General features: G+C 48.0%; 4 protein-coding genes across 6 annotated transcripts; 2 read left to right on the forward strand and 2 right to left on the reverse strand.

Moving 5' to 3' along the window:
* Positions 1-6069: 6069 nt before the first annotated feature.
* LOC134383178 (glutathione S-transferase Mu 1) lies at positions 6070-12895 on the forward strand. The gene is made up of 8 exons (XM_063104031.1): positions 6070-6197; positions 6450-6525; positions 6972-7036; positions 7341-7422; positions 7526-7626; positions 8707-8802; positions 8889-8999; positions 11698-12895. The coding sequence occupies exons 1-8, from the start codon at positions 6162-6164 to the stop codon at positions 11785-11787; spliced, it is 657 nt and encodes a 218-aa protein (XP_062960101.1). The 5' UTR covers positions 6070-6161; the 3' UTR covers positions 11788-12895.
* Positions 12896-19269: 6374 nt separating this feature from the next.
* LOC134383164 (glutathione S-transferase Mu 1-like) lies at positions 19270-25426 on the forward strand. 3 transcript variants are annotated; one of them, XM_063104000.1, is made up of 8 exons: positions 19270-19408; positions 19661-19736; positions 20183-20247; positions 20552-20633; positions 20736-20836; positions 21925-22020; positions 22107-22217; positions 22647-23145. In XM_063104000.1, the coding sequence occupies exons 1-8, from the start codon at positions 19373-19375 to the stop codon at positions 22800-22802; spliced, it is 723 nt and encodes a 240-aa protein (XP_062960070.1). In that variant the 5' UTR covers positions 19270-19372; the 3' UTR covers positions 22803-23145. The 3 variants fall into 3 exon arrangements, with proteins under 3 accessions (XP_062960070.1, XP_062960073.1, XP_062960071.1); XM_063104001.1 differs by lacking the exon at positions 22647-23145 and adding an exon at positions 24554-25426 and having other exon boundaries at positions 19277-19408; XM_063104003.1 differs by lacking the exon at positions 20183-20247 and having other exon boundaries at positions 19272-19408; positions 22647-23151.
* A 13793-nt stretch (positions 25427-39219) lies between these two features.
* GSTM3 (glutathione S-transferase mu 3) lies at positions 39220-42384 on the reverse strand. The gene is made up of 8 exons (XM_063107152.1): positions 42272-42384; positions 41829-41904; positions 41400-41464; positions 40549-40630; positions 40357-40457; positions 39918-40013; positions 39716-39826; positions 39220-39424 (listed from the first exon to the last, which is right to left on the reverse strand). Exons 1-8 carry the CDS (start codon positions 42317-42319, stop codon positions 39323-39325), a joined length of 681 nt encoding a protein of 226 aa, XP_062963222.1. The 5' UTR covers positions 42320-42384; the 3' UTR covers positions 39220-39322.
* A 17-nt stretch (positions 42385-42401) lies between these two features.
* On the reverse strand, positions 42402-57672 carry EPS8L3 (EPS8 signaling adaptor L3). Its single transcript, XM_063105804.1, has 18 exons — positions 57642-57672; positions 57444-57508; positions 55671-55829; positions 55237-55386; positions 55079-55134; positions 54582-54703; positions 54380-54492; positions 54015-54138; positions 53871-53932; positions 53550-53624; positions 52963-53111; positions 49192-49273; positions 48909-48943; positions 48193-48388; positions 47851-47979; positions 47480-47553; positions 46849-46981; positions 42402-42590 (listed from the first exon to the last, which is right to left on the reverse strand). Exons 1-18 carry the CDS (start codon positions 57670-57672, stop codon positions 42402-42404), a joined length of 1944 nt encoding a protein of 647 aa, XP_062961874.1.
* Positions 57673-68975: the final 11303 nt, after the last annotated feature.

Consider the following 68975-nt stretch of genomic DNA (forward strand, 5'->3'; position numbering starts at 1 on the left):
TCTGATGGCTTTGAAAGGAGAGCAACTGAGAAGCTTAGCTCTGTCTCTTGCTCAGCCATTTCACTGTGTGATACTTTGCATTGCTATAGGGCCACCACCAAGAACAAGGCCCTTACCAGGTGTGGTCCCTGGACTTTGGATTTCCCAGCCTCTGAAACTGTAGCAATAAATATTGTTTCTTTACAAATTACCCAGTTTCATGTATTCCTGTTATAAGAAACAGAAACAGACTAATATACTCCCATTCTCATAAATGAAGCTTACTCCCAGTGTAATCAGTGCTTCACTAAGATATTGTTAGTTATGTGGCATCGGGCCCATACTCCTCACTGCACACTAACTTCTGTGATTCCAATGAACTATTAGAGATTGCCAGACATTTAAAACTACCAGGGGCTTCCGGTCAAGATGGCAGAGTAGATGGTCCCCAGCATCACTCTCTCCCACTGTCAACCAATGTGCAACTATTGGAAAGCAACAACAGCCAAGCTGGGGCTGCTAGAGATCAGGGGAAGAGGAGGAGAGGCCTATGGAGTACATGAAGGTGGGAGAAGCCATGAGGAGAGAAAGAAAGAATTGCTCTGTTTCGAGTCCTGGCTGCTTCAGGGTTGGAGCTGGTGAGCACACAGAGCAGGAGCTGGCAAAAGCCACAGTTGTGCCCTTCAGATGAAGTTGCTTGGAGGTGGCAGGGGAGAAGAGGGCCTTGGTGGTCATCGCAAGGGACCAGCACACAGCCCCTCCCATGGGAAGTGTTTGGAGCATGAGTGATGGGGGAGATGGGCCCACCTGGAGAACACTGGGGCACAGTGCAGACAGCTGATCTGCCCTCCAATCAGCACAGGACCCCTCAGGGGAGACTGGTAGGGAAAGTAGAATTGCAGGGGGTGCAGTTTGCTGAAGGAACTCAGGCCCAGACCAGAGTTTCTACACAACCCAGGAGTACCAGATCTCATGAATCCCAGAAGTACCTACAAAGTCAACCATTAAAACCTGAGCTGCACCAAAAGCCTTCCCCAGGGAATTTGCAGCAAAGCAACAATTTAGCTCAACCACAGAGCTCCCGTACTGGTCCCCACAAGAAGTCCCCCCATTTTAGAAGTAAGCAAAGGACAACAAATTAGCTCCTGTTGATTTGCCTCCCATGGACTCATCACCCCTTTTCCCCTGGGCGATGGAGCTGCCAAAGATTACTCAAAGGCCATCTCTTCTGAGCAGTGAGAAGCCCTGAAAAGGGGTTGATCTCCCAGAACCCTCAAGAGAGAGGCATTCCTTCCATTTGGGAAGTTAACCTTGAATTGGGGTTCTCTTCCCGCATTTATTCTCCAGACCAGGAAATTACAGGAAGAGAACATAGGTGGGGTTTTTGCTAAGTATAGTTTAACAAGTTTAATAATAGAAGCTGGTAACATTCAATAAGACAAGCAAGGTGACATTCCATAATTCAATTTTCAAGAAGTTAAGTTGATACACCAACAAAAGCTTGATCTTAGCAAACATTCTCTTCTTACAGCGATTTCCCAGTATCTTTACATATCAATCAGTAACCTGTCTGTCCTTTGAGCCAGCAATCTTGCTGTGTTACAATTCTTTATCTTACAACAGAGACTAGCCTGGGGAAGTTTCCTGTCCCCTGCAAGGTCAACATTTTATATGTACTTTTAAGAAGCTAGGCCAAACTGGAAATTGCAAGGCTTTGGAAAACCAGGCTCTGTGAAATACATTTGCTTTATGTATACTCTACATCTCCCCCGTTTTACTTATTTAAAAGAAAAACAAAAGCTATAGATCAGATTTTCACAATTAAGACAATAGCATTTAAAGCAAAGTTAGTATCATTTAGCACAGCAAGTCCTTTTAATTTACTTCAGGTGAGGACTGATGATGTCATCGTCTCAGAGTGGCTACATCAGCATTATTCCAGGTGCTGTGAATTGGGTGTAATTACTAATTGTTGAAACTCTTAATGGGATTCTGCTCTGTATAATAGTTGATTCTGAGTCCAAAGAGTTTGTTGATATACACCCATGGAGGACATCACTGTTTTCAAATCATCTAGTTTTTGTAAAATTTTTGATCAATTACAAGTCTTTTGTTTAGGAACGGGATGTCTCATCCAAGTTACAAACATCCTCTTTAAGGCCAGGAAAATTTAGAAAACTGCTTTTCTAGAGAAGATGTTATTTTCCCCTTTATGATTAAAGCATTCCTCATAAAAGCACTGATGATTAATATTTTGATTGAAAAGGTCTTACTTTTCTTTGTATAGATCCCTTCGTGCTGGGAAAGCTCATTCCCAGGTTGTGTTTTGTCCCATATCAGGGGGAAAGATGAACAGCAAGATGAAGCAACATCAGGCCAAATTAAGGCAACATGAAAGAGGGGTCAGCAACTTAGAAGTGAGACATGCTATCTCATATCCAAAGTTTTAAATTATATCCTGTTATAAAGAGAGAGAGTTAATTTTTATTGAACTTATAAAAATAGCCACATTGCCATAATAATTATAAGGATACTTAAAGTTATTCTATTTGGGGGGAATAAAATAGGGAGAAAACAAATACTTTTATCTCTGTTTTAAATGATATTTTACCAAACTGTTGTTAGTTATAAATAGGTTGAGAGAGAGAGTTTTTTTAAATTTGGAAAACAAAACATTAAGAGAACCAGCAGTGTTTCAAAATAAGGAAATTGTAAAAACCCATAATTCTTTTTAATTAGTTCACTAACTTTTGTTGTTTTGACCTTTGTGAACAATTTCACAAACCCATCAGTTTTTCATTAGAATTTTGGAACTTTAGTTTAAAGCGATGAACTCAAAGTTTGTCAGGAAACTGTACCTATCAGAGTTTTTTTAATGAAATATTTGAAGACATAACATTTTAAAATTATAATTGAGACAAGATTATGACAGGTAGCATTTATATGAAGACTCAGATTTTTAAGAACCTTACAAGATTTTGGAACACATATCCATAGTGGGCCTGTGGGTAAGAGAACAGATGGATTCCATCTCCCCCACGTTAACAATTCGACAAGTTCCAGTGCAGAGGTTAAGCGGTGGGAACAGCAAATAATCCAAAAGAGAAGTGAAAGAAAAAACAAAATACCCACAGACCAGAGACAAAGTTTGATATTAAACAGTAAAGGTCTCATATCACCAAAGAACACCTATAAAACCTAGAAGGATGGAACTCCCCTTAGCTATCAAGCCAGGGAGGGGGGAGGGCTGGAGGTCTCAGCCATACCCCCCAACACCTACAACTAGTCCTGAGGGTGGGGGCCAAAGGGTCTCAGCGACATCCCCCTGACACCTGCACCCAGCCCAGCGATGACCACTGAGCTGCCGCAGGGAGCACCCTGGGCTCTCCTGAGCTGGGGTGGTCGGGGGCCAAGAGCCTTGGCCATGCCCCCCAGACTCCCACAATGAGCCCAGTGACAACAACCGAGCAACCACAGGAAACGCCCCAGGCTCCTGAGCTGGGGCAGGGGCAAGGGCTTCAGCCACACCCCTCCACCAGCTCAGCAATGAGCAAGCCACTGCTAGAAGTCCCCTGGTCTCCCACGCAGGAATGAGGGGGGGTGTCACAGGCCTCAACCCCACCCCTCCTTTCTCCTTCTTTCACTGTATTTCTTTCCCCTTTCCTGTCTCCACCTCCCACTGCAACTGCTCTGCAACATCATAGAATGTAAAAAAAAAATACTACTAATAAATAAACAAACAAAAAGTACTACCATCACACCAGAAAATCACATTTCCCTAAAAAGGATATCCAGAAGCTTCCAAAATGAAGCAACTAAAGATAATTTGGGTGAACTTACAGGAGTGATAACTGATTCCTTTATCATTCAGGCTACAATTCCCACAGTGGGAATAAAACAAGATATATGCAGCAAAATTGGCAGAATTGAAGACAGAAATAGACAGTCCTACGATGATATTTTGAGGTTTCATTACCCCACTCTCAGTAATGGAAGGGACAAACAGAAGATAAATAAGGAAATAGAGTCTTGAATAACACAACGAACCAAACAAATCTCACAGAGATACACACAAAATGCAATCCAACAACAACAAAACACACAAGGGCACCACTCTCCAGTTTGCCTAATCCCTATGCTCCCTGTTGCCTTACACAGACCCATTTCACCAATGGTATGATCCTCTTTGCCAGTGGGGACCCTGCTTTTCAGTCCTTCCCCTCCTTCTGAAGGGGCCACCTGTGCTCTGGGCCCCATCTTCCTGGCTCCTGAATCCTTGCCCTCGCAAGCATCACCGGCTTCTCCGGCACACAGTGTGTCTCCTTCTCTACTGCCTATCAGTGCATAAAAACAATAATATGTGATACATAATTTCAAAATCTGTCTCTTGTTGTTCCCACCTGATTTCTAATTTTTAGTAGCCAAACTACAGTCTCCTTGAAGGACTGTCTTTTTCATAGTGCCTAGAATATGGTAGGATCTCAACACGTGCACTTTCCGTTAGGGAGTGACCAAATGGATGAATACTATGTAACAATACCTAGTCTACGTTTTTCAAAATTATTATTCCAAAAATCATTCTCTGAATTGGATCTAGAAAATTTCTCCTCCAAGCTCAAGATGAATAAAACTCAGACTGACAAACCATTAATCTATAATGAGAACTATAGGTATTCACAGGGCCAGGCCCTCGTGTGTGTGCATGTTGACATCTTGTTTCTGTGGGCAAACCTACATGGGAATTCACTCTGAGGCCAGAGGCTGCTTCCTGAGACTGGACACTGAATGAGTGGGGAGCATTTGCAACAGGGACTGGACACTGCCTGTCCCAGTGACATAGTCTCTGAGTTCCTCCAACTTAGCAGAGATGTGCAGAGGATCTGACTTGTATGACCTAATAGGCATGAGATGAAGTCTATCTGTCCTCGCCCGCCACTCCACACTTTATCCTGGCAGTTTGAAACCTTGATATACTTACTGGGTTCATATCCTGCAGTCCAAACAAAGTGTTAGCTAATTTCCAAAACTTATTTTTCTCTAGTGTAACGTTGCCCTTTAACTTGTAAGCCCCATTTCTTTTTAAGTTCTACTCATTTGTTTTCATATATCCATTCTCTCTGTAATGGCCTTTAGAATAGGCAAAATCAGCCACAGGCCTATTTATTGCATGGCTTAGTTTTGAAATCATGTTCTGCCTTCAAAGAGAGTTCGCAGGTTGTACATTGGTCTTGCGGAGGTTGTACCAGAGCTGCAGATCACAGAGTGACTTCAAAGGCCGGGTGAGTCACCCTGTCAAACCCAATAGCACAAATGGGTCATTGCCCAGGGCTAGGGGTAGACTCTGTGGACCTAGACAGCAGAGGCTCTGGCTTGGCCCACCATTCCCGTTATCCTGTTGGGAATCCTCCTGGCTCCTCTGTGGACATCACCCTGTGTCCTCCCATCACAGCAGGACAGGTGTCTGGCCTCTTGTGGTGCATGTTCTTCCATGACTGCTCACATTCCCTCCGTGAGGACTGCACTCACGGTCACCGTCCTGGTCAGTGTGAGGTCCACCTACCTTAGTAGGAAATTTCTAGGGCAGCACCTCAGGATACCCTACCACCTTGCTGTGTCTGGTTCTTCGGTTTACATTCACAGGTTGTGCGCAAATACTAATTAGCTGATTTATATAATCCTTAGCCAGTTGCCCAAGGGCTCAGTCCCCCAAGGTCCCTAAGAAAATACTAACACCACATTTCAGGCCAGAGGGAGCTGCACTGGCAAATCTGGGGACCCAGCAGAGGTCTGTGGAGGGGCGAGGAGCCGCTGGGCTGGGGAAGCAGGCGAGACCGAGCCCTGCCTTGGGCTTCTGGGCGCGCAGACCTCGCTCCCCAACCCTCGGGGATGGGCGGCTGAAGAGAATCTTCCTCGCTCCTGCGGGGCGGGATCCCGGAGCTGCACTCCCCACCCTCCGCCTTGGCGGACCTCGGGGGCGGGGCGGGGAGGGCCGAGAGAGCTGGGCGGGCCCCGGGGCCAGCGGGAAGGGCGTGGGGGCGGGGCGGGCCTCGGGGGAGGTGGGGCGGGCGTGGGGGCGGGGGCGGGGCCCCATCCGGGCCGCCCCTCTCCGCCCAGGGCACTCCCTGAAAGTCCCAGCCCAGCGCCGCTGAGGCCTGTTTGCCGAGTCCACAGCACGCAGCACCATGCCCATGACATTGGGTTACTGGGATATCCGCGGGGTGAGTAGGGGTCGGCCTGGGACGGTGGGACGGGGCCGCGGGGCGGGGAAGTGCTGAGCAGCTGGGGGACCAGTTCCAGGGGATGGGTCCTCTTCGGGCCTGCCGGGACCTTCTGCCTGTCCCTCTCGGGAGCTCTCCCGTGTGCGCGCCTGTGCGTGCGTGTAGGTGGAGGGTGGGGGGCTCGCGTGGAGGAGATAAAGCCACGCGGTCGGGGCCCCTCCACCTCTGATGTGCCCCGGGCCGTCTCTCCAGCTGGCTCACGCCATCCGCCTGCTCCTGGAATACACAGACTCCAGCTATGAGGAAAAGAAGTACACGATGGGGGACGGTAATGGCACCCTGGTGTGCGGACCTCTGCCCAACTCGTGCTGAGTTGGTACCAAGCAGCCCATGCCTGGCCACGTGTTGCTCCCCTCTGCAGGCCTCCACCAGCTGAGGCTGCAGCCTGACCGTCCCCTCAGACCTTCCAGGGTGCACTTTGGCCTTCCAAGTCAGGACGCTGGGAGGGGATTGCCGGGCACCCCTGTACCAATAATTGGGTGGGCTGGGTTCCCCTTAGCGCTTACCTAAACCTTTTGTGAGCCTTAGTCATGTAGAGTTGAGAGCCCTTACAAGCATTCCATTCCCCACAGACCTCGGAATGTGAGACTCAGTGGTTTGGATTCTAGATCCGCTGCCTCTGGGGGACTTGCCACTGACTTCTTGGGAAGGTCCCTGGGAAGGGAGGGTTGGGCTCTGGGGAGGTTTGTTTTCAGTTCATCTTCTCCACCACAGCTCCTGACTATGACAGAAGCCAGTGGCTGAATGAGAAATTCAAGCTGGGCTTGGACTTCCCCAATGTAGGTGCAGCGATGGGGCGGTTGTGGGGGCAAGTGGAAGGTGTGTCTGCCTCCATCTCCTTTCCTCAGCTTGGAGGTCTTAGGGTCAGGTGCCTTCTGCTCCACCATTCTCATTCCTGGTTCTCTACACTGCCTTTCCATGATGTTCAGTGTCCCAGCTCCTTCACTATTTTTACAGTATACTTATTTAGGGCCACCATGGGCCAGGCACAGTGAGTGCCAGGTCTTCTGCCTGTCCTCTCTCAGGAAGGGGGGTGCTGGGGAGCCTGGCAGCCCCACTGACCTTCAGGGGTTGCCCATGCAGCTGCCCTACTTAATTGATGGGGCTCACAGGATCACCCAGAGCAACGCCATCCTGCGCTACATTGCCCGCAAGCACAACCTGTGTGAGTAAGGCTGGTTCAGGGTTTTTGGGGGACAGTGGGCATCCCCATGGGCTTGGTTGGGGTGGGATGCTGAGTGCGTAAGTCTCTGTTTTGTGGGCGGCAGGTGGGGAGACAGAAGAAGAGAAGATCCGCGTGGATATTTTGGAGAACCAGGTCATGGACACCGCCACGCAGCTGGCCACGGTCTGCTACAGCCCTGACTTTGTGAGTTTCTCCACTGGGCTGGGCCTGGCATGATTTAGGTAAGGACCCAGGACTCTTGCATTTCCACGTAGACTAGTCCTGTTCATCATTTGAAGTTTTTAGTGCTACTCATCCTCCAAGCTGTTTCCTAGACTACGAACAGTGTTCCTCATAACCCTAAAAACTTGTTAATAAAGTCTAAATCAGTTCCCACCGATATTAGGATACAGTCCAGATTATATAGGGTAAAAATTCAGTTTGCGGACTGAAAAGTCATGTGTTCAGACTCTGGACACTCTGCCACTTGCCACTGTATCAAATGACAACTCTAAGTAAGTCTCAACCATCCTTAGGGTAGAATCCAGACACCCCTGGTTGGAAATTCATTTTGTAAAGAGTAACCTAATGTGTTTAGAAAACCCTCCTTCTCTGACCTCTGCTATCCACCTGCTCTTGGAATACACAGACTCAAGGTATGAGGAAAAGAAGTACATGACTGGGGATGGTGATGGTACTCTCAAGTTTGGAATTCCATCCAGCCGTTTTCCCAGTGCTGTCTCTTTGACACCCACAGCAATCAGCTTATTTCCCTAATAGGAAGTTAATGTCAGCCAGAGGGCTCTCCATTCCTCGCCCTCCTTTCTTCCAGACTCCCCAAATCTCATCCTTCCGGAAAGCACTCAAATGTCTATTTGATTTTTCTGCTACCCCACTAGGTAGAACTTACAATTTCTTTTCCTGAACACCTTAGTTCTTTGCATCTTTGATTCTTCCTGACCCACAACATGCCCGGTGCTCAGGCCATTGCTGGGTCCGACCCATAGGAGGGTTGTTTGAAGATGAGAGTTGACAGATTCAGGGACCGAGTCGTATTCCTCTTTGCCTTCTCATTGCCTCAGATGGGGTCTAGTACCTCATAGAAGTCTAATAAATGCTGATGTATTGAATTGAATATTGGGCACCAACACAGTCCCAGTTGGGAGAAGGACGGCTGTTCAGTGTTGGCCAGCTGGGGCCACGCACAGCCATAGGGAGTCCTGCATAACTGCCCAGGGAGTTTGTGTGTGAGGGTTTGTGTGTGACAGCTGTTTTCTGCTACAGGAGAAACTGAAGCCAGAGTACTTGGAGGGACTCCCTGAAAAAATTAACCTCTTCTCACAGTTCCTAGGGAAGCGGCCATGGTTTGCAGGGGACAAGGTAAAGGGGGAGGGAGATTTGCATGGTTAGTTGCCATTCTTCCTAGATTATGGGCTTTCAGTCCATGTGTCCTTGGCCTTCTGCAGATCACCTTTGTGGATTTCCTGGCTTATGATGTCCTTGATCTGAACTGTATGTTTGAACCCGAGTGCCTCGATGAGTTCCCAAACCTGAAGGACTTCATATCCCGCCTTGAGGTGATGCCCCTGACCCTATTTTCCCTGGGTCCCTCTTTGCCTTCTCTCCTTGCCTGATACTTTTGCAGTTCAGGAGTTAAAACAATGAGTAACTAGCATTTATTGAGCACTGGCTTCATGCCAGGACCTGTGCTCAGCATTTTACATCCATTGTGTCAGGTTTAATCTTTACAACATTCCAACAAGGTTGATGGAATTATCACTCCCATTGTACAGATGAGGAAACTGAGACTGTAGAGGGCAAGTCTTTTGCTGAAGGTCCCAGAGCCAGTGGAAGCTGTGCTGGGCTGCCTGTCAGCCTCTGGCTTCTATGGAAGCAGCCAAGAAGAAAAGCCTCAGGCCCTTTTGCAGCCTGGGTTTCACAGCTGAGGACACTGTGGAGGAGGCAGAACATCAGGAGGGTGTATGCAGCTCGTGTTAGTAGGACTGACACAAGTCTTCGTCTGTTAACTAGATACAATCAGAGAGAGGCTCTCTAAGAGAAGAATGAGTTTAACGTGGAATAGAAGATTGCAGTGGGAATCTACACGCCATATGTGCATATTCAAGAAGCACAGGGCAAAGGGTTTTAAAGGAACAATGATGGCGGAATACCTAATTGTTTTAGGATAATATGCTGGGCCTCAAGGATCAGGAAGAAGGTTGATGCCATTCCAAGGCTGAACAGACAGTTCCTTGGCAGATGTCCTTGCAGAAGTATTTTTTGTGTAAGACTGAATTGGCCTCTATGGAGTATGTTATTTTGCATAGTCCTTTGTGATCATTTTTATCAGGCATTTGTACATGAGAACCCTTCCTTCATGGCATTCCCCTGTTCTATATGTACATTTTTCTTTCTTGTTTCGCTTGTGGTGTTTTTTTGTTTTTTTTTTTGTTAACACAAGCGCCTTGGTTTTGATTCTGACAACTTCTATAGGTAGGATGGATATTAAGTACAGCGATTGTTCATGCCTGATGTCCAAAACGCTTTCCCGAGTCGGCTATCCGTCTGGGGTAGTACTGAGATCACAGGAATGTAGTGTAGTTAGTGCTGGATTTGAGTACACACGTGGGTGCCCCTGCTGAAGGGGTTTATCTTGAAGTGCTTGATGCAGGGTACATTCCTTCCTTCTCTCTCCGTTTCGGTTTCCCAAGTGTTCTCTCTGTGAGATGGACTAGCACGTTTGTTTTAATGCGTATTAACTGATCTGTCCTGTGTATGAGGCATGGTGTCAGGCACAGTGCTACATGCAAAGATGACCCTCGATCGTGGAACTGAGTGTAGTGAGACAACTGCAGACATAGTAGGCTGTGAGGTGCATGTGTTACCATCTGGGTACTGGGGAGCACAGTCTGGACCTCACCTCACAGCTAGTCATCTTTCACCCATACTCAACTTGTTTGAGAGCAACAAAATGTACTTTATGACAGATTTGAGAATTTGAGGCATTGGTCCAATTAGGTTTTCAGCCTAATATGTGTTTTCCTTTCCCACTCCCGAGCATGAGATCTGCTTTCTGAGCTAGTTCTCATCAGCCCTGGTTCTGGTCCAGGTGGAAGGCCTTGGGGATGTTGCAAGAGCTGGCATGGAGAGTGGGGGTGGGAGTGGAGTAGAGCTGAGGGCTGCAGATGGGTCCTCTCTGGCCTGGCCCCACGTATTTAGGCCACCCATATTTGTTTGTATCCCTTAGAAATTATGGGACACTCGCTATCCTGGTAAGATGGTGCACCGCACACCTGAGTGTCATAAGGCCTCGTTTATTGGAACAGGGCTGGAGATGGGGTATGGTGGGGCCCAGTGAGATTGGGCTCAGGGACTAGTTGGAGAAGTTCGGACTTACTGCTTTAGAAGGGAATGATTAGAGCCTGGTCCATCCTTTGCTCACTGGTCCATGTTCCCCTATCCTCTTTCATCCAGGTTTTGCTGAGTCATTGGGTGAGATCTGGGCTCTCTTTCAAGTTGTAGAGGCTTTATCTGAGCCCCATTGTCCTGCTCAAGGTCCTTCCTCTGTGTGCAAGTCCCAGCAAGCCAGGAGCCTCCCTGTGAGAATGGGGAATGTTTTGGGCTGACCCGTGGCTCACTTGGGAGAGTGCGGTGCTGATAACACCAAGGCCACGGGTTCAGATCGCTGTATAGAGATGGCTGGTTGGCTCATTGGCTGAGCGTGGTGCTGACAACACCAAGTCAAGGGTTAAGATCCCCTTACCGGTCATCGTTTAAAAAAAAAAAAAAGAATGGGGAATGTTTGTGCAGGCATGGAGTGACAGGGCCATCTGTGGGGGTGGATGAGGGGACTGCAGCAGAAAGCACAGAACCAGAGAGAGAGACAAAGCCAGGCTGCTTTCCAGCACTGTCCCACTTACTAGCTATGTGAGCCTGAGAGAGTCGCTTAACTCTGTGCACCTCAGTTTCCATTGTGATGGATGACGATAGTAGAACCTATCTTGCTGGTAGTTGGGTGGATTTTTTTAAAACTCATATGGTAATTTCTAGTGGATATAAAGCCCTAGCCCACTGTCCAGTCTCCATAAGTGGTAGCTCTTATTAAGGTATGACATTAGCTGAAGGAAATTGGAAGAGTTAACTCACCAAAGCTGCAGACCCTCTGTGGGTTGTGCGTTGCTCTGATACTTGATGCACTTGGAAAGGCTGTTGTCAGGGTCCTCACCTGCTGTGCTTGCAGACTCTGAGCTCAGGATTTCTTTTTGCCACCCTCAGGGCCTGAAGAAGATCTCTGCCTACATGAAGTCCAGCCGCTTCCTCCCAAGACCTGTGTACACAAAGTTAGCCGTGTGGGGCAACAAGTAGGGCCAGCAGATGGGAGTGAGCAGCCCGTGCCCAGCCTGCTCCGGGTCTGGAGAACAAACAGACTCCCTGCACATCCAGCACTGCCTTCTCATTCCTTTCTCCTTTTCACTCCCTTCTCTTCCTCAAAGCCTTATTGCATCCCTTTGTTTTAACTCAACCTCCTTTGCCCACTTTCCTTCAGCAAAGTCCCCTCCTAACGTTAGCCTTCCCTGCACTAAAGCCAGCCCCACCATCCTTCCCTTCCTTGGTTGTCTCTGCTTTGAGGATCCTGACTGGACCCCTCTCCTGTGGAGCTTGGTTGCCAGCTGTCCCAGCCCTGCCCCGAAAGACCAGTATTGCCTGGTGTGCAGGGCCTGTTTTCCCAGCAACGTCCCTGCCCAGCCCTGTCTGATCCCCAGAAAAGCCTCAACCACATTTGCTGTCTTTTCTTATTCTCACCTGGCTTCCCAAAATCACCAGTTGTCACAGCTACTTCCGATCAGTACTGACTGATTCGAATCCCTTTGTACATGGCCTGCTTTTTACTTAAGAAGCCTCCCTGTTTTTTTTATGGTCATACTGAGGTCTCTAAATCCAAAGCCTATGTGGGGATCTACAGGCTGTTTGTTTTCTGCTTCACATGCTTCCATGAACATTCTAAGCATAGTGTTCCTCCACCCGCGTTCAGCCGTCCCCATCTCTTCATCTGCCTTGCATCCTCTTGAATTAAAGTCATGCTCCTGAGCCCTGGTTGGGGGGACCCCCGTAGTGCCTCAGCCATGTCCTCCAGTGACCTCAGCATCCAGCCCAGTGACCACTGAGCTGCTGCGCGAATCCCCCTGGAAGCCCCCCAGGCTCCTGAGCCTAGGTGGGTGACCCCTTCTATCCAGGACCCCAGCAGTGCCACCCACCGTCCCACGCTCAGCAACCAGGCTGGAGAAGGAGCCAGCAGTGGCCCAGCCTAGGTCCCCCTCCACCCTCCACCTCTCCCTTCCCTCTTTCCTCTCCGCTCTCCATCCTTTCCTCCCTCCCTCTCTCCCCCACCCCTGTACAATTGCCTCTTAGAATGTAAAATAATAATAAAAAATACAGTCATGCTGTAGAGTGAGTATACACATATCATATATCACATATTAGTCGTGTGTTTGTGTTCATCGTCTGCTTCGCCTGTTGGAAGTCGATGCCATGAGGCCTGTATCTTTGTGTCTTCTTGCTCACTGGTGTTACAGGTGTTTGCATAACACCTAGAAGATCCCCTGAACGTAGAAGGTGCTCAGAGAATAGGTTCTAAGCAAAATATGTTCTAACCTTAGTGGCATTATTTCAAATTGTGTTTTGGTTTTTATTCAAGCCTATTTCTTTGGGTAGGTGAGATTGGTGTGTACATACATTCTTAGGTTCTGCTCTTTTTTCTCTTTAACATTTCACTTAAAAATCTGTATATTGGCATTCCATATGCATGCACACTTCTACTATTGAGTGGTCACCTATTATTTCTTCCTGAAGATAAATATAGTTTGCCTAGTCATTCTCACGCTACTGGGGATGTGGAATTTTCTAATCTTTTATCTTTTTTTTTTTTTTCCACAACAGCCCAATCACTTTTAAACTAATTGCTTCTTTTGTTTTTGGTTACTTTATTTGGGTAGATTCCCAAGGCAGATACTACAAGGAAAAGGGTGAGAAAGGATTTATGCTATTATAGTAGATTATTTGATTGCTCTCCAGAGAGAATTATTTCATTTATGGTACCACCAGCAAGCCACATGGACTGTTCTTCTACTCCCTTAAGCACTTGGGGGTTTGCAATTTTATCTTGTTATACTTTTATAGTTTTATAATTATACCTTGAAGTTTTCTACCTTCACCTTTTGTTAATTGTTTATTGGTTGTTCCTGTGTCCTGCACATGATGAATTACTGTCTATGAATCTCCTTGTCTATGAATCTCCCTGTGTAAACCTCTCTGTTTACCCATTCTGTACCTGTGGCTCAATCAATTCCTGGAGAACAACAGTCAGTAGATGAGCTTGGGACAGTCAAAACCTTTTCTTCCTTTAGTCACAATGTAATTGTGATTCTGCCCTAGCTTTCCTATCACATAATTTGATGGTTAATTTTATGTGCCAACTTGATTGTGCTAAGGGATGCCCAGATATCTGTTAAAACATTTCTAGGTGTGTCTGTGAGGGTCTATCCAAAAGAGATCAGCATTTGAATCAGTAGATGGAGTAAAGAAGTTGGCCCTCATCAATGCAGGTGGGCAGCAACCAGTTGGTCAAGGCCCAGCTCGAATGAAAAGGTGAAGGGAGGGTGAATTCACTGTCCCTTTTTGACTGGGACATCCATTTTCTCCTGCCCTGGGACATGTGCACTCTTAGTTCTCTGGCCTTTGGACTTGATGCGCAACTTACGCCATTGGCCCGCATTCTCTATCTCTGTTCTGAGGCCTTCAAACTCACACTGAATTACTTCACTAGGTTTCCTGCTTCTCCAGCTTGCAGACGGCAGACTGAGGGACTTCTCCATTTACATAGGTGAATCAGCTGATTCCTATAGTAAATATATATGTTTTATGTGTCAATGTGATTGGGCTAAGAGATCTGCCCAGAACCTGGCAAAACATTATTTATATATATGTAAGGGTACTTCAGAAAGTTTGTGGAAAGATTTGTGTTACTTTTAATTCTGTTTTTCCACGAACTTTTTCAAGTACCCTCATAGGTGTATATGTATATTTGTATGTATAGATGTGTATTTGTGTGGCTGTTTGTGTCTGTCTATACTATATTGTATTTGTTCTGTTTCTCTGGAGAACTCTCACTGGTACATGTAGCTAACTGATAAGAGTTTGGATGTGTTGTCTCCACCAAAACTCATGTGGAAATCTGTTCTGCAATGTGACAGTGCTGGAAGCTATTTGAATCATGGGGGCGGATCCCTCAGGAATGGATTATTGCTTTCTTGGGGCGGTGGGGGTCCTGAGTGAGTTCTCACTCTATTAGTTCCCATGAGAGCTGGTTGTTTATAGGACCCTGGCTCCTCCTCTCTCGGTTCCTCTTGCCATGTGATCTGCTTGTACCCATGCTTTCTGCCGTGATTAGAAGCAGCCTGAGGCCCGTGTCAGATGCAGCTGTCCCAGAATCGTAAGCCAAACAAACCTGTTCTTTAAAAATTATTCAGTCTCAGGTAATTCTGTTATAGCAACACAAAACGGATGAATACACTAACAAATACACAAATTGATCACAATAATCAATGAATAAGTTTGTGAAACCAAACTTAAAACACTAGAGTATTTCCATTTATTTGCGGGCTTTTTCTATTTGGAGTGTTCTGGCTAAGATGCCTTATAATACAACTCCAAGGAAATTTGGAGGGAAGATACTGCCTTATATTCTGGTAAATCTCCCTGTTCATCATTATTTTAAAGGCCTCCAAAGGGCAAACAATCTGTCTGCCTGCACAATTTGCTGATTTGATGTGCATGAATCTCTCTGGGAGGCTTGAAGTACAGGTGAACGGTGAGAATGGAGCTGCTTTCTTTGTGACTTCCATCACTGATGTCCGTGTCTTTATCAGTCATTAGCGGCTTATATATTCAACTTTTGGCTGCCCCTTTGTGGATGTTAAGTTCAGGGAGGGTCCTGGTCAAGCCATTTTAAGTTGGCAGTGACTTCTAGGAACTTTCTGTATACCCTTGTCAGTCATCTTGGATACCTTTTAAAAATAAGTTCAGTTCATCCAGCCTAGCCCTGCCCCAGCAGCTGTTGAGGAATTACCACCCTGGCCTAGGGCTCAGGCTGCCTGCTGCCTGACTGTCAGAGAGAGTCACACCAGTCCCTACCCCATACCCTGGAACGTCAGGCTGCCCAGCCTACTTATCTGGGAGGTCTGTTTCTGTCCAACTCTCCTCTTGTTCCTGATCTACAGCCTGATGCCTGCAGGGGCTGCCCCCAGGGCAAGATTGTTTCTGGGTCCTCCCTGCAGGCAGCCACTTCTGCCAGTTGGTTTCCAGGGGAGTTGGCTAGCCAGAGTTTTGAGGGCAGTGTTTTTCCATTTGTAGCTTTTGACCCATTCATGGGTCATAGACAAAGGTTTCTTAACCTCAGCACTACTGACATTTTCTACCACATAATTGTTTGTTATGGGGGCTGTCCTGTGCATTGTAGGGTGTTTAGCTGCATACCCACACTTTACCCACTAGATGTCAGTGGCACTTCCCAGTGGTGACAACTGAAAAAGACAAAAGCACCTTCTCCAGTTGGAGACCTCTGATATGGTAGATGGAGATTAGCACGAAAAAAAAAAAAAAAGAAGGTCAGAATGCAAGTCATATAGGTGAGGTAAATCTTGTTTGATGAAACGTTTGTTTCAACAAATAATATATTTATGTGTGTCTGGAGTCATAAATGTATTTTCTAAAAGCTTTTAATTTTGATATAATACGAGCCTTTGAGGAAATGTGCAAAACAACACAAGGAACTCCTGTATACCCCAGATGTTAACGTTTTCCACACTGGTGTTTTCCCCCCACCTTCTTCCTTCCCTCCCCCCCACACATGATTTGATATATTTGTGTTTGGTTCACTTTGTTGTAACATTAATTCACACGTAGCTGAGAAAAAATGTTTTCCCAATTTTAGAAATTGTCCGAAATGATTTTTTAAATCTTTCATAGTCCTGATTTTTATTAACTTGTAATTTCCTTTTCTATTTTTGTGGTTGAATTAATGCTCTTATCAATTGAGCTGATGTTTAGAGAGTCACTTTGAGTTTAACAAGAGTATTGGTTAAAGTTTCAATATTTTTCTCCTTCGTATTATTTCTTGCTTTCCACATTTTTATTTCCTTTGAACTTTGTTCCTATGTTTCTATATTCCTCTGTTCATAAAGAAACCCTCGTCTCTTTTGCCTTAGTCTCAACATACTGGGCATGATTTTTTTTCTCAATTCCAATTTGGCAGCATATTATAAATGGTGAATTTTAGTTTCTTACTTTCAGATTTAAGAAAATATTCCTTATGTTTTTGGATTTCCTAAGTGTGTGCACGTGATATTTAAGAAAGCTTAAAAAAAATTTCCATGAAGTAGGACACATTTTCATTTGTCTGTTGGTAATTGTTTCGAATATTTTTCCCCCAAGGCCGTTTTATGTAGAATTTCTGATAATTTGCCTTGAGCGTGTTTGAATGTTAGCAGTACAGCTAGAAGGAATTATGGAATCCACTACAGATGTCACACTACAGGTCCTTGGCCAAATTTGGCCCAATATATTTTGTTGTTCTGCACAGTGTTATTTGAATTAGAACTTAACCACATTTTGTAGCCAGGCAGTAGCACATATAAATAAATCCAGGAGACCTGGCAACATTGGGACTGAATTTCTGTGTGGTAACAACTGGCTACCCTCACTAGTTGCAGGCCACTTCCCAGTTTGCCTAATCCCTATGCTCCCTGTTGCCTTACACAGACCCGTTTCACCAATGGTATGATCCTCTTTACCAATGTGGACCCTGCTTTTCAGAGCTTGCTGGCCTAGTCATTCCCCTCCTTCTGAAAGGACCACCTGTGCTCTGGGCCCCATCTTCCTGGCTCCTGAATCCTTGCCCTCGCAAGCATCACCTGCTTCTCCTGCACACAGCGTGTCTCCCTCTCTACTGCCTATCAGTGCATAAAAACAAGAATATGTGATCCATATTTTCAAAATCTGTCTCTTGCTGTTCCCACCTAACTTCTAATCTTTAGTAGCCAAACTGCAGTGTTCTTGAAGGACTGTCTTATTCATAGTTCCTAGAATATGGTAGGATCTCAACACGTGCACTTTCAGTTAGGGAGTGACCAAATGGTTGAACACTGACAAAACAATATCTAGTGTATGTCTTTCAAAATTATTTAAAAAATCATTTTCCAAATTGGATCTCGAAGCTCAAGATGAATAAAATTCAGACCGACAAGCCATTAATGTATAATAAGACCTGTATGTATTCACAGGGCCAGGCACTTGTGGGTGTGCCTGTTACCATCTTGTTTCTGTGGGCAAGCCTATGTGGGAATTCACTTTGAGGCCAGAGGCTGCTTCCTGAGCTTGGATACTGAATGAATAGGGAGCATTTGCAACAGGGGTGACACTACCTGTCCCAGTGACATAGTCTCTGAGTTCCTCCAATTTAGCAGAGATGTGCAGAGGATCTGACTTGTATGACCTAATAGGTATGAGATGAAGTCTACCTGACCTCACCCCCACTCCACACTTTATCCTGGCAGTTGGAAACACTAATGTCCTTCTTCGGTTCCAGAATCCAGTTCAGGATTCCACATTGCATTTAGTCATCCTCTTTCCTTAGTCTCTTCTAGTTTGTGACATTTTGTGTCTTTCCTTGTTTTTGATAACCTTGATATACTGGGTTCATCTTCTGCAGTCCTAACAGTGTTAGCTAATTTCCAAAACTTATTTTTCTCTAGTGCAACAATGTTGTCCTTTAACTTGTAAGCCCCATTTCTTTCGAAAGTTTTACTCCATTGTTTTCGTATATCCATTCTCTCTGTAATGTGTTGAATAGGCAAAATCAGCCACAGGCCTATTTATTGCATGGCTTAGTTTTGAAATCATGTTCTGCCTTCAAAGAGAGTTCGCAGGTTGTACATTGGTCTTGCGGAGGTTGTACCAGAGCTGCAGATCACAGAGTGACTTCAAAGGCCGGGTGAGTCACCCTGTCAAACCCAATAGCACAAATGGGTCATTGCCCAGGGCTAGGGGTAGACTCTGTGGACCTAGACAGCAGAGGCTCTGGCTTGGCCCACCATTCCCGTTATCCTGTTGGGAATCCTCCTGGCTCCTCTGTGGACATCACCCTGTGTCCTCCCATCACAGCAGGACAGGTGTCTGGCCTCTTGTGGTGCATGTTCTTCCATGACTGCTCACATTCCCTCCGTGAGGACTGCACTCACGGTCACCGTCCTGGTCAGTGTGAGGTCCACCTACCTTAGTAGGAAATTTCTAGGGCAGCACCTCAGGATACCCTACCACCTTGCTGTGTCTGGTTCTTCGGTTTACATTCACAGGTTGTGCGCAAATACTAATTAGCTGATTTATATAATCCTTAGCCAGTTGCCCAAGGGCTCAGTCCCCCAAGGTCCCTAAGAAAATACTAACACCACATTTCAGGCCAGAGGGAGCTGCACTGGCAAATCTGGGGACCCAGCAGAGGTCTGTGGAGGGGCGAGGAGCCGCTGGGCTGGGGAAGCAGGCGAGACCGAGCCCTGCCTTGGGCTTCTGGGCGCGCAGACCTCGCTCCCCAACCCTCGGGGCTGGGCGGCTGAAGAGAATCTTCCTCGCTCCTGCGGGGCGGGATCCCGGAGCTGCACTCCCCACCCTCCGCCTTGGCGGACCTCGGGGGCGGGACGGGGAGGGCCGAGAGAGCCGGGCAGGCCCCGGGGCCAGCGGGAAGGGCGTGGGGGCGGGGCGGGCCTCGGGGGAGGTGGGGCGGGCGTGGGGGCGGGCATGGGGCCCCATCCGGGCCGCCCCTCTCCGCCCAGGGCACTCCCTGAAAGTCCCAGCCCAGCGCCGCTGAGACCTGTCTGCCGAGTCCACAGCACGCAGCACCATGCCCATGACATTGGGTTACTGGGATATCCGCGGGGTGAGTAGGGGTCGGCCTGGGACGGTGGGACGGGGCCGCGGGGCGGGGAAGTTCTGAGCAGCTGGGGGACCAGTTCCAGGGGATGGGTCCTCTTCGGGCCTGCCGGGACCTTCTGCCTGTCCCTCTCGGGAGCTCTCCCGTGTGCGCGCCTGTGCGTGCGTGTAGGTGGAGGGTGGGGGGCTCGCGTGGAGGAGATAAAGCCACGCGGTCGGGGCCCCTCCACCTCTGATGTGCCGCGGGCCGTCTCTCCAGCTGGCTCACGCCATCCGCCTGCTCCTGGAATACACAGACTCCAGCTATGAGGAAAAGAAGTACACGATGGGGGACGGTAATGGCACCCTGGTGTGCGGACCTCTGCCCAACTCGTGCTGAGTTGGTACCAAGCAGCCCATGCCTGGCCACGTGTTGCTCCCCTCTGCAGGCCTCCACCAGCTGAGGCTGCAGCCTGCCCGTCCCCTCAGACCTTCCAGGGTGCACTTTGGCCTTCCAAGTCAGGACGCTGGGAGGGGATTGCCGGGCACCCCTGTACCAATAATTGGGTGGGCTGGGTTCCCCTTAGCGCTTACCTAAACCTCTTGTGAGCCTTAGTCATGTAGAGTTGAGAGCCCTTACAAGCATTCCATTCCCCACAGACCTCGGAATGTGAGACTCAGTGGTTTGGATTCTAGATCCGCTGCCTCTGGGGGTCTTGCCACTGACTTCTTGGGAAGGTCCCTGGGAAGGGAGGGTTGGGCTCTGGGGAGGTTTGTTTTCAGTTCATCTTCTCCACCACAGCTCCTGACTATGACAGAAGCCAGTGGCTGAATGAGAAATTCAAGCTGGGCTTGGACTTCCCCAATGTAGGTGCAGGGATGGGGCGGTTGTGGGGGCAAGTGGAAGGCGTGTCTGCCTCCATCTCCTTTCCTCAGCTTGGAGGTCTTAGGGTCAGGTGCCTTCTGCTCCACCATTCTCATTCCTGGTTCTCTACACTGCCTTTCCATGATGTTCAGTGTCCCAGCTCCTTCACTATTTTTAAAGTATACTTATTTAGGGCCACCATGGGCCAGGCACAGTGAGTGCCAGGTCTTCTGCCTGTCCTCTCTCAGGAAGGGGGGTGCAGGGGAGCCTGGCAGCCCCACTGACCTTCAGGGGTTGCCCATGCAGCTGCCCTACTTAATTGATGGGGCTCACAGGATCACCCAGAGCAACGCCATCCTGCGCTACATTGCCCGCAAGCACAACCTGTGTGAGTAAGGCTGTCTGCATGGTGTGGGGGTGATGGTGCTCAACCCCGTGGGCTCGGCTGGGGTGAGATGCTGAGTGTGAGTCTCTGTTGTGTGGGTGGCAGATGGAGAGACAGAAGAAGAGAAGATCCGCGTGGATATTTTGGAGAACCAGCTTATGGACACCCGCATGCAGCTGGCCACGGTCTGCTACAGCCCTGACTTTGTGAGTTTTCCCACTGGGCTGGGCCAGGTGTGGTTTAGGTCAGCTTGCATTCCCATCTATACTGGTCCTGTTCAGGATTTGAACTTTTTAGTGCTACTCATCCTCCATGCTGTTTCCTATACTAACATCAGAGTGATTCTCATAACTCCAAAATCTATTTAGTGAAAACTGTAGATTAATTCCCACCTATCTTAGGATACAGTCCAGAATCTACAGGGTAGTAATTCAGTTTGTAGACAGTAAAGTCACGTGTTCAGACTCTGCCTCCAGCCACCAGTGACCCTGATAACAGTAAACTATATCAAAAGGTAAGTCTAAATCAGTCTCCACCATCTGTATAGTAAAGTCATGGTTTCAAAATCCCCTGCATCTTTGACCTCTGACCTCTGCCATTGGCCATCCCTCACAGCTGGTTCATGCCGTCCACCTGTTCTTGGAATACACAGACTCAAGCTATGAGGAAAAGTAATACATGAGGGGGGATGGTAATGGCACCCTCGAGTTTGGAATTCCGTCCGACTGTTTTCCCAGTGCTGTCTCCATGACACCCACAGCAGTCAGCATATTTCCAGAATCGGCAACACAGGATTGGCCAAAAGGCCTTCATTCCTCTCCCTCCTTTTTTCCAGCTTCTGCAAACCTCATCTTTCCAGAAACTATTCAAATGTCTATTCCATTCTTCTGGCATCCCACTGGGTAGAATTTACAACTTCTTTCCCTGAGCTCTTTAGTTCTTTGCATCTTTGATTCTCCCCAGTGTCTAAGTACAGAGTGTGCCCAGTATGCAGGCTATTGCTGGGTCTGACCCATAGGAGGGTTGTTTGAAGATCAGAGGTGACAGATTCAGGGACAGTGTCATATTCCTCTTTGCCTTTTCATTGCCTCTGATGGGGTCTGGTGTCCAGTAGGAGTCTAATAAATGCTGATGTAATAAATGGAAGCCTGGACACTGACAAAGTCCCAGTCGGGGGAAGGACGGCAGCTCAGTGGTGGCCAGCTGGGGCCATGCACAGCCCCGGGGAGGCCGTGTCTCTGCCTAGGGAGTTTGTGTGTGAGGGTTTGTGTGTGACAGCTGTTTTTTGTTGCAGGAGAAACTGAAGCCAGAGTATGTGGAGGGACTCCCTGAAAAGATGAAGCTCTTCTCACAGTTCCTAGGGAAGCGGCCATGGTTTGCAGGGGACAAGGTAAAGGGGGAGGGAGATGAGGATGGTTAGTTGTCATTCTTCCTAGATTATGGGCTTCCAGCCCATGTGTCCTTGGCCTTTTGCAGATCACCTTTGTGGATTTCCTGGCTTATGATATCCTTGACCAGAACCGTATGTTTGAGCCCAAGTGTCTGGACGCATTTCCAAACCTGAAGGACTTCATGTCCCACTTTGAGGTGATGCCCCTGACCTTCCTTCCTCTTGGAACTCTTTTCCTTCTCTCTTTGCCCTGAGCTGAAATAATGAGTAACTAGCATTTATTAAGCACTGGCTTCATGTTGTGCTCAGCATCTTACATCCATTGTGTCAGGTTTAATATTTACAACATTTCAACAAGGTTGATGGAATTATCATTCCCAATTTGTACAGATGAGGAAACTGAGACTGTAGAGGGCAAGTCCTTTGCTGAAGGTCCCAGAGCCAGTGGAAGCTGTGCTGGGCTGCCTGTCAGCCTCTGGCTTCTATGGGAAACAGCCAAGAGGAAAAGCCTCAGGCCCTTTTGCAGCCTGGGTTTCACAGCTGAGGACACTGGAGGAGGCAGAACATCAGGAGGGCGTATGCAGCTCGTGTTAGTAGGACTGACACAAGTCTTGTCTGTTAACTAGATACAATCAGAGAGAGGCTCTCAGAGAAGAATGAGTTTAACGTGGAATAGAAGATTGCAGTGGGAATCTACACGCCATATGTGCATATTCAAGAAGCACAGGGCAAAGGGTTTTAAAGGAGAAGTGATGGCAAAATACCTAATTGTTTTGGGGTAATATGCTGGGCCTCAAGGATCAGGAAGAAGGTTGATGCCATTCCAAGGCTGAACAGACAGTTGCTTGGCAGATGTCCTTGCAGAAGTATTTTTTGTGTAAGATTGCGGTGGCCTCTGTGCAGGATGTTATTTTGCACAGTCCTCTGTGATCAGTTTTATCAGGCATTTGTACATAAGAACCCTCCCTTTATGGCCTTCCCCAGCTGTGTTCATAGGGTTTTTTTAAACAAGCAACTGTGGGGGCCGGCCCGTGGCTCACTCGGGAGAGTGCGGTGCTGATAACACCAAGGCCCCGGGTTCGGATCCCATATATGGATGGCCGGTTCGCTCACTGGCTGACCGTGGTGCTGACAACACCAAGTCAAGGGTTAAGATCCCCTTACCGGTCATCTTTAAAAAATAAATAAATAAAAATAAAAAAATAAAAAAAATAAACAAGCAACTGTGTTTTGATTCTGGCAACTTTCATAGGTAGGATGGACAATAAGGACCAAAGACAGAGAGATTGTTCATGCCTGATGTCCAAAACGCTTTCCCCGGTCAGCTATCTGTCTGGGGTAGTTCTGAGATCCCAGGAGTATAGTTGGTGCTGGATTTGAGTACACACGTGGGTGCCCCTGCTGAAGGGGTTTATCTTGAAGTGCTTGATGGGGGCACATTTCTTCCCTCCCTCTCCGTTTTGGTTTCCCAAGTGTTCTCTCTGTGAGATGGACTAGCACATTTATTTTAGCACATGTTAACTGATCTGTCCTGTGTATGAGGCATGGTGTCAGGCACAGTGCTACATGCAAAGATGACCCTCGATCGTGGAACTGAGTGTAGTGAGACAACTGCAGACATAGTAGGCTGTGAGGTGCATGTGTTACCATCTGGGTACTGGGGAGCACAGTCTGGACCTCACCTCACAGCTAGTCATCTTTCACCCATACTCAACTTGTTTGAGAGCAACAAAATGTACTTTATGACAGATTTGAGAATTTGAGGCATTGGTCCAATTAGGTTTTCAGCCTAATATGTGTTTTCCTTTCCCACTCCCGAGCATGAGATCTGCTTTCTGAGCTAGTTCTCATCAGCCCTGGTTCTGGTACAGGCTGAATGGCCTTGGGGATGTTGCAAGAGCTGGAATGGCTGTGGTTGGGGTGGGAGCGGAGTAAGCCGTGAGGGCTGCAGCTGGGTCCTGCGTGGTCTAAGTTTTGCTGAGTCACTGGGTGAGATCCAGGCTTTCTTCCAAGCTGTAGAGGCTTCATCTGAGCCCTTTTGTCTTGCTTGAGGTCCCTCCTCTCTGTGCAAGCCCTGGCAAGCCAGGAGCCTCCCTGTGAGAATGGAGAATGTTTGTGCAGGCATGGAGTGACAGGGCCATCTGTGGGGGTGGAGGAGGGGACTACAGCAGAAAGAGCACAAAACCGGAGAGAGAGACAAAGCCAGGCTGCTTTCCAGCCCTGTCCCACTTACTAGCTGTGTGAGCCTGAGGGTGTCGCTTAACTCTGTGTACCTCAGTTTCTCTTCTGTTGCATGGCAATAGTAGAGCCTATCTTGCAGGTAGTTGGGTGGATTTTTTAAAACTCATATTGTAATTTTTAGTGGTATGACATTAGTTGAAGGAAATTGGAAGAGTTAACTCATCAGAGCTATGGAGTCTCGGTGGACTATGCATAGATCTAACGTGTGACCCACGTGTAAAGGCTGTTGTCAGGGTCCTGACCTGCTATACTTCCAGACCCTGCGCTGAGGCTTTCTTTTTGCTACCCTCAGGGCCTGAAGAAGATCTCTGCCTACATGAAGTCCAGTCGCTTCCTTGCAAGACCTGTGTATGCAAAGTTGGCCCTGTGGGGCAACAAGTAGGGCCATGAGAGGGAGTGCCTGCTGCCTGGAGTCTGGAGAACAGCAACACTCCCTGCACCCCAGGCTCCGCCTTCTCATTCCTTTTTCTTCTGCAGGCCTTATTGGCTTGCTTTCTGTTAAATGGACCCCCCTCTCCTATTCAGGCTCTTTAAAGCTTAAGCTTTCTACTTTTGTTCGCAAAGTCCTCCTCCTAAGTTTACTGTTCCCTGCCCTAAATCCAACCGGACAGTCCTTCCTGTCAGTGGTTGACTCTGCTTTGAGGATCATGACTGGACCCCACACTCTCCAGCACTGCCCTGAAAGACCAGCGTGGTCCCTGCGCCAGCCCTATCTGATCTCCAGCCAAGTCTGCAGCACTCCTGTTATGTCTCATCTTGTTCCATCTGGCCCATTGGACTCAAGGCTGACTGGTGGAGTTGTGGGGGTGTTCTTTTGTTTTCTGTTGTCCACAGCAGAGGCTGGGTGGATGGGTATGTGTGCATGGGGTGTGGGTGGTCAGGCCAGGTTATAAGGTGTCTTGATTATTTCTGTCTCTCCCCATGGGGATTTCTATGGAAGGATGCTCTTTCTGTGCCTGGGTTCCTCATTCATTCAACATCATGGAATGCCTCCTGTAGGCAATGTGGAACTGTATGCATGGTTCAGAGAGGTTTTGGGTTGATGGGGAAGGGGGCTGAGTAGTCCACAGGTGGACTACCTTCTGTCATCCTCTCCCGGAAGCTTTCTCTGATATCTTTCCTCTGTGTTCTCATGGCATTTCCTAATAAAACATATCTCACTGTATTATAATTGTTGTTGTTCTTGTTTTTCACCCCAACTCAATCATAAATTCATTGAGGAGAGAATCCATGTGTTATTGGACTTCTTAATCTCATATCTATCACCATGCCTGGTATAAAGTAAATGTTTAATAAATTTGGAAATTTGAAAGAATTATCTCTAGGGAAGACTCTGCCAACCTTTCCAGCCATTATTAGGACACAGCACTCTGGATATAGTTTTCTTAGCTAAAGAAGATATAGAATAACATTCAGAAGACTTAAATGGACAGGTCTTGGACAATGAGTCAGTAGCTCTATCTAACTTAAGCATTCAATAGGCTCTAGATGTCCTTTGAATAACTTGCTTGAGATGGGCAGGCCTAGTTTGCTGAGCCACAGTGCAGCCATCTGTGTGGTCAAGGTGTTGTGAGCATTTTATTTCAGGTCATCTGCAAAGGAGCAGGACTCATCAGATAACTGATGAGCAGGTTCCTCCAACAGTGGCTGGACAGTGGAGTTAAGTATTGGGAAGGCACAGTCTTGAGACAACCCACAATGGTTAAGATTTGGAGGAAAGTCCTGTTGAGCATTTGTACAGATGATCACTGCCTGCAGCTGTACTTCTCCAGTCAAATAAAAACGGAGCAACAGGCATAATGTTAAAGGTCATTAAGAAATAAATGGTTAGTTAAAAAAGGTAAAAGTGGTAAGATAATTTGGTGAAGCTAAAGTTTATGAAACTGGTTAGATAAAAATTAGTTAAGTCAAAAGATTATTACATTTCTGTTGGGATTTGGCTTCTATAGTGTTTCTATCTAATGAATATTCAGTTAAAGGGGGTGGCTCCCAGTTATGAAACATTGTCTTGCACATGCTCAGTCAGTCTCTTCCTGGAGCATGTTCATCAGTCAGACCCTATCACGTGAATATTCAAGAATATTCTGTGCTCTCTATTGAGCATAGAGAGTTAAAAATAAAAAGGAAAGAAGTAATAGAAGTTAGGAGTGACACTACGATAAAAGATAAGCAGAATATAAATATTAAACCAGAGTAAAATAGATATACATCTAGAACAGGGGTCAGCAAACATTTTCTGTAAAGGGCCTGATAGTAAATATTTTAGGCTTTGTGGGCCAAAAATGTTCTCTTTCACCATTACTCTGTCATTGTAGCCTAAAGGCAGCCATGGACAACACATACATGAATGGGCGGGACTGTTTCAACAGAACTTTGTTTACAAAAACAGGTAGCTGCAACAACAACAAAGCAACCTGATTCAAAAATGAGGAAGGCCGACCAGTTAGCTCAGTTGTTAGAGCACAGTGTTGGCAACAGCAAGGTCAAGGGTTTGGATCCTGGTACTGGCCAGCCACCAAAAACAAAAATAAGTTCCAGACTTCATTATGTTTGGACTGGCTGGTTAGCTCAGCTGGTTTGAGCACAGCTGTATAACAGCAAGGGCCAGGTTCGGATCCCTGTAGTGGCTAGCTGCAAAAAAATATGGGGAAAGGACTTGAAAAGACATTTCTCCAGAGAAGACATACAAGTATCCAATAAGCACATGATGCTCAACATAACTAAGAAATCAAATCAAATAATCACTTAGAGAAATGCAAATCAAAACTATGAGATATCACCTCACACCCACTAGGATCGCTTGTATCAAAAAGCAGAAAATAACAAGTGTTGGTGAGATGTGGAGAAATTGGAATCCTTGTGCACTCTCAGTGGAATGTAGAATGGTACAACCACCGTAGAAACCAGTATGACATTTCCTCAAAAAATTAAGAATTACCATATGATCCAGCAATTCCACTTTTGGACGTATACCCAAAGAATTGAAAGCAAGTTCTCGAAGAGATATTTGTTGACCCATGTTTGTGACATTACTATTCACAACAGCTAGAAAGTGGAAGCAACCCAAGTGTCCATCAACGGATGGATAAAGGATAAATAGGGCTGGCTGTTTAGCTCATTTGGTTAGAGTGTGGTGCTAATAACACCAGGGTCCAGGGTTCAATCCTTGTACTAGTCAGCCACCAAAAAAAAAAAAGGCAGATGGATAAATAAAATGTGGTACATGCATAGACAGAAATATTATTTAGCTTTTAAAAAGGAAGGAAATTATAACATATGCTATAACATAGATGAACCTTGAGGACATTATGCTAAGTGAAATAAATCAGCCCCCAAAAGACAAAAACTTTATTATTCCACTTATGTAATGTATTTAGAGTTGTTAAAATCTAGAGCTAGTGATGTCTGAGGTAGGGTCCGGGGTCCTAATAGCCGGCCTCAGCCCTCCTGTATTAGTCCGTTCGTGTTGCTTATAACAAAATACATGGAACTGGGTATTTTATAAAGAAAAACATTTGTTGTTTACAGTTTCTGAGGCTGGGAAGTCCAAAGTCCATCTGGTGGTGGTGACAGTGACTCAGGGGTCTCACATTGCAAGATGGTGGAAGCAGAGAGAGCAAGAGAGAAAAACAGACTCTCCTCTTCTTTTAAAGCCCTCAGAACCACACCCCTGACCACCATTATTAATCTATTCACTACTGCATGGTCCTACAATCCAATCACCTCTTTAAGGCTTCACCTTTTGATTACCATAATAGGATTTCCCACACTCTTAAAAGTCACAGTGAGTTCTAAGTTCTAATACATAAAACTTGGGGGACACAATTCAAACTTCAATGAGTTTTGGGAGGGACACAATTCAATCCACTACACCTCCCCATCCTCTTACCAGGTTCTTGACTCCACCACAGGAAAGAATTCAAGGGTAGGATCACAGTAGAAAATGAGAACAAGTTTAATATAACAGATAAGAGATACAAGTTCCACAGAGTGCAGCGTGCTCCACAGGCTGAGCAGGGCCCTTTCCAAGTTTAACACAAAAGTAAGTTCAGTACAGACATCAAGTCTAACACAAAAGTAAGAAAAACATAAAGTTCAGTACAAAGTGCAGGCTGGCTCAAGAGAACCAGCAGCTGCTTGTTTAATATAAAGTAAAGTATACACACCTCGGCCAGTGAGGTGCAGGTTACCTCCAAGAAGGTGAGCAGCAACCTGGCCTTCTGTTGGGATTTAGCTTTTATAGTGTCTCTATCTAACGCATATTCAGTTAAAGGGGGTGGCTCCCAGTTATGAAACACTGGCTTGCACATGCTGGGTCAGTCTCTTCCTGGAGCATGTTCATCCCTCAGACCCTATCACGTGAATATTCAATATGCTCTATTGAGCATGCCCAGCCACTGGATTTGCATAAGCCAGCCCCTTGTAGTCTCATTTCCCCCTGTTGGTGCTGAAAATAGGTCTAACTGGCCACAGTAACTTTCCTGTAGGGGAGGGCCTGGAAGAGGAGACTGAAATCTTGGGGAATTGCTTGAAACCCAGAGGTGTGTCCTGTAACTGGAGCTCAGGGAAACTGAGCACCTCCTATATCAGTAGAATCTCTGCATCTGTCTTTAGGCGGAATGGTGGTTGTCAGGGGCTGGGGAATGCGAAGTTCTTGTTTAGTGGTTATAGAGTTCCAGTTCGACAAGATGAAAAGTGTTCTGGAGACAGATGGTGGTGGTGGTTGCACTTTGAACTGTTCAAATAGTTAAGATGGTCAATTTTATGTTATGTGTATTTTACAACAATAAAAAGTAATTTGAAACGAAACAGAACAAAAACAACAGGTAGCTGTTGTTTCCTGATTCTTGATCTAGAAGTTCAAATTAAAATGGCATAGCTATATTAATGCTAAAATATTACATTTGAAATTTAAAAGGTGATTAGCAAAGAAAAAAAAATAACTCAATCCTTAAAGAAGAGGGCACAAAGAAAAGATAAATGTTTAGGTGATGGAAATGCTTTCTACCCTAAGTGGTTCATTGTATAACATATACATGTATTGAAACAACATTCTGTACCCCACAAATAGGTACAACTAAAAATAAATTAATTAGGGCCGGCCTGTGGCTCACTCGGGAGAGTGTGGTGCTGATAACACCAAGGCCGTGGGTTCGGATCCCGTATAGGGATGACCGGTTACTCACTGGGTGAGTGTGGTGCTGACAACACCAAGTCAAGGGTTTAGATCCCCTTATCGGTCATCTTTAAAAATAAATAAATAAATAAATAAATAAAATTAAAATAAAATAATAGTGGGAAAAGAAATTAGTTACATCTGGTCATATCCAAAATGTTGCAGTATGAGAATCTGAGGTTTTACATCAAAACCAGGTTACAAAAACTGGTACTAGCAAATAAGATACCTGAATAAATTATGGTCTGATGAAGTAGAAATGTTAAAAAAAAAAAAAGAAAAGAAAAGAAAAAAGGGAAGATGTGGTAAATGAAGACAGTTGCAAATGAAAATAATTTTCTAAACATTGTGGTCAAAATTATAGAAGATAAAAACATACATTTTAAATTCTGGGGTAGAAGTATAACCTATGTACTTCAAACTGAGGCAATCAAAAAAGATGATCTGGACCTGGCAGAAGCTCTGAGACATGGGATTGCTTGGAGCTCACGACAGTGCTCATATATTTTTCAGCATATCTCTTCTGCTTTCTAGAATGGGAAAATGTGACACACTCTGAGAACATGACTGCTTGCACTGGTATCTTCTGCGTTGATCTGTAATCACTTGTTAATTACAACTTCTATGCCTAATATTCTCCCTTTACCATTGTATTAATAAAGAAAGATTATGCTGAAAGAGACCCCAAAACAGCAGCTTATAGAGAACACTTTACTCTTCTTTCACATAACAGTTCCATGGGGAAGAGTCCAGGTTGTTGGGCAGCCCTGCTCCATGAAGTTATTCAGGGACGCAGGCTCCTTCCATCTTGTGGCTCGGCCATCCCCTAGGGCACTCCCTCATCTCCTTGGTTGAAGCTGTATCATGAGTATGGGAAGGAAAAGAGAGAGAAGAAGCCCAAGCCAAGGAAGCAACTTCCCACTATGCAAGTGAGGTAGCAGTTGCATATGTCACAGTCACTCACATTCCATTGGTGACATTCAGTTGTGTGGCTATACCCAGTCATGGGTTGTGGTGCATAACTGCATCTCTCTCACACCCCGAAAACTGGGAATAAAGGTTAATTAAACCCACATCAGGAGAAACTTTGGGGTTAAGCTGGTGGTTTAAAGCAGGTAGGATAGAGGCTCAAGTGTTTAAGACATAATCTTTATCTTCAGCTAAACGTAAAAGGAGTGGCATATCACTTAGGGTTCCTTGTTCCTAAAACAGGAAAAGAATTTATTAAAGGTATCACGTAGCTTATTGAATCCCTGGGAGGGGCAGGGAGTTGGCCTTAGAATCTGGGTAGCCAGGAAGTATGCCTAATCACGTATGGGATTATTCTAGAGAAGGCTTCACAGCTATTGCAGGTCACAGAGGCTGGAGCCCCTGGACCCGTGACATGTGGCACTGGATACCAGGCTCACTATTGCTGTCTCCAAAATCCTGATGCCTCTACCACTACCGTTCTTGTAAGAAAACCAAAAATCAGGGCCTGCTTCTTTAGAACTGAGGTCCTGCACCACTGTATGCAATGAACAGAGCCTGGGTCACAGGCCTATGCCTCAGGTAGACAGGTAAGTGCTGGTAATATTGGCTTCACAGTGGCCTTAGTGACTTAGCTTCTTAACTGTATGTACCAGCATCTTCAGCATATTCCTGCCTAACATAATGCAACCATCCCTTGTACAAACGAAAACACGTTCACCCTCTTTCCCTCAAGTCTGAGTGTCATCAGCTATTGCTTCCAGTTCCAAGTTTGGGATCTCCAGGAAGTGTTCATACTGTTATTTTGAAAATGACAGACTAAAGCATAATGTCAATGACCCCCAAGTCACTCTATAAAAAATAGTAAAGAGAATGGAAGGTAGAAAAAAGAGAAAATTAGGTGAGCTCTATAATGCAGCAGCAAACAGCCTCACTCAGAGCTGCCGATAAACTGGTTCACATTTATTTACAATGCTGATAGAACGCCCTTCTTCGGTTAGAGGATTCTGAAGAGATGTGGCGTAAGCCTTTGATACTAAACACTGATGTGAGCAACCTGAAGTCCCTCCCTGGATTGACTGTTGTCTCCATCCCTCTGGTGACCTCACTCTCGGGTTCACTGTCATCCCACTTTATTAGCCCACATTTTCCTAAACTGCGTGCCATGATGAGTGAACTCTTTACTGATGGCAGATATAGAGACATTCCAGCCGCTGCTACTTGGTAACTCAAGACTTGGAAGCAGAGATCGAGAGGGGCCCATCCTGATGGGTTCCACAGCAACTCTTCCCGTAAATGCTGATTGTCATACTCCTTTGTCATACTCCCAAGGGACTCTACTTTGTGAAACAGCACCAACAATCCCCCCCAAAGCATAGTCCTGTCCAAAAGGCCCAGCAGCCACCCTCCATTTCTTACTTTCCTTTAGTTCTCTTTTCAGTTGAAACATAATTTTGGAAGGAAGCAGGTAGGGTTTTGGTTAAAGTTCAAAAAGAATATCTGTTGGGGCCAGCCTGTGGCTCACTCGGGAGAGTGTGGTGCTGATAACACCAAGGCCACGGGTTCGGATCCCATATAGGGATGGCCGGTTGCTCACTGGGTGAGTGTGGTGCTGACAACACCAAGTCAAGGGTTAAGATCCCCTTACCGGTCATCTTTTAAAAAAAAAAAAGAATATCTGTTAATGTAATTGGAAACATTGTACCATGGAAAATAAAATACGGGCCTATCTAATAATTCCAATTTTCCTTCAAATGTCTACCCAGACAAACATTATTCTCTTTGTTTAATTCCTATTCCTCTGCACCACTGAAAACACCTCCTTATGATAACCTAAGCTTGGCCCTCTGCCTCCAAGTCAGCCCACACAGCAGCACCTATTTATTTAAAATTCAAATATACACACATCGTTTAGTCTTTCCTTCTGGAATTAAGTCCCACATGTGAGTCACCTGTAATTATTTCCATTGAAAACCCCTTAAGAACATTAAGAGCCCATCCCTGTCAGTTTTCAGAAATGTTTCATTACACTTTGGCCTAAGCAAGGAGCAAGGCAGACCATGAAATCATTTAGCCCACTCTCCAGCTTCAGAGTTCTTTGTGGTCTTCCAGGACCTCCCTGAACCTGAACTTCTGTCCTGACTCCAAATACTTCCACCTGAACTATCTCTACCTGTTTTAAGAACAGGACATTCCATTTTTCTGTGTTCTGTCTCTCAACCAGAACAGAGAGGAATTTTTAAAAGTTCCTTGAGGGCATTAAGCTCTTATATGAAGCAAACTCCTCTTTTCTCCTTCTAATCCTCTCTAGAATGAAAAGAATCAATACATAGTTTTGAGTGCCTACTTTGTGCCAGGCTCTATCCAAGCACTAAATATAAAAATTTGCTTAAGACACACTCCCTGCTCTCAGGCAACTTACAGTTTAGTGGCAGAGACAGATATCTAACCAAGCAATTAGAGTTCAGTGTGTTAAGCCCTGATTGAGGAAAACATTGACTCCTATGGGAACAGAGATTTAAAATAAGTGAATTTAAGTTAGCCTGGGGGAAGTGGAGGAATAGGTGGTCAGAATAAACCACATCTCAATGGCTTAACACACTTATGCTTCATGCCATATGCGGTCAACAGGGTGCTCTGCTCTTTGTAGTCTGTCAGAAACCTAGACTGATGGAGGCTTCAGCTGCTCTCAGAGTCATCCAGCACCATGTTGGAAGGTAGATATAGTGACTTATGGATGGTTCTTAAAGCCTGGAAAATGTGTGTAATTTCTACTCGTGTTTAATTGGCCGAAGCAAGTCAGGAGGATACACTTAACGTTCAAGAGGGTCGTGAAGCTTTCCCAGAAATCTGTGGTGACTATCACTGATGATTTCTGCAGGGGTTATCAGATGTGACTTCTAATGAATAGGCATCAGGCAGGCCAAGGGGGTTTGAGCAGGGGGTGGGGTGGGGTGGGAAGCAGGAGGCAAAAGGAACAGCAGGTGCAAAAGTATGAAAATATAAAAGAGAACATGGTGCTTTTGGATAATTTATAAATTTATGTAACATTGATCTGTTCCAAGTGCTCTAGAAATATTGACTTAATTCTCATATCAATCCTGTGAAGGAATGTTATAACACCAAGGTCAAGGGTTTGGATCCCTGTATCAGCCAGCAGCCAAAAAAAAAAAAAAAAGTATCCCTGCGAGGGAGGGTTCATTTATCAGAGAACACACTGAGCACAGGAGGCCAATGTCTACTGGTGGCAGAGCCAGGATCTGCACCCAAGGCAGCCCTATCCAGAGTCGATGTTCCTGAGCCCCATGTGGTCCTGCTCCCTAGGGAATTCAGAAAGGCTGAACCTAGTGCTTCAGGGCAGAGGGGAGAGGGCACAAGCCAAAAGATGTATGTGGAAAGGAAGAGGGGGTCAGATTATGAAGATAAGTTGGAGGAGATAGTCTTTTTCCTGTGGCCTCAGAAATTAAATTAAATTAAAAATGTATTTAAGCAGGGAAGTGACGCTGTGGATTGATTGAATTGTATCCCCCAAGTTTCATTTATTGGAAGCTTAATCCCCACTCTAACTGTTGAGGGTGGCAAATCCTATTATGGTAATTGAAAGGTGAGGTCTTGAAGAGGTGATTAAATTGTAGGACCATGCCATAGTGAATGGATTAAAAATGTTGGTCAAGGGCATGGTTCTGAGGGCTTTAAAAGAAGAGAGAGGAGGTTCTCTCTGCTCACTTTGCTTCCACTATATTGTAATGTGAGACCCCCGTATCACTGTCGCCACCACCAGATGGACTTTGGACTTCCCAGCCTCAGAAACTGTGAGCAATAAATTTCATTTTCTGTATAAATCACCCAGTTTCAGGTATTTTGTTATAAGCAACAGAAACGGACTAATACAAGTGACATGAGCAAATTTGTAGATTAGAAACATCACTGGGTAAATTTCAATTCCTCACCTCTCCCCCACTATCCATTTGAACTCCCTAAGGCCCTCTTTTTTGGTCTGGCCCATTTGTTCCACCTGTTCTACAGCTGAAGGATAAGGAATGTGCAATTTCTATACAAAGTCCAGGTGTTCTCATAAGCCTTTCTTAAGCTGGCTTTAAAGGCAGATCCATGTACATAAGTATCAGTGTCCCCTACCCCACCCATTATATCAGTGAAACAACTTGACATTTAATTTCCCTTTAATCACATAAGCTATTTCCTTCTGAACTGGATATGCCTGAACCCAGTTGCTCAGTATTCAATGATGAATACAAATGTGTTTCCCTAATACTTTTGGAGAACTGCTCCACCGAATTGAACGCACCTATCACAAGTTTTTGAATAAAGCTTTACTGATGTGACTTGCATAAACCCATCACTAGTATACCAATTTCTCAAAATTTGTGTGCCTCTGTGTCTATGGGATGAGAGGGTGACCCTCTCTCCACCTGTCCCTGCCTTGAAGGCAGCCATTGTGACAGCATTCTTCTCTTGGCCTATGTTAGAATGACAGTTAGGGGCTGATTGGGGTCTGGGGAACCACCTCTCAGGGGAAAGGATCTTTTCCTCTGTGTGGCCTTCCTGCTTTCTGGGCCAGTAAGGTCATTGGTTTTGGGTAACTGTTAAGCGGATTTTCACTAACAAACACAATAACTAGAAAACATCACGTGATTTGTCTATAGTTTGTTCATCTGGAATTCATGTGAAATGCATTTCATCTGCAGACCTGCACTTTTAAAATTTCTCCCTTGCAGTTGCTCATCCCCTACCATGTTGTGCTCTCCTATTATCTGTCTTTCCCAGGATTCTTCCTCAGAGCACTGCAGGACCAATTTTCTGTTTTTCTGCCTTCTTCTGTGTGGTAAACAGACACTGACATGTGCCCCTGATCATCTCTCCTGGTATTACGCCCTGTGTAAGCCCCCTGAGTGTGGGCCAGACCTGTGACTTGCTTCTAACAGAATATGAAAAGCTGATGGGACGTCACTGCTGTGATTACATTACGTAGGACTCTAGTGTCCCTCTTTCCAGACTTCCTCATTGGTTTTGATGAAACAAGTGGCAATGTTGCAGGAACTGAAGGTGACCTCTTGCTGACAGCCAGTCAGAAACTGAGGCCCTCTGGCCAACAGGGCACATGGGACCAAATTCTATCAACAGTCACATGAACTTGGAAGCAGATCCTTCTCCACTTCAGCCCTTAGATGGGTCATAGCCCTGGCTGACACACTAATGCAGCTTTCAGATGAGACCCTGAGCAGAGGACCCAGTAAAGCTGAGCCCAGAAACTGTGAGATAATGTGTGTTGTTTCAGGCACACATTTAGGCACACATTTGTGGTAATTTTGTTGCACAGCAAAATATAATACATTCCCTTTTTGATTTCTGGTCGTATCACCTGTCTACTTCCAGAGGCATCTCAATCCCTCTAACGCCCCTTATAGCCACAAAGCCCTTCCTTAGGGCACACCACTCCCTAACACTATGGAAATTCATGTCAAGAGTTACCAGATTGAAGAGAAACTCCTCAGCTTTTATACCTCTTCTGGCCAAAGACTCCCCATGCCCAAGATATTGGTCTAGACACCTAACTACTGCTCACCGGGTTGGCAAAAGGTGGCAGTTAAACTGTCTGTTTAGCATCTTGTGTCTGTACTATCCCTCCTGAAGAAGCCCTCCTGACATCACCAGGTCTCCCAGTCACTCGGGCCCTCTGTCCTTCACCAGAGAGATTTTTGGCTTCCGTCCTTAGGGAACAGTAATTTGGCCCACAGCTCCCTCTTAGGATGGAGACTACTCAGAGGCTTTGCTCAGTGCATGGAGAGTGGTGCCAATTCAATCTCCACAGGGGTCTGTTCCCCTTAAGTTTGCTCTCTTTTCTTAAAATATGTTTATTACACAAGTAATGCAGATATACACAAATATATTCTCAGTTATAAAAGAAAACCTTAGCCTTATCTCAGAAGTCAGTTTAACTTCCACCCTGGAGTCTGGGCCTTCCTCCCATTTGCCTGAAGTAAGCCTTGTTAGCAGTTTGTATCCTCCAGACTCTTTCCTATGCCTTCACAGACATAAATATATCTGTAGAAAATATTTACCTCATGGTTTTCCTTTTTAAACCATAACATATATCACACTGTACATACTAATCTGCAAACTAATTTTAAAATCCAACAATGTGTCCTGGGGATCTTTCCATTAGTTCATACAGTTGTCTCACTCTTTAACTGCCATGTGGTATTCCACAGTAGAGATGGGCATTTACACGGTTTCCACTTATTATAAGCAATGCCACAATGAACATCTTAGTTTATGTCTCTTTGAGTATATGGGTGAATTTTTTTTTTTTTTCAATTTTATTTTGTCGATATACATTGTGGCTGATTATTGCTCCCCATCACCAAAACCTCCCTTCCTTCTCTCTCCCCCCCTCCCCCCCAACAATGTCCTTTCTGTTTGCTTGTCGTATCAACTTCAAATATTTGTGGTGGTTATATCTTCTTCCCCCCCCCGTTTTTTTTTTTTGTGTGTGTGTGTGTGTGAATTTATATATTAATTTTTAGCTCCCACCAATAAGTGAGAACATGTGGTATTTCTCTTTCTGTGCCTGACTTGTTTCACTTAATATAATTCTCTCAAGGTCCATCCATGTTGTTGCAAATGGCAGTATTTCATTCGTTTTTATAGCTGAGTAGTATTCCATTGTGTAGATGTACCACATTTTCTGTATCCACTCATCTGATGATGGGCATTTGGGCTGGTTCCAACTCTTGGCTATTGTAAAGAGTGCTGCGATAAACATTGGGGAACAGGTATACCTTCGACTTGATGATTTCCATTCCTCTGGGTATATTCCCAACAGTGGGATAGCTGGGTCATATGGTAGATCTATCTGCAATTGTTTGAGGAACCTCCATACCATTTTCCATAGAGGCTGCACCATTTTGCAGTCCCATCAACAATGTATGAGAGTTCCTTTTTCTCTGCAGCCTCGCCAGCATTTATCGTTCATAGTCTTTTGGATTTTAGCCATCCTAACTGGGGTTAGATGGTATCTCAGTGTGGTTTTGATTTGCATTTCCCGGATGCTGAGTGGTGTTGAGCATTTTTTCATATGTCTGTTGGCCATTTGTATATCTTCCTTAGAGAAATGCCTACTTAGCTCTTTTGCCCATTTTTTAATTGGGTTGCTTGTTTTTCCTTGTAAAGTTGTTTGAGTTCCTTATATATTCTGGATATTAATCCTTTGTCAGATGTATATTTTGCAAATATTTTCTCCCACTCTGTTGGTTGTCTTTTAACTCTGTTAATTGTTTCTTTTGCTGTGCAGAAGCTTTTTAGTTTGATATAATCCCATTTGTTTATTTTTCCTTTGGTTGCCCGTGCTTTTGGGGTCGTATTCATGAAGTCTGTGTCCAGTCCTATTTCCTGAAGTGTTTCTCCTATGTTTTCTTTAAGAAGTTTTATTATTTCAGGGTGTATATTTAAATCCTTAATCCATTTTGAGTTGATTTTAGTATACAGTGAGAGGTATGGATCTAGTTTCATTCTCCTGCATATGGATATCCAGTTATCCCAGCACCATTTGCTGAAGAGGCAGTCCCTTCCCCAGTGAATAGGCTTGGTGCCTTTGTCAAAGATCAGATGGCAGTAAGTGTGTGGGTTGATTTCTGGATTCTCTATTCTATTCCATTAGTCAGTGTGTCTGTTTTTATGCCAGTACCATACTGTTTTGGTTATTATAGCTTTGTAGTATAGCTTAAAGTCAGGTAGTGTTATGCCTCCAGCTTTATTTTTTTTGCTCAGCATTGCTTTGGCTATGCGTGGTCTTTTATTGTTCCATATAAATGTCTGGATTATATGGGTGAATTTTTATAGAATTATTGGGTCATAGGGTATAATTTGAATTTTAAAAGATATTGACAAATTGTCCTCCAATATAGCTATAAATAGCTATACCAATTTTTAAGTTCACCAGCAGGAAAAGCATTCACTTCTCCAAGCCCTGACAACACTTGAGAAACGTCTTAATTTTTGTTCATCTCACAGTTGGAAAAATTGTCTCTCATTGTAATTTGCAGTTTCTTGGCTTAAAAACATCTTTTAAACATTTTTGGGGTCATCAATATTTCTATTTTTTAAGTTGTTTGTTCCTAGATTTTTGTCCATTTAACAAAAACTCAGTTGATTTATCTTTATACTGGTCCTTTTCTTCTCATTTGTCATTTTTCGTTTTTGTGCCTTATATGGAAAGTTTTAGAATTTGAACTGCTCAATTGGTAAATATTTCCTTTTATGACTTTTATTTTTATGTCTTAAAGAAACCTTTCCTACCCTACTATCACAAATGCTCTTACATTTTCATCAATACTTCAATAGCTTTGTGTATAATGTTGGGACTTAAACTTCCAGATAAACTAATTTTAATGAATAGTGTGAGATAGGGTTCTATTATTTTTAATTAGTAAGCAATTGTCCCAACTCTACTGGCTGGCCCACCAGTTTGAAATACAACTTTTATCACACTAAATTCCCATATATACACAGGTCTGTTTCTGAACTTCAGTTAAGTCCATCAGTACCACACAGTTTTACTTGATACCTTTACCAGGTCTTCAAAGAGGCTCCAGTCCCATTTAAAACATCTGCTCTCTCCAACTGTGTGATCTCCCCATTTCTAGTACCCACTCTCAAGACTTGGGCATGAACCTCTAGCTTCTTAAACTCCACTGGGGAGTAGAGGGATGTCAGTGTTGCAGTGACTTCTTGATAATTCTCCACACATCCTTATTCGCCTTTGGCATTTACGCCCAAAAGTAATCTGGCTGGACACCAGTGCCTAAGTGCAATTTATTGAAAAGAGAAGAGAAGATAGAGTACAGGACCTCTAGAGACAAGATGGAACTAAACAAGCAGTGCAAATCTGCCTCCTGCTCAGCATACAGTCTTCTTGTTGCCCCACTGGGCCATCTTGTTGTTGATGGGCATCTTGAAGAAGCGGTCAGATTGCATGTAGGCAGCTATTTTCTCCAAAGCCTGAAATGAAAGCACACCAAATTTTATAAAGACCATAACCCAGTGCAACAGACCCATACCAAAACAGCAGCATTCACATGCTGCCGGCCTCCACCTCCCCCCATTTTCTGTAGATAGTGCCTTTAAGGTGAAGGAGCCAGGCCCTTCCAAGACTTAAAGGGCTAGAGGTATCCAACCATTGTCCTGTTAGGCCAAAGCTAATGTTGGGCAAGAATCTACTGTATGGGGGTCCCTTGGGGCCCAAGGGAACCTCTGAGTGTTTTTGTAAGAGAAAGGCGCAGGGACCATCACCTCAAAACGGCACATGAAAGCCTTCAGATTTGGGAACTCATCCAGGCACTTGGGCTCAAACATACGGTTCTGATCTAAGACATCATAGGTGAGAAAATCCACAAAGGTGATCTAGAAGAAAGACAGTAAGAGGGTCAGGTCTGAGGAGTTCATTTACACCTCCAGAGATAGAGAATATACTCTACTTTTCCCTTCTTCCTACCTTTTCCCCTGCAAACCATGAGTATTTCCCCAGGAACAAGGAGAATTGCTTCAGTTGTCCAGGTAGTTGTTCCAAGTACTGAGGCTTCAGTTTTTCCTGGGAGAGAGGGAAAAAGAGAGCAAGAATATCTGTCATTTTCACTGCTAACCAGGGCACAGGCCAGCAATGGACACTTACTTAGCAGCCCCTTCTCCAGGTACCTTCCTCTCACTGCCTTCACTTGGTGGTGGCAGGAGAGAAAAAGGGGTTTTGAAAAGAGGGACCGGCACCAGAGTTACATGACAAAATAAACCAAAAAATAAGAGTTCTGTTTCCTATTCTGACAGACTGGGTTGGTGGGAAGGTAGCAGCAGCAGAATAGAAGAGAAATAACCCTTAGGTCCTTAAATGCTCCTTTTCTTGATATGCCATTCTGCTGATGCAAGCTGAGGAAACTCACATGGTCAGAGTTGTAACAAAGCCGTGTCAGCTGCATGCGGAAATCCATTACTTGGTTCTCCATGATGTCCACTCGAATCTTTTCTTCTTCAGTATCACCACCTGTGGGCCAAATGATAACGAATCACCTTTAGGATCATCCACTCCCAGGTGAACCAGCGTAGTCTCCCTCACCAGCCCCATCCCCACTCACACATGTTGTGCTTGCGAGCAATGTAGCGCAAGATGGCATTGCTCTGGGTGATCTTGTTCTTCCCATCCATGAGGTAGGGCAGCTGGAAGGAAAAGGACAGACCAAATGGACAACCTAGCTTTCTCTTGCTTCCCTCTCTCTCCAAGGGAAGAGGAGACTTGCAGGGCAATGAACAGGAGAGAGAAAATTCTGTGTTAGGAGAAAGAAGAAAATAAGAAAGTAACAGTTGGGTCCCCACCTGATTCTACACAGGGGTTCTTAACTCTGTATGTGTGCCATGGCCCCTTTCTCAGAACAAGGTTTTTGAACACATAAAGCAAATTACATATACCAGGGTATTCAAAAAATTAGTGGGAAAATAGAACTAAAAGATAATAAAAATCTTTCCATGAACTTTTTGAAGTCCCCTCGTATTTACAGTTATAAAATTTTTAAAAACAAAATTGTAATAGTGTAATATGTGAGTATTAATGCATTAAATAGCAAGCAGACATAACAGCTACCATAATTTCAAAGTAGTGATGAATATAAATAACATCTAAGATATGTGTAACACATGTAATAGAATATGAAAATATCTGATTTCCACTAGTGACAAAAGTCACAGACATGGCTAATAATTAAGGTTTCTTATTACCCATGTTCGCAATAGAAGGAAATGTTAACTTTTGATAGTGGTTAGCAGAAATGAAAACGTAATTTTTTTTCTCCATCCAGTTCCAGGACCTCTGAATTCTATTCTATCCAGGTTAAGGGCCCCTATTCTAGATCCTGCCGGACGGGGAAGGGAAGAAGGACGGATATACGTGAAGGTCTTTCCTTCTGCCCCCTCCGCTCCTAAAGCCACCTACATTAGGAAAGTCCAGGTCTAGCTTGAATTTCACATCCAGCCATTGGCTTCGATCATAGTCAGGAGCTGCAAGAGAGAGAATGAAATGGGACCCGGCTATACCTGAAGAGAGCAAAAAGATCTAAAGAAATGACTTAGTCCCAATACCTGAAATTCCCACACCCCCAAACCTTAACCATTTAGTCTCTGGAGCCTGTTTGGTTAAGCATTAACAAAAGGGTTGGGGCTATAGCAGAAGGAGAATCTCCAGCTCCAGGTAAAGGATGCGTTTCTCCCCGCACAGGACACAGCAGAGAACTCTCCGGTGATTTGAGCAGACTTCCCGCCCGACCTTGGCGTGATGCCACCCCCTGGGCACAAGAAGACAGGGGCAGTAGGAGGGCCAGCTTGGCTTTGCGCGGCGGCGCACGGGCACCCACAGCAGCATTACCTTCCCCGCACGTGTACCGCTTCTCTTCATAGCATGTATCGGTGAACTCCAAGAGCAGGCGGATGGCGTGCGCCAACTGAAGGAGATAACCTGCGGTCGGCGCCTGCGCGGCTCTCACGGGCCCCCAGCCCCCGCCCACCAACGTCCCCGGCCCAGGGCTGCCAAGACCCAGAATCCTGCCGGGCGAACGTTAAGCGGCCCCCAAGCCCGGCCCCGGCATCATGCTGTCCTCGGTCCCTCCCCGCGGGGCCCGGTGATCCCCAAGGAGGGACAGGGGACAGCCTCCGTGGCCGGGCAGCTCGACTAGTGTTGGCCGCCCCGCCCCGCAGCGAAGAGGCTCCCGCATAGAGCCGCTTCTCATGGAGGCTGCTGCTGACTAGAGCCACGGCCGCCTCCGCGTCCGTCTCCCCGAAGAGTGGCTCGACCGTTGAGACGGCACTCACCCCACGAATATCCCAGTAACCCAGAAGCACAGACGACTTGTTCGACATAGCGAAAACGCTTGCGAGCCTTCGAGGACAGGATACGGGCCACGACAGAGCGAGGCTTTATACCCGACGCAAGTGGGCGGGGTCAACGTGAGCGCCGCGACTCCGCCCGGCTCCGTCCTCTTCCCCCCACGCCGCCCGCGCGCCCACAGGGCAACACGCAGGCGCGACTTCTGCCCGCCCTGGGGTTCAGGGCCAGGAGCCCCCCACCCGAATGCCCGGCAGGAGCGCGGCAGATGGGGGAGTGGACCCGAGGTTGAGGCTCCGCGCTGCACTACGGATGGGAGTGGCAGTTCATTTATTAATAGTGCCAGCCAGGGCGGGAAGAGCGCCAACAGCCAGGCCGTCGGCACCTTAGTTACCCAGGGAGAGTGAGAGTCACACCGTATTTACCCAGCTGGGAGTGGAGTAGGGGGTGGGAGGGTTGGCGCAAGCCCCGGAAGTCGGACCGAACTCTGATCACCAAGGAATCGCGATCTTTCGGGGGTGGGAGAAGGAGGGGATAATGATAAAAAACCCATAAAATACTTAAGCCGGTAAACCTGTAAGGTAGGAAGCCATTCAGGGTGAGAGACGTCGCCTACAATACTTGGGAGGGAGAGATCTCTTCTGGCCAGGACAGAGGGTGGTTCTGAGAAGGCTTCAAGGAAAGGAGGGCATTTGAGCTAGGCCACTGAGGAAGGGTAGGCTGTGGACATTAGGATGCAGGAAAGGTCACTGCAGGCTGGGGAAATGCCCAGCAAACACTGGGAGGTGGGAAATACTCGTACAAGTGTAAGTAGAAGGAACAGCAAGCATCGTTGGTTGGTTTTCAAAGTTGTGAGGGGCGTAGGGAAAAATACAGGTGGAAAAGACTGTTGGGGTCAGGTTGCAGAGGGCCTTGACTGGGAGTGGGGGTTGGATATTTTTCTTCTGTTCTGTGGGGAATCTCTAGATCACCGCTGACCAATAGAAATATAATGCAAGCCACATAGGTGATTTAAAATTTTGTTTCTAGTTAAAAAAAAAAAGCAGGTGTATTAATTTTAATAATGCATTTTATTTAGCTTAATACATCAAAAAGTACTATAGTTTCAGCATGTAATTAATATAAAAATTATTGAGATATTTTACTTTGTTTTTGTACTGTCTTCAAAACACAGTGTGTATTTTACACTTAGAACACATCTCAGTTCAGACTAGCCACATCTCGCTTGTTCAATAGCAACATGTAGCTTGTGACTACTGTGTCAGTGCAGGTTTGGATGGTTTGCTAAGGTGAATGATACTGTCAGATTCCCTTTCAGGGAAATTAACTTAGCTAAATCTTTGTGTAGAGTGGGCTGGAGGAAGGAAGCTATTGCTATTTTTCATTCACTTATTCATTCATCCAACAATGCTTATTAAATGCCTAGTATGGGCAGACACTGTTTTAAGTGCTGGGGATACAGAACTGAACTTGATAAAATCTTGGCCCTTAGGAAGCTTACATTTTATGGGGAGAGGCAGAAATAAATGAATATATAGTAAATACAAGAGTCCTTTTAAAAGTTCATGGCAAAATTTGTATTATTTTTTAATTCCATTTTTCCATGAACTTTTTGAAGTACCCTTGTACATAGTAAGTCGGATGGTGAAACATCCTATGGAGAAAAATAAAACAGAGATGGGGGTGTCGGGGTGGAAGTTGGGGGAGCCCCAGCAGGAAGGGGATTTGTGTTTTTAAAGAATGTGTTCATGAAAGGCCTCACTGAGAAGTTAACCTTTAAGTAAAGACTTGAAGCCACTCTGCTGTGGGGGCAGCCATGGGTGCAGGAGGCAGGGAAGAAGTCCAGGTAGAGAGAACCAGCAAGTACAGGGAGTCATCACTGTAGGGACAGCATTTAAAATGGTGAGACTAGGTAAGATGCCCCTGGGAGTGAGAGTAGCAGAGAGTGACGAGGTCTGATGGTATGGGGTGCTGTGGCACACGAACATTTGGAGGTCAGGGATATGACAAACAACCAGCAAAGGAGTCTGGAAAGGAGTAGCCAGTGAGATAGAAGGAAAACCAAGGGTCCTGAAAACTAAGTGTAGCTGTTTGCAGAAGGGAGTGAGTAACTACATGTAATGTGGCTGATGGGCTGAGAGAGGTGAAGACTGAGAATTAACGGTTAAATTTAGCAACATGGGGGTCACAGTGACCTTGACAGAGCAAGTGATCTGAAGGAGGCCCCTGCAGTCCTGGGAAGAACTAACCTGGGTTTAAGCAGGGCACAGGAAAATGAAAAAGGGACACAGATTGGCAGGTGTCAATATGGGAGATACAGGGTCTCTCAGTTCACTGTGGAGGAGTGGGAGAGGGAGGAAGAGTCCAGAGCTACTCCAGTCCCCTACTCCCCTAGCTTGAGTGTGGAAGATCACATCTGCCCATTAGTTCTGCTGAAGCCAGTTTGGGACTTTTTAAGAGGACATTTCACTGAAAAGAAGAAAGGGAAAAAGTGTAAACACATAGGGACAGATGAACTTACAATACCTGGGTTTCTCCTCCCAAGATAAAAGTCCAGTTATAAATTAATTTAAGGTATAAGACTAGCATTTACTGAGCACCTATGATATGCCAGGCAATAGTCTAGGTGTTTCATATATGTTTGCTAATTTATTCCAATTTAAGCTTCACAACAACTTTCTAAGGTAGGTATTATGCCCATTTTATAGAAGAAGAAACTGAGGCCTGGAGAGGTTAGGTGAATTGCTTTTCTAAGCTCAAGGTCCTGCAGATGGTCTGGGATTCAAAGCTAGATCTGTCTAATAACACAATTTATGCTAGTTCCATTGCACTTGGATATCTGGAGTCTTTTCGAGAAATCTGGGGAACGTGGGGCTAAAAGACTTTTTTCCTGGTCTTGAACGATTCCCCTGCTTCAAGGCTCCTTCAGCTTTCTGAAGCCCCAGAGGGCAGTGGGTTCATTTCTCTTCCCCCCATCTCAAGAAATTAACTTTTCTGGTTAACCTTTGCCCTTGGCAAGTCAGACCCTAAGGGTCTCACCTTTTTTCTCTTTTGTGAGGGAGAATATGGTTTTCCTATTATTCTGTGTCACCAGCAATGAGAGATGATTTTTTGAGGGCAGGAACTTGAGCGAATAACATAGGCAGTCTAAAAACAGGGCAGTGTGGGTCCCAGACAATGTTAGGGTTATGGGCAAATTTAGCTGAGATAGACTTAAGGGAACATCTCAAGATTCCTTGAGTCCGTAAGGACATCAAGCCTTATCTGTAGACTCAGTAAAACTACAGCTACTGTTATGTGGAGAGGGGAGTTCTTGATGGTTTTGATTAAAGAAGGCCACTTATACTAAAAAATATTAGAAGCCACAGACAGTCCAAACTCTTCACTTAACCTTTGAGAAAACAGGGACCCCGGAAGTAGAATGACTTGCTAGAGTTCACACAGCCAATTGGTAGACTTTCAGCTTCCAGTCCAATGTTCCTTATGCTCTGCCACTAGAAAAGACAAGCTGGGGAGGAAACTCAAGAGTGGCTCACCCAACAGTGGGGACAAAAGTTGTATTAAAAAAGGAGTTAGCAAGTAGAGCCTGGTGTGCCTGACATGGTTGTTAGTGCTCCTTGGGATCATCAGCCAGTGTGACTGATCAAAACCTGCAACTGTCAGCCCTGGTGCTCTTTGCTGCTGTGAAGTGTCATGCCTTCAGCTATGCTGGGTGTCTTGGAATATGCTGGGTGAAATATATGCAGAAAGATAAGGATGGTGAGCATAGCCTTATTTTGGAGTTTATTTTTTTAGAAAGAGAGTAAGGCAAGCCTGGACCCTAATTCTCAAATTCTGATTCCCAGCTCCAGATTGCTGTGTGAATTCCCTCTCACACTGAGACGACCTGGCTCAGTGATGGATTAGGATTGCTGCTGTTTTATGGCCAGTGTCCCAGCCCTTCCTGCCTCTCTGCCTTTGGCCCCCATCAGGGCCAGACAAAGTTGTGAAGGAGGCAAATGACAAGTTTGAAGATGCTTTTATTGGGAAGGAGAAGGACTGAACACACTCCTGATAAATTTAGACATGAGTGCCAGGCTTAGGAAAGAGATAAAATAAATAGGCAGTAACTGGGGAGGGCTCCCAGCACAGCCAGAAGGGGTACCATTTACTTCAACCTCCGGGTGGCTCATCCTTTCTGCTGTGTGAGCTAGGGTGCAGGGTGTGCTTCAAACTGGGGACCTGGATGAGAAATTCTATAAAGGGTATCAGATCCATCCTCTTGCATGTGAGAGGGTCTTTGTATTGGAGGTCTCTGAGCCGAGGCCTAAGGTCTTATCTGAGGAGAGAAAAAGATTCAGATGGACTGTCAGAGCTCATGCCACGAATAGCTTGGAGTCTCAAGGTACGCCTGAATGCATGAAGCCAAGCCCCTGGAGGAATCCTGTGCCTAGTACCTGCCACACTTACTTCCACCCCACGGTTGGGACTATTGACTTGTCCACCCGGCACTCTCACTCTTGCTCAGGGAAGACCAGACACTCCCAATGGGAGTCAGGACCCCAGGGTCCTTCTCCCACCTCACCCCCAGCGTCCTTCTGACAGCCTCCAGGCGTGCCAGGACCCGTGCGGCATCCTGTGGACATAGCATCTGCAGCTCTCCAGGTCTCATGCGAAGCAGCTGGCTCCCTGTTAGGGACCCGAGTGTCTTCACTGTGCTGTGAACAAAAATAGCAGAAGCCATCAGTGGTGGGGTGAAAGGACCCTGGGTTTGAGTATTGGGTAGAGAAAGGGCTGTTTGAGCTTGGAGGTTGGAGTTACAGGAGAATTCATGGAATAAAGTATCTGAAAGTAAGGGAGCAAAATAAACATTTTGGCTTAAACCAATCTCAGAACTCCCAGGTTTGAAGGGAGAAGTGGTCTGGAAGAGACTCTTCTGTGGGGAGGGGTGGCTGAGCTGGCAGTCGGGGCTCTCTACGAGTCCACTCCCCCATCCTTGCTGCCTTCACCACGGCAGGGGCTCCCCACTTAATGCTTCAACCTGGGCTTGGACAAGCCCCCTGCTTTCCTTAACTCAGCAGAGACAGCACTGGGATGGGGTCTGTTGTGTACAGTGTAGGCCAAGTTGTACGTTCTGGGTCTCTGGGTTTCCTTGGTTATCATCTAGGCGCCTTTTGAAGGTCCTCCCTCCATACTCCATGGGGCTAGGCACTCACGTGCTGGAGAAGTTCTCTGCCTGCAGCCAGGCTGTGACCTCCTCAGGCCTGGAGCTAAGTCGAAGCATTGGAGCCTAGAATTGGAGGGAACTGGGGGTCAGGCCATGTTCTCTCACACCCACCCACAGCCCCCGACAGTTGGGTCCCTTCTCTGGGCTCTCATCAAATCACTTATCTCACTCTGTGGTTTTCTTGTCTGGTGGGAACCCCATCTTGTCCTCTGCTCTGGCCCCGTGATGAAGGGCACACAGTAAGCATGCAATAACACTAAATCAAACTAGGACCACCTCTTTCACTTGTCATTGAATCCTCCCCACCCCCACCTCTGATTCAGGACTTATGGCTTCTGGATAGTCTAGGCTGTGTAGTACCCGAGGGGGCGATTGGCCCTGGCTCCAGGGGGACCCCGACTCTAGGGGCTCCAGGATGTTGCTGGGAATGTAGCCGCTCTGTCCTGCCTCATTCTTCACCTGCCACCACCGCTTGCTCTGGTCCAGAACCTGCCAAGAGTCACCACCTCAGTCACCCTGAGCCTCTGTCCAGCCAGCCTTCCCTCCCCCACAAGGCTTTCTTGATTTTGACCCTTCCCCACTTTCCTTCTCCCTCTCTAGGCCCCCAACCCTGGCAGCCCCATATCTGGACCACACATCCCAGGCTGCTCAGGGCTCCCTCAACCCCCGACCTCCTTCTCTATCCTCCAGCCCATGCCTCACCTCCAGCACCTCTCCCTGGGCCACAGTCAATTCCTGTGGGTTCCTGGCTTCAAACTCATACAGGACTTGCATTTTCAGGGCTGAATTGACAGGTTTAGGGCTGGAGGGCCAGACCTTGGGGTCCCCAGACTGAGGATCGTCGTTGTATGTCTCCTCCTTAGCAAAATGTGAGGTGCTCCCTAACCTAGGACTTCCCCTGCCAAGAGACAGAATCAGGATGTCTGGAGAATGGGGCCTCAGAAATTGAGCCCCTGTCCCAGCCCCCAAAGCCCCCGATATCTCCTGCTTTCAGTCTGGTGGTGACTTTTGGATTTCCATAGAGTTTGATGGCAGGTCAGTGTTAGGTGGGGCTTGGAGTGGGGGTTTCTGCAGGCAGGAGGGGTCTGAAATGTGTCTGATTACTGAGGACATTTTCAGCAGTGGAATTTTCTGTCTGAGCTCTGCTCTGAGCACTTTATACTTGAGCTCTGGGAAATCAGAGGCACGTGTAGGTAGTATCACGAGAAGAAGGGATGGGATCCTAGGAGGGTAAAAAAACTGCTTTTTCTTCCAAGATAGTTGAGGGATGTGTTTGTACATGTCTGTTTCTGGCTAAATGAGAGTCCAAAGAGTCTCCAAGATGTAGAGCTCCATATCCAAAGATCCAAAGATCCAAAGGAACAGCCCTGTCCCTCCCTCCCGAGGACCATGTGGTCTTCACAGAGTCCAGGGCATACCGGAGGGAAATAGAGTCCTGGTATCCTAAGGGTGCCTGTAAGGGACAGAACAGAGAGTGAGCAAGAACAGGAGGTCCCTTAGCATGGTGGCAGGGAGCTGGGGTATCAGACCACAGACCTACTCACACACAGCCATCTCCTATCCCCTTTCCTGCTGCCTCCAACATACAGATACAAGTGACCACATGAACTCACCCACTATATAGTTGTCACTTGACTGTGGTTTGGACTGGGAGGGCAGAAACTAGCTAGAGACCAGGGCTCTGTGCTAAGCTCTCCTTACCTGGTTGGAGGGCTCTGGAGGCTGCCAGCCATCATAGAATGTGGGTAGATAGGGCGGGGGCTCATTGTCTGTCCAGTCAGTCCTGGGGGGAAACAAAGCTGAGTCCATGTCCACTCTGTGCCAGGCTGGAGGATGTGGAGAGGAAGGAGATGACAAGGCCTACCCCAGGGATCTTCTAGCTGATAGGGGACATGGCCCATGTGCACAGATGAAAGGCCCAGACACCCACAAAGGAGCAAACAGTTTAGCATGAACAAATCCCACGGGGCAGGTATCAGTGGGCCAGCCTCACCTCTGCCCGCACCTCCATAAGAACGCGGTGGGCATTTCATTGCACTGATTCAGGGTTTGAATTAAGTTGGTAGAACCATAGAGTGTTAGGGCTGGAAAACCCCCTTTGGGGTCTTGTGCAACATTTTTCTAACCCGTTTTTAGTTTCCCAGTAGCCAATCTCTTTCTTTCTAGCTAGTTTGTGGAACTCCACCTTGTGAAACAGATCACAGCAAAGCTGCTCTGGTTGAGTCGAGGATGGGGCTGGTACTTGCCTCTCAGCCTCCCCCCTCAGCCACTGAGCAGGACCCAGGAAGGGCTGTATTGTTTGTGGTCTCCAGGCTTGCTCTGCTTGGAATATCTAACACTTGCCTGCAGGGGAATTCCCACGCACCTCTTTGAGGAAGTTCCCCTCCCTGTTTCACAGGGGCAGAGGTGAATATTTCTGCTGAACTTGGTACATCCTTGGGTTATTGCTGCTCTCATGCTGTATTGCATGTGGTTCTGATAATTGTTTCTTACTATATTAATCTCTTTGAGGGCTGTATCCCCAGTACAATGGCTGGTATGTAGGAGGCAGCTTATTAAATGGGAACGAATAAACTATTTCCTCTTCTGAATCTTAACTGGTTCCTTCTGTTTGCCTTAGAAACATGCTCAGGTCTTCCCTTAACCCTGTTCTACCCCTTTTAAGCTGGGATCCTATTACCTTCCTCTACCAAATGTCTTGAGAATGTACCTATGTTTGCTGCCTGCATTTTCCCCCAGCTGCTTCTTTCATTATTCCTGCAACCTGATTTCTATCTCTGCCATTACTTTATTGTAACTCATCCATTTAAAATCCTGATAATCTCCTGATTGCCAAATCCAATGGCTTTGTATGGGCTCCATCTTTTGCTGAATTGCCACAATATTTAGTATTACTTATAGCTTTGGGTCAATTTGCCTAAAACCAAGTCACCAAAGTATAATTTGCTTGAAATTCAACTCTTCTGAGGGTTTTTACATCTTTTTAGTTATGCTATTTTCTGTGTTTCTTCCTTTCATTTCATTCACTCATTAATTTCTCATTATTTTAAGAAACTAGAAAACATCTAAGGGCACATCTAACTTAATATTATACTTAAAATAAGTATTCATCAAATGTGCATAGTTTTATGAATACTGAATTGTTTTGCATCTTTTTGGGTATTTTTTATCTGTTGATCTGTTTTTCTAAGGTCTCGATTTCTTGAAGTAGGGCTTGTTTTGAAACACAAAATGCTATATTCAACATGGTTACTAAATGGTAAAGTGGCTAAATAAAAGTACTTGAGGCCCTCTTATTGAGTCTATCACAGAACCTCTGTTTTCCAGTCTTGCTAGTGCTAGACAGATACCATTGCTGTCCCCACAGACAATGTGAGCCCAGTACAGCTGTGAGAGCCAGCAATCTCTGAGACTGGCTTATGCAGTTACATTTAGTCCCCAGTGTTCTGCATAACCGAATACTATTATGAGAAGGGAGGCCCAAAATCCATAAGTGATTTCATTTTAGTGATTGAATCAAGAGAGCCCACACAAATAGATTGTTTTGAGTGGAAACAACCCAAGTGTCCATCAACAGATGAATGTAGAAGCAAAATGTGGCTTATCCATGCAATGGAATATTATTCAGCCACAAAAAGGAAGAATATTCTGATACATGCTGTAACATGGATGAACCTAGAGGACATTATGCTAAGTGAAACAAGCCAGACACAAAGGGTCAAGTATTATATGATTCCACTTATATGATACTATGTTTTGAGTGGTTTTGAATTCCAAAACTCTTGTTGAAGCTTGATCCCCAGTGTGGCAGTGTTGAGAGGTGGGGCCTTTGGGAGGTGATTGGATTGTGAGGGCTCTGCCCTCATAAATGGGTTAATCTACTCATGAGTTATTGTGGGAGTGAAATTAGTGGCTTTATAAGAAGAGGAAAAGAGACCTGAGCTAGCACATTAGCACACTTTTTCCCTCTCACCATGTGATGCCCTGCACCACCTTGGGACTCAGCAGAGTCCCCACCAGGAAGAAGGTCCTCACCAGGTATATCCCCTTGACCTTGGACTTCCCAGCCTCCAGAATTGTAAGAAATAAATTTCTTGTCTTTATAAATTACGCAGTTTCAGGTATTCTGTTGTAAGCAACAGAAAATGGACTGAGACATATGAGGTACCTAGAATAGGCAAATTCATAGAGACAGAAAGTAGAACAGAGATTACCAGGGGCTGGGGGGGGAGGGTAGGAAACAGGGAATTATTGTTTAATGGGTACAGAGTTTCTATTTGGGATGATGAAAATGTGCTGGAAATAGATAATGGTAAATATTGGTTGTACAACATTGTTAATGTGCTTAATGCCACTGAATTATGCACTTAAAATGGTTAAATTTTATGTTTTATATTTTCTACGGCAATAAAATATGGATTGTATTGAACTATACTTTATGTCTTTAGACAAACTAGACAAAAAAGTCCTTTAATGGGGCTGACTTGAAAAGAACTGGTCATTAGGCAAAAGACTCACCGGAAAACTAGCTTTTGCCTGTTGATTTCTCTGTCTTTCTAAAACCCCCTTCTCTCTTGGTTTCATCTCTCTGCTCTTTTGGGTCTCCTTTTAACATTCTGGAATTTCTCTTTGCCTTCCTAACCCTTTTTCCTTTTGTCACCTACATGTAGAAGTTTCCCAAGGCCCTGCTCTCTTGTCATGGTCTTGAGCAAACCGTGCTTGTTAAGTGAGTTCTGGGGCCCTCACTGGAGTGCTCCCCTCGAGCTGTGCCTCCAACTTTCACTTTTATTTCTTTTTTATTTTTGTTGCCTTTGTTTTTTCTTTCTCTATTTTCCAATTCTCACTTCTGTTCTCACTGTTTACCACACAGCCCGATCGGGCCTCTCACCTCTCTGCCCGGCCACCGGCCTCTGTGAAATGATCACTGACACCCCAGCTTGGCGTATCTCAGCGGGTCTCATCCCCCGCTGCCCGAGGCTCTCATCAGCTCGGCCTCCTCGTCCAGCTGCCTGTCTCATAGTCCTGCTGGCGTGGAGTACCTCTTTCTCTCTCAACTCCCGGTCAACTGGCTGCCAAATCTTACTGATGTTACCTTAGCATCTCTTGTGTCAGTAATTCTTAAGTTCTGGGCCAGACTGAGACAAAGTTTTCACTTTGTCCTTGACAAAAATGAGAAATATTTCACTTAGAAGGTCGTCATCTCTCCTTTCTTGGGAAAAATGGTTCTTTTTTTTTTTTTTCTGAGATAATGCCTTTCCTTCAGAAATGGGTGATGGTAAGGGGTGGTTTTTTTTTTTTTTTAACTGTTCACACTTAGCCTAATAAACAGTTGGGAATTCCATGCAGAGTCTCCCAAATTGTTTTGAAATATTTCTTGCTTGCAACAATGTACAGCCTGGCCACCTCTGATGTCCTGTACTATGCCCCTATGCCTCTCTCCTCCAATTCAGTTCAGGCCTTGTCTTCACTCACCGGCTGGTGGTCCAGGCTACACCCAGCCCCTTCCAGAGGTCACTCTCAGATGGGCTTAGACAGGACTGCAGCAGGTCAATGGCTTTGGGGGTGAGGAGGGGTGAGATCACTTGGGCTGCTAGGCCATCCTCAGGGCACTGGTCCAGGATCTGGGGGAGAGATGGAAGGTGTCAGGAAGTCCAGGCCCCCACAGGGCAAATGGGGCTGGGAAAGGGCCCCGAGCCCCTGTCTTCCCACTTTTGCCATGCTGCATTGCCTCCTGCAAGTGGCCCTGTCTGCCTTGGGCCTGCTGCTCCTTCCATCTCCCTCAGAGCCCTGGTGTCCTTAGCTCTGACCCCCGCCCACCGAGTCTTATGGGGGTGCTGCATACACCAGTGACAGTGTCTTGTGGTCAAGGAGGAGGGTGTGTTTGGGTGAGCAGAGAGCAGGCCCACAATTTCTCTCTGTCCCCTGCCTTCCACCCTGGCCCCTGCTCCCCCTGTCCCCCTCCACCAGCTTCCTTCGCTCCCTCCAATCTTTCGTGACTTCAGCCTGTCCCTCTTCCCCACCCTGTCTTTCTCTCACCACCCTGTCCTCCCCCAACTCACGAAGTCCAGAGTTTGGAAGAGGATATGCACGAACTCGGGTGCACTCGTCTCCTTCAGCCTGATGGCGAGCTTCCCCTGGGGGAACAGGGCAATGGCTGTTACCACCCTTTGGGACCCCACCCAACCTTCACCAGGACTCCAGGTCCCTATCATTGTTTTGCGTCTTGGTTGACAGCCTGGCACTCTCTGAAAGTCCCGAGATGGGAGAGGGGAGGTTCTAGGGGCAGTAGATGGAGAATAAAAAGGCTTGGGATGGTCTATGTGACCAGAGGGCAGAGGGTTGCTGGTGGAGGGCTGGGGAACTTGTGAGGAGCCACATACCAGGAGACTGAAGCTGTACTTGATCTTCTGGAAGCAGTCAATGTACTGTGCCTGTGTTATCCCTGTGAGATAAGGGGTGAAGGCAGGGGGTCCATATCATCCCAAGACACCCCCTACTCCTCTCTCCTGGCCCTCAGCACTCACCCCCCTGATCCTTGTGCTTTTTTTTCAGAAATCTCCTCTTCTTCTTATGGCTGGTCTTTGCCTGGGCCTCCTTCAGTTTTCCCACGAACAGCTCAATGTCCCTCAGAACATGGTTCAGCACCTCCTGGGCCCCAAATAACCCATGGTTTTGAGTGGGCAGTGAGGTCCACCCTGGAAGTCCCAACCCTGCCCCCATCCCCCTCCCCACCATAAGCCCCAGCCTCAAGCCCATCTGGGGTTTGAACAGGCCTCCCTGTCCCTCCTCAGCCCACAGCCCACACCTCCTAGGTGAGGGGGAGGGTTGGTGTCCTCCCTCTCCCCCAAGCCCCCAAAGCCTCAGTAAGCCCAAGACCAACTGCAGTTACTTCATCCCTCTGTGGGTCCTCAGGGGATGGGGACCGCCTTGGAGGAGGCAGAGTGGAGGCATTCCAGTGGACACTGGGCTGGAGTGGCAGGGACCTTGATGATGGTGGGATGCCTGCAATGTAAGGGGACCACAGGCCTAGAGCTTCTTTGACTTTTGATCTAAATCTTCTCCTCCACGTGCCCCCGTGCCCCGAAACTTACTGGGCTCTGGGGTCATCCAGTGGCGCCGTTCTGGAGGGGGCCCCTGTTCTGGAGAGGGTGCTCGTTCCGTAGGGTGTGGCCTCCATCTGTCCTGGTGTGGATGAAGGGCTCCAAATCGGGGTCTGCTGAGGACATGGTGGGGGACTCACCTTTGACAAGGTTCTTGGGACAGAGGCCCTGCCTACACTTCTGCCCCAGGACCCAGGAGCACAACCCCCTGCTCCTTGGTCATCATCTAGACCCTTTCCTGACTTCACCCTGCCTCATCTGCCTTCCCTCTAGGCCTTCTTTGGTCCCATGTCAGTCTCTGGGACCATCTCCAGTGTCCCCTGGGCCCAGCCCCTTCCCCATGCCCATCTCTGTCCTGGCCTCTCCTCAGTTCCTGGCTCAGGTTGATTGGTTCACAGGCTCTTGGGATCCCCAAGATGTGGGGCCAGTGTCTGGGCCCAAAGCCTGAGCTGTGAGGCCCCACAGTGGGCTGAGCAGAGGCTGCCTACCTTTGCTCCAGCTCTTCCTCCAGGGCCTTCTGCAGGCTGGTCCTCAGTTGCTCTGCCTGGAGGAAGCAGCAGTCAGGCAGGCTGTGTGTGTGTGTGTGTGTGTGAGAGAGAGAGAGAGAGAGAGAGATGGTCATTGAACCCCACCCCTGGCCACTCACCCCCACTTCCTGGCATTGGAAGAGCAGAGTGCTGGTGCCTGGCAGGCCTGACTCCTGAACAGTGATGGACAGGACAGAGTTGTAGGAGCAGATGTTCAGTGCCACATCCATGGCCTGGATGCTGTCCAGACGGTAAGAGTCCAGCTCCTCCTGGCCCAGGCAGAGAGGTCAGTTGTGAGGCTATGGAGAGCCAGGGTTGGCTCCTGGGAGCTCCTGACCAGAGTAACCCAGCCCTTGGGTGGGCTGGGATTGAGGTGTCATCTACCCTGTGCCTCTGTTCCCATCCTGTTCTCTTCCTAATTTGGGTGTGTGTTGTATATGAGAGGGGTAGCTGCTGTTTGGGGCATGGAGGGGTAGAGTTCCAGAGCCTGGTGCTTGCTGTTCCACAGCCTGGGTTAGCTATGGCCCATCGCTGGGTTTGGTGGGTGGCTGACCTTGGTTTCGATGTCCTGCAGCTGAAGCCAGCCATCTCTGACCTGCAGGATCAAGTCTTGGCTCCACACCCGGCCCTGAGCATCCATCTCCTGCAGCTGCTGCAGAACATCCTTGGGCTCCCGGACTCTCTGAGTCCCCAGCTTACACGTCATCAGGTGCTGAGAGGGGAGAAGGTGGCCCAGGACTGGGAGAATGTTTGGAGAGGGGATTACAGGTGGTGGTGGGCAGGTGAAAGGCAGCAGGGGAGGAAGCATGTCCTTGGCCCCCTCGTGGGGGGAGGTCCCAGGCTCCAGATAAAGCAGGCTTCAATGGCCGATGTGAGGGCCAGGGTAAAAGCAGTCAGGCTAGGGATGGGACCTCCAAGTCTGGGTCTGAGGGGCTGCATTAGGCCAGAGTTTTCAGGACTCTGGAGGAAGGACAGTCACAGCCTTTAGAGGTCCAGGCCAGAGAGGTGGCTGGGTGGTGGCAGATGCGAGCTCCAACCACCCAACAAATAATGTTTAAACTCCTCTGGGGGTGGGATATGAGACCCTCAGATTCTGTCCCTGGCTTCCTTTGCTCCCCTTGGGAACTCACCATCCCAACCTGGTCTTCTTCCTCACTGACCAAGTATTCCTGTCTCTGCACCTTTGCCCATGCTGTTCTCTATACCCAGAATGCTTTTCCCAGTTGTGCCAATCCATCACCTCCCAATCCTGCAGGAAGAAGATCATGCTCCACCTTCTCCCCGATTCTTGCCTGAGGAGATCCATAGTGATCTCAGTCTCCACTCAAGTCCTTGCTCACTGCTAGTCTGATCATTCAGTGGGTTTTTGCTGTTATCTGTCCCCCTCTAGGAGACCCCTCCCTTCTCCAAACCAAACACTGCCTTCACAAGTTGCTCTCCACCCCAGTCTCTTGTTGGGGGGAGATGAAGCCTGCTTCCTGCCCCTTGATCCCACCCCCTGCTCCCTTCTCAGGTCCTAGCCACTCTCCCTGTGTTTGCACTGCCAGCATGTTCTGGGGACCCTGACATCATGAGTCTGTTGTCCTGAACATGTCCTCTCGCTCTTACCTCTGGGACTAAGTGAAGCCAGTTCCTAGACCCAGTCCCACAATGGTGTCCTCCTGACTTCTCTCCAACTGGCTGGGAGCCCTCCCTTCATTGCCCTGTAGGACCTCCAGACCATCTCAGTGCTCCTCCCCCATTAGAACCCTAACATCTGCAGCCCTTCAGGCAACTAGATCTCGCAGTGCCTGTGTCACCCTCCCAGGCAGGGCCAGAGACTCTATTCTGGCCGCTGAGCAGCTCATGTCCACCTGGGAGCTCAGGCCCAGACACCTCCCCTCTTGGACAGTGGCCTTCTCAGGCCCTCATGAGGTCTGTGGACCTCATATTCCTTCCTCCAGCCATGCAAGGTCCTGGGCAAAGAGCAGTTCCCTGGAGACAACTGTGGCAGGAGGCGAGTTGGGAGACAGGTGGGGGTGGGTGAGGTGGTTGCAGGTGCCTTCTGGCCCATCCCTCTGCTACTTCTTCCTGTCTGGGGACAGGACATCCACTCCTCACCCTCCACCCAGGCTTGTTCTGCCAACCCCCAATTGCCCCTCATCTTCTGGCACTTAGCAGATGCTTAGTCAGGCTTGGTGGATCTGAGTCTGTGGGATCTGGCCTGGTCAGGCTGTAGCTTCCGTGGCAGGCAATTGTGTGAGATGTCTACATTTTGGCAGGGCGGTGGGCACATGGAAACACTTGGGTTTAGTTGGAAACCACCTGGGGCCCCAGAAGTACTCACCTCCACCCTGTGCTGCAGGAGGGTGGGCTCTGAGCTGAGGCTCTGGGAGTACTCCTTCCGGTGCACTGCAGGGTACAAAGCATGGGGTGAAGGTGGCAGAAGAGATGAGATAAGACAGGCAACTGCAAGGGGCAGTTGGTGTGAGAGGGAGACAGAGGATGGGGGTGGCCAGGGAGAGGGCTGGCGGGGAGAGCTTACAGTAAATGGCTTTGCTGCTGGGCCGGGACATGTTGATCCTGCTGAGACGGACTCCTAGAACCCAAAGTGAAACAAAGAGACAGGCATCAGAGCTGGGAAGAGGAGGAGCAGGTGCAGCAGGGCAGGAGAGCTGCTCTTGCTCTAGCCTGAGGCCTCTGGGACCAGACCCAAAGCTCCTGGCTCCAGGGGGACTCCTCTGAGGAGCCCTTCATCTTGGCTGGGCCTGAAAGCCCCAGGCTGAGTGAAGGGAGGGCTGGGGAGGCTGTAGTATGGATGGACCCCAAGGCAATCTCCAGGCCTCCCATTATTTGGATCTGGGATCAGATCCTATCCTGGACCTGGGTGTGAAAGATGCCAGATGAGTGGGCTGCCCCAGCTTCTGTAAGGGGGGCAGAGCCTTCCCTGCCAGAGCAAGTCCTCTTGTCCAACCCTGTTTCAGTTCTGCAAACTGTGAGAAAGGTGATGTTACCTCTTAAGCTGGGGACCCTTTCAGGAGGACAGTGTATGTGCATGTGCTTATGATGAGGCTCTGTAGGATTCGTCGGTGATCTGCACTTCCCTGAATGTCAAGTTTCCTGTCTCCTTGCCTTTTCATATTCTGTATCCTCTGCCCAGAGCCCCTCCCCACCTCAACCTTTCACATTCCAGCTCAAGGATCCCCTCTTTGATCACCCTGCCCAGTGCCCTCCTAGTGCCATGCTGAAGCTTGTACATTCCTCTCTAACCACAGCAGTCATGACAGCCACCATAGTTATTGCCGTGAGCCTGGTGCCAAGCCTGTTATGAGCATTATATCATCTAATTTGCACTACCACTCATTTGTACTTACTTGGTGCTATGTGCCAAGCACTGTTCTAAGGGCTTTACTTTCATTAACTCATTTAATCCTCAAAACAAACTCACGAGGTGGGTACTGTTATCCCCATTTACCAGATGAGGACCCTGAGGCACCAGGCCTGAGGTCACAAATGAGTGTTTTTTTTTTTTAATTTTAAAGATGATCAGTAAGGGGATCTTAACCCTTGACTTGGTGTTGTCAGCACCACACTTTCTGAAGTGAGCTAACTGGCCATCCCTGTATAGGGATGCAAACGTGTGGCCTTGGTGTTATCAGCACCACACTCTCCCAAGTGAACCCTGGACCGGCCCCCACGAATGAGTAGTTAATAGAGAGTGAACCCAGACCTGCCTGGCTGCAAACTCCAAGTTTAAATTGTTTATTAATGCGCCTCTGTCACCTGGGCTGTGAGTTGGCACAGAGAGGATCTAGAATACATATATGTTGAAATGGAACAGAATTAAAGGCGGCGAATGAATGTGTGTGGGGTGCGGGCTGTAGTGAGTCCCGTGTGTGGGTCAAGGGTACGTGTTACCCAAATGAGGTGTGTATGCATTCTGAATAGGTGTCAGTTTTGTGGGGATCCATGAATCTGCATGGTGCACCTGGGAAACCATGGAATATCCTGGGCAAAGTGTGAGAGAGCAGCCTAAACCCCTATTTATTAGGACTGTTATAAAAATAACAGAGGATCCAAGATGATTTGGTGATGGGGAATGAATTGCCAGTGAACAATTAAAGGAAGGTGGAGTAGGCGGCTGGATCTGTTTTTCTTGTTTCCTCTTTAAGGGTAAGGAGTGCAAGAAGCCTGCTCTTCCTCCCCCCACCTCTCCCGACCCGCATGGTGACACTTCCTGCTTTTAGAGGCGGAAGAGAAAGTGAGCTCTGCCCTGGTCGGCCCCGCTCCCCCCACACCAGGGTGGTCCTTGTGGGTTTCTTTGGGCAGGTCGAGGTGGGGAAACCTCTGCTGCTAAAGATCCCGACCCCAGGAGTGGGGAGGGGCTGGCTTTAGCCTGCCTTGCCCCCTGGTGGGGGCCGGGGGAAGAGAATGGGGGACCAGTGGCAGCCCAGTTTCCTCCATTTATCCCCTGAATGTAGGGGCTTGGAGCAGGGAAGGGGTATCTAGATCACGGACACCAGGAGAAGCATCCCAGGGATGCTTCTGAAGCCCGGACCAACGTGCTCTGCTTCCTAGCCCGCCAGCCAGCAGCTGAGCCCCGAGCCCCTCCTTGGGGTTGATCCTCCTGGCTGCATCTGAGGATAGGCCGGAAAGACCCTGGCCTGGGAAGCCACTGAGTTGCCCCCACCTGCCTTGAGATTCCCTGCGGCTGGGCCAGGCCCTGATCTCTCCTGGGAGTCAGGCCCTTACCTGGGTGCCAATGAGGCCTGGTGGCTGGTCCCCCTCAGGGGGCTGGTGTTTGGGCTGGGTTTCTGGCGCTGGTGGCAGGAGGGCAGTGGCTTCTCTGCGAGCGGCCACAGGCAGAGCCCTGCTGGGGAGCAGGAAGGCCTCACGTGAGGAGGCAGACAGTGTGGAGATGAGGTTATGGAGGCAGCCACACCTGTGCTCTTTGGACTCTGGTGGGTGGGGAGGCTTCCTGGGCCCTACCCATGCAGCACCAGCTAGACCCCAGCAGTGCCTGTGTCCACAGGTGCCCCAAGCTTAGCCAGAGACCTTTGCTTCCCAGCCTCCTCCTCCGCTTACCTTTGGATGTGGGGTGCAGCCCCTCTTCTCTCTGCCTTTTGGAAACCTCCTCTGGGGCTCCAGTCAGCACCAGGCACTGGGGCTGGCGCCAGAAGGAAAGGGCACCCGCAGCCCAAAGAGTCTGGGTTCTGTGGTCAGGGACAGGTTGGCTGGAGGTGGACCCCAGTCTTGGGGGAAGCTGCAGGCTACCATGTGTGCTGCATCCGTGGGTGTGTGGCCAGGTGTGCCCAGGTGGTGCCTGTGAGCAATACGTGGGTTTTGTCAGAGAAGATGGGGACTGGGGCATGGAACCACCATGGACACTACATGCAGGGCTGAGATTCCTTTCCAGTAGGGCCATCGTAGGTCCTACCCTTCTTCTGTCCCCTCCCACCCAGCAGGGAGCCCTCTCACCCTCTGTTCTTGCTCTTCCACTCTTTCTCCTTCTCCGCTTCACCCCATGCCCCAGGCTGGCTGGCTTCAGCAAAGATGGGAAACTGAGGCCTGCCTCTGTCTCTATTCATGAACCTACCCAGAACTGGTACTTCATTTTATTTAAAAACCTTCCTTGGCACCCAGGGAGGGCCAGGCTCCCTGCCCTCTAGGAACTCACAGTCTAACCACAGAGGCCAGGTGTAAACAGAAACCAAGGGAGCACGGCAGGACGGGGGTGGGGGGAGAGAAGGGGAAACTCCAGCATGGAGGGGATTCCTGTGAGACAGAGGGTCAGACCCTCCTGGTGTTAGGATCTGTGATGGAGACTCCTATGTAGTCTGAGGGCTGGAGCCGTTATCCTGCACGTCCATTCCTGGCTTCCCTGGGACCATCCCAGGAGATCTCGGCCTACTCCTCCAACCCCACCCCACCAGCACTGCCCTGGGTGGCCTGGAGTCTAGGGATTGGATCCCAGTGAGGGGCCTTCCCCACCTGGGCTGGAGTGGGCCCCTGGGAGAGTCCATCGGACAGCCTGCTTCTGGGGCCCAGGAATCAGGTGCCTGTTGATCCAGCATCAGACACGGCTCCATAGGAGCCAGCCCTCCTGAACTCCCTGGCTGTTCTGTTCCCAGGGTCTCAGCCTTGTGGTCCTCCTTCAGCTTCTTTCAGGACAGGACAGCCTGTCCCTCATTGCTTTCTGCAGTTGCAGCCCCAGCTCCACCAAGGCTAGGGTCACATTCCACCTCTGGCTTGGGTGCCCAGCTGAGACCACGTTCCTGCCCAGCTGAGACCAGGCCCCGTCATTCCCAAAGGCCTCTCCTCAAGTCAGTGGGAGCACAGCAGGAACTGTCATGTTGGCGGGGTGGGCAGGGTTGGAAGGGGCTCGAGCCACACGGAATCTTTGGGCAGAGAAACTATGAATGCCACCTGGCATCCTCGGCACCTTGCGCTCTGCAGTGCCCTTTAGCAATGCTCCTGGCACCTGTGTGGGTCTCCTCAGACAGGAGACCCTTTGCAGCTTGGGTGGGGCTGGGCGTCCTGGGGCTTTTTTGGTGTCAGGCATTGTGGACATCTGCTAGAGTGGAGCTGCCTCTGGGAAGAGGGGCACTGGGAAGAATGGAGAGGCCAGGCCACCCACACCTGGGACTTAGGGGCCATAACTGATGCTTCTGTGTAAAGAAAGGTTCAGGCGCCAAAGCAATTCTTTGGCACAGCAATTCTGGCTGAGGCACCAGGAGCTGGGACTCAGATGGGAAGGAAAGAAGCAGGACTCAGAAAACATATCCTTGAAATTGTGAGGCTACAAAGGCTGTGGGACCTCATTCATTCATTCAAATGCTTCCTGTGGAATTGAGGGCTTCCTGCCTGCCAGGCATTGTGTGAGGTGCTAGGATATGCCAAGATACCTTGGAACTCAATCTGAATTCATTTTCTCTCTCCAAACAATGCAATCTCTCCTCCTATGTCCCTGTTTCAGTGAAGGCATCAACATCCACCCATGTGTCCAGGCAGGGAACCAGAGACATTTCTGAGTCCTCCCTCAGACCGCATGCCAAATCCATCACCCCTCCCATGAGTCCCAACTTCTTAGCAAGTTCATATAGATCCACCCTGTTCTCCACCCACCTGCGACTGCCCTCTTCAGACCCCATCAAATTCTCTGCCAGTGATCATGTGAAAGTCTCCTAAGCTATCTTGCTGCCTCCATTTTTGTTCTTATTAATCCTTCCTCTGCATTGTGGAAAGGGGATCTTTCCTAACTGGAAATTTGATCATCCACTCCTCTGCCTAAAACCCATCACTGACTCCCTGCTGCTCTCAGGATAAATGCTGGACTCCTTGTCAGGGTGAATGAGATTCTTCATGAACTGGAGGCTCCTGCCTCTGAGTCTGGCTTTATCTCCCCCACTCCCTGCCCCTTGCACTTTACACTCAGCTTAGAAAATGACTTGTACTTCCTAGAAGAGTCATACTTTGGTACCTGGCTAGCGGCTGTTCTCTGCCTGGAAAGCCCTCTGGGAACACCTACCATGCCTTTGTGTCTCCACATAAGCTCTGCTTCCTCTGGAAGCCTTCCCACTGCCCAGGGCTGGTGGAGCTCTGGTCTCTGGTGCCCAGACACCTTGTTCTGTTACTGCATGTGTCACATTGAGGGGCATGTCCTCATTAGACTAGGATCCCTGAGGACCCAGATAGTTTTTTGCTACAGTCTAGAGGAGAAAAAGACCTGTAAACAAATAAATGCACCGTGGCATCTCAGGCATAAAGGACCATTCTCTGCTTGGGGACATAAGGGAAGACTTCTCAGAGGAGGGAATGCGGGGGCTAGCCCTTAAAGGGCATGTAGGAGTACTGCCAAGAGACAAAGTGGGAAGAGAATGCTAGGCAGAGGGAGTAGCAATCCTGCTAGGTGGAAAGGTGACACGGCACAGTGAGAAGTTGGGTGTGGCCAGAGCATGAAGTGTGCATACACATGTGCATGTGTGGCAGGTGACAGGGTTACGTGTGCCTTCATCACCTGTGTTGAGGAGAGTCATTGAATGGTCTTGTACTAAGGTGTGAAAGAGAAGTTGCTGGGTCTGCCACCTCCCTGCAAGTCCCTGCCACTTGCTGCTTCTCAATATATCAAGAGAGGGGCTGCTGAGAGGTGAACTATCAGGATGGGCCCAGGTGCAAAGGTTTTATTAGGCAGAAGGGGCCACAGAGCCCCTTGAGCCCCCCTGGCCTGGCCTAGAAAGCAGGCCTGGGTCTCTTGGAAGCTCCAGAGCAGGCCCTGGTCAGAGCTGGGGAACTCTGGAGGGCTCAGGGAAAAGAGCTCTGCATTCATGGAGGGTGGAGAGGGAGGCAGGGCAGGGCTCTGGTATTAAGAGGTGGGTGGGGGACCACCTCAGGCTCATGGAACCGGACCGCAGAGCAGGGTCCAGCCAGAGCCTCTTGCTGGTGGGCTGCATGGGTGCAGTACAGCCTCGGCCTCTAATCAAGGGCTAGGGCCTGAGTTGTGGTGGCCCCGAGGCTGCTAGGGGGTCCCAGGAACAGACCCCATGCCTGCTGCTTCTACCTCCAGCCCTGGCACAGGAGACAAGTTACTTCTGTGAGTGAGACAGAGGAGCAAACAAGAGAGATGATGTCCCTACTCTGGAGGTAGAAGAAACAAACACATGTAAAGACAATCAGAACCCTGATAGGTGGCAAGAAGGAAATAAAGAGTGAATGAGAACATGGGGGCAGGAGCGTGCTTTGGATGCATGACATCAGAGAAGATCTTTCTGAAGAGGAGAGCTTTGAGCTGAGACAGAGGGATGGGAAGGAGCCCAGGAAAGGGACCAGCAAAGCACAGGTTTTGCGGTGGGGAGGAGGCTGGGGTGGCTGGAGTGGAATGAGTTGGGGAGGGGGGCAGGGACGGGGTGGACAGGGGCCAGAGCACACAGGGCTCTGCAGACCACGGCCAGCAGTCTGGCTTTTATTCTAAGAGCAGTTAGAAGGCACCAAGGGGTCTCGGGCAGAGGAGTGGCATGATCTGCCTCATGTTTTAGACACACCTGTCTGGAATGGGTGGGATTGGGAGTGGGGGTGGACCGAATGAGACTGATGAGCAACTGCTGTGGTGATCAGGAAGGACGATTGGGCCTGGACAACGGGAGGACAGTGAGGATGGAGACTTAAGTCACAGGTGAAACAGACGGAACATGCTCGGTATTAGAATGGGGGATCGTGGAGGGAAAGAGGACCTCAGGGGGACTCAGGTTTTTGGCTTTGGACAACTGGGTGGATTATGGTAGCATTTGATGAGATGAGGAAGGCTGGAAGAGAAGAAGGTTTGAGAGATGGGGAAGGATGAAGAGTTTCCATTCCATTCTGGGTGGCTTCAGTTTAAGAGGTTTCTTGGATGTCAGAGTGGAAGTATGAGTAAGGCAGGAGCAAGTTTGCATCAGGAGCTCAGCGGAGTGGGATGCCCACAGCACAGCCATTCAAAACCACGTGCTAAAAAACTACGCCTGTGCTGTGTGGGCAAGTTCACCATGTAGAAAATGGTAGATACTTGGCAGCTGTCAGTCCACAAATACCATTCAGAGGCCTCAGACTGGATGAGACGACTTGGGGAAGTGTGTAGGTAAAGACGAGTGGACACGGACTGAGCCCTGGAGCGCCAACATTAAGAGACTGACAAGGGTCTGAAGGGCCAAGGAGTCCGAGGGGCAGCTCTGAGGAAAAGCTCCAAAGAGAAGTGGGAGAGTGTTTCCAGAAGGAAGGTGAGGACACGTGGCCCAGGTGTTACTGAGTAGTGGAGGAAAAGCTTCCAGAGGGCAGTGTCTGTGTCGCCATGGAGGACATGGCTGGTCCTGAGGAGGAGAGTCTCCTTGGAGCGGTGGGGGCTGGAGCCAAGTGGACAGGGCTGAAGCGTGGGAGGGGTGGAGAGGTGGAGACTGAGGCGCTGAGTGTGGCTGTGGCTGCGGGAGGCCTCGCTGGGAATGGGACGGAAACTTGTTCAAACCTGTTTGGCGTGGAGGATGTTGCAGCATATTTGCTGGTGGGAGCAAGCTGCAGGAGAGACTGATGAGAAGGTGGAGATGCTGGAAGAGCGAAGGGGGCTGGCCGCCCTGGGAGGGAGGGAGATGGGGGCTTGTCTGCAGTGGCCTCTGGCTGGGTCCCTGGGTCAGAGGCTCTGTGTTCCCCACGCCTCACCCCCCACTCTCCCCTATAAAGGCAGAGGAAAGAGGCTGGGGAGGGAGGATTTGAAGGCAGATGGTCAATTCTCTGGGGTCAGGGTGGAGTTAGGGGCTTGAGTTTTCAGGAGAGAAGGCCAGGCCTTAGGTGCCCCTGGAGGCTGCCCTGTCCAGCGATAGGACATCTCAGACCCACCCCCATTTCCCTAGCTTGCTCTGGGTCCCTAAGCCTCTTAAATCCTCAAATCCGAAGCCAGTACTTAAACCTATTTCTCCTACCCTTTTCTAATTGCCCTGGCAGCTGCGTGTCAATCCACATGTCTCACAGCCCCCTGTGTGCCCACTTGGTTCTGCACCTCCCCAGCCTTGGATCCACTGGGTGACTCCTACACACGCCTCCCTCCTTCCTTCCCTCTGTTCTGCATCTCATCCCTCATCCAAGCTGATGGGCCCAAGGGCCTGGATTCCCCTGTCCCCATGCTCTGACAGCCCTGGAGGAAGCGATGTCAGGGACATCTGGAAAGCTCTTCACCAGGGGCCTGGATCTTGGACTGTGATTGAGAGCAGGCTTCTCAGGATGCCGGGCTGGAGAAGCACCACAGGCCAGGCTGGGACAGGGCTGCTTAGGAACCTGCACCTCCAGGAAGGGCAGGCCCTCAGTGGTCTCAAGGGAGGAGCCTGAACTGGCTACATCTGTGAGGCAGGTGGGGAGATAGGGAGAGATGGCGAGATGGTCCCATCCCACGTGGGACAGTGCCCTGGGCTGCCCTCCCAGGAGCTGGCGGTCCTAAGGTGGCCGCTTGCAGCTTCCCCCCTGGGCCTGGCCTGGCCGACTGCCTGGGTGTGGAGGGGAGGAAGCTTGACCAATGCTGCGCCTCTCGTACACTTCTGCTCCTGCCCCCACTCCAAACCTCTGTCCAAGGCTGACACAATGCAGCCATTCAAGTCCTTGTGGCAAAGCAATACTCAGTGATGTGGAAAAGGTTCACCACGCAGCTTTGGATGAGAAAGGCAGGTTATGAAATGTTAAGATCCTGGTTTTGTGAAACCAACCAACACACACACACCCAACAAATGAATTAACAAGTAAATTGATATCATATAAATTAAAACAAAAAAATCTGAACAAAACCTATAATCATAAATCTAAACAGGAAACGTTACAGTTATATAAGTCTAAACACAGAAAATGTTCATGATATAGTATGAGGTGAAGAAAGCTTGTTACAAAATGGTAATACTCAATTTTGCTAAAAAAAAAGGTGTGATCACAAAAATCTAAACAAAAAATTGTAACCATGTGAATGTAAACATTTGTTCAGCACTTGCTCTGTGACGGGCACCCATCTAGGTGCTTTATATCAAATGCTCACAACACCCCTTTGAAGTAGGTACCGTTATTTTCATTTCCAATTTACATACAAAGAAATTGAGGCACAAAGAGGCACAGAGAGGTTAAGTAACTTGTCCCAGGTCACACAGCCAGTGAACGGCAGGAGTGTGATTTAAACCTAAGCAGGCTGGCTTGAAGAAGAGGCACTAAAAGAAACAATGTTAGTTATCTTTGGGTGTGAGTGCGGTGGGGGGCTTATTTGTGGTTTTACTTTCTTTTGTGCTTTTCTATATTTTCCAACTTTTCCCCAAAGAACACATTACTTTTGTAACCAATGCATCTCCACGCCCACTCCACCCCACACAAAGTAAATGATAACTTTTAAAGTAACAAGACAAAAATGTCCCAGGAATACTCCTGCTGCAGCCCTGGAACTCTGTCCTGTCCAAGGGTGGTTGTCAAAGGTTGAGATCAGTGGTCTGGAGCCTGGGAATGCCAGTGGGAAGGCTCAGCTCACCTCCATCTGCTATGTGACCCCTCGGTGGTCCCAGAGGCCTTGGGCTATGCCCCTGAGGAATCCCAGGCCTCCCCACTGAGGCTATCTAGGTCTTGGGCTGGGGCCAGTCCTCACTTTGGTTGGCCTTGAAAGGTGCAGGCCTTTCCCAAGCCTCAGGGAGGTGTGGATGTGTGTGCGTGTGGGAGGTGTAGGGTGTGTACAATGGGCATCTGTGTGAGTGAGTGGGCGGGGAGGGGTGTTTGTGTGCACTGAGCCAGCACAGAGGAGGAGTCTGGGAGCCTCTTTTTGGTCCCACACACCTACACGTATTCCCTCCTCCACACAAAGCAAGATTCATCTCTGCAGCATCCAGCTGCTGCTGGAACCCTCTCACCAGGAGCTCATTAGCTCCCCAGCAATGCAGGCCACGTGGATGATCTACATAGCACAGAGAAAGGGCCCAGCATCAGAAGCTCAGACTGAACCCTAGCCTGGCCCTTAGCCGTGTGGCCTTGGAACGTAAGCTCTCTGAGCTTCAGTTCATCACTTGTTGAAAAGGCAGATGACGACTGCAAGGTTTGCACAAGACAACACCGGTCACGTGTCCAGAGCAGGGGAGGGGCTCCGTAAATAAACTCCCATAGTTGCCAGCTCTCCCCATGAGTCACCTAGAATAGATCTGGTCCCTCCGAGCCATCTCTTCCCCAGGTAGGCTTCCCCCAGCTCCTTCAGCCACCTGGGATGGCAGGTGTCCAGGCAGGCTGCCGTCTTGATCTCCCGGCAGTGGTTTCTCAAATACCTGGCTCCGTAGAGTCCCTGGGAAACCTGGTTGAAAATGCAAAGTCCTAGACCCCACCGATGGAGAATCCGATTCAGAGGGTCCAGGAAGGAGTACCAGAATCTAAATTTTTACAATATCCCTAGTGATTCTAACGGGGGCAAGTGCTCCACCATTCTCCAGATGACAATTTCCAGCCTTAAGTATGTCACCCAGAAGTGACCGGCTTGGACCTGAGAGGCTGTACCTCTGGCTGCCTCCTGCCCTCTGCTCTCTGTCCCCCGGGTGTGCCCCTTGGGGTGTGCTTTTGCCACAGACACAGAGAAGCTTGTTCTGCAACTCTCTGCTCTGAAATTGGACAGCCAGGAGCCCCAGCCACCCCAACTTTGTCCCTTCTGTGCCCAGAATGTTCGTCCATACAGAGGCTTGGGAAGACAGCCTTGCAGGGCTCCCAGAATAAGCCTGCCCAGCTTGGCCTGTGGCTCTGCTGCCCTCCCCATCAGGCTTCAGGGGCATTCCCCTGTGAAGAACCCAGGCCACCAAAGATGCTGTCCTGAGAAGCCTGTCTGGGACTCCAGAACAAGCCCTTGGTGGAAGTGGGCAGCTGTGGAATAGTGGGTGGGGGGCGCCTCTTGGCCTCTGACTGGTATCCAGAGGCCAGGAGAGAAAATGCTGGGCCTCTCCGGCTAAGGTTGACCATGTGCTAAGGAGAGCATGGGCAGCTGTGAGACCCTGGGCAGAGCTGAGCCCCCAAAGACGGTGGCCTCTGTGACTCAGGGCAGGCACCCATTGTGCCTGGCCCTTTAGTCCTGTCAGAATGTGGCGCCCTGGGCTAGAGGGAAACTTAGAGAGACCCACCATCCCTTAATCCCTGACTTCCTGAAACTCTCCCTTTGACAGGGTACTCACAGACAGCCAAGGCAGTCCCTGTCCCAACCAGCCAGCTCTGACCGTTAGAACATTCTTCCTTAGGCCAGGTTCAGACCTGCATCACTGGAAAGTCCACCCGTGTGTCCCAGTGGTATTTATTAAGGTTTCCTGACCCTTGGTCAGTCTGAGAGGCACTAGCTCCAGGCTGTCTGTGAAGGGCTACAGGCTCCCTCTGCTGG

This window comes from Cynocephalus volans, chromosome 8 (genome assembly GCF_027409185.1).
Source record: "Cynocephalus volans isolate mCynVol1 chromosome 8, mCynVol1.pri, whole genome shotgun sequence".
Classification (NCBI taxonomy): Eukaryota; Metazoa; Chordata; class Mammalia; order Dermoptera; family Cynocephalidae; genus Cynocephalus; species Cynocephalus volans.

Bases quoted from the DNA above. Each gene is read 5' to 3' on its own strand.
- LOC134383178 (XM_063104031.1), top strand. From the start codon at position 6,162: ATGCCCATGACATTGGGTTACTGGGATATCCGCGGG. The intron at 6,198-6,449 runs GTGAGTAGGGGT...CCGTCTCTCCAG, and splicing joins GTTACTGGGATATCCGCGGG to CTGGCTCACGCCATCCGCCT. The intron at 7,423-7,525 runs GTGAGTAAGGCT...TGTGGGCGGCAG, and splicing joins TGCCCGCAAGCACAACCTGT to GTGGGGAGACAGAAGAAGAG.
- LOC134383164 (XM_063104000.1), top strand. From the start codon at position 19,373: ATGCCCATGACATTGGGTTACTGGGATATCCGCGGG. The intron at 20,248-20,551 runs GTAGGTGCAGGG...TTGCCCATGCAG, and splicing joins TGGGCTTGGACTTCCCCAAT to CTGCCCTACTTAATTGATGG. The intron at 20,634-20,735 runs GTGAGTAAGGCT...TGTGGGTGGCAG, and splicing joins TGCCCGCAAGCACAACCTGT to ATGGAGAGACAGAAGAAGAG.
- GSTM3 (XM_063107152.1), bottom strand. From the start codon at position 42,319: ATGTCGAACAAGTCGTCTGTGCTTCTGGGTTACTGGGATATTCGTGGG. The intron at 41,905-42,271 runs GTGAGTGCCGTC...TATCTCCTTCAG, and splicing joins GTTACTGGGATATTCGTGGG to TTGGCGCACGCCATCCGCCT. The intron at 39,425-39,715 runs GTGATGGTCCCT...CTTTCATTTCAG, and splicing joins CTTTCATGTGCCGTTTTGAG to GCTTTGGAGAAAATAGCTGC.
- EPS8L3 (XM_063105804.1), bottom strand. From the start codon at position 57,672: ATGTCCCGGCCCAGCAGCAAAGCCATTTACT. The intron at 54,493-54,581 runs GTAAGTTTCGGG...CTTACATTGCAG, and splicing joins CTGGATGACCCCAGAGCCCA to GCATCCCACCATCATCAAGG. The intron at 53,112-53,549 runs GTGAGTTGGGGG...TCTCTCCCCCAG, and splicing joins TCTTCCAAACTCTGGACTTC to ATCCTGGACCAGTGCCCTGA.